Source organism: Papaver somniferum, chromosome 4 (assembly GCF_003573695.1).
Source record: "Papaver somniferum cultivar HN1 chromosome 4, ASM357369v1, whole genome shotgun sequence".
In the NCBI taxonomy this organism is placed as follows: domain Eukaryota; kingdom Viridiplantae; phylum Streptophyta; class Magnoliopsida; order Ranunculales; family Papaveraceae; genus Papaver; species Papaver somniferum.
In genome coordinates this window covers 2,692,167-2,760,879 of record NC_039361.1, presented here as the reverse complement: position 1 = coordinate 2,760,879, position 68,713 = coordinate 2,692,167, and the positions used below count along the sequence as shown (strand labels likewise).

The window sequence follows — 68,713 nt, the reverse complement described above, 5'->3', positions numbered from 1 at the left end:
TGGATCTAATCGGCAGCTTATGCATCCGGCAAAGGCAGAGGGGAGTAGTAGTGATGATACTGCTCACATTCTCGCCGGATTGCATGAGGCATTGGTCGGAAGTTGAAACATTCCTCGCCGACGGGGAGGCAAAGTTCAAGCTTAAATACTTGTCAAGAAATTATTTTATGGGCAATTCGTTGCTTGTCCTTAATTTGTAATTAAAAGACGAAATTGGTGGTGGTCCGGTATTTGCACTTCTGGATTCTGACTTATCAGAAGAGTTTGCACGGGGAAATGCTAGATCCTTCGGGCTAATAATTATGATGATTCAAAATATAAGCATCAATCAGATCAGACATGTATCTCAAAAGGTTTCGAGTCTAAACTTTAAAAACACAATCAACCTAGTACATTCTGCCAAGAAGAAAAAAAACTTTTTAGAGGAAGTATATATGGGCCTCTGTGTGGATGCCAACTTTGTCTTTCCAGATATTCCGTATAGTACTCTAGGTTCAACTTCCCATTTCATTTGGTGGAGGAGAGCAAGCACCAATTTTTTATTTTTTTTTTGGCTATGTCAATGAATGGTAACTACTGTGACCAATTGACCATGAAATTCTCTGCAATCCAATAGATAGGCAAGGCTTTGCTACGGCATGTTATACATTGTGGCGCTGCTGCCACATGTCATAGCAAAATGTTGGCGGGTGAAAAACGAGCACCCAATTTGGTCGAAATCTTAGTTTCCAAGAGTGCAATATTTTTGGTCCATTATTGATTATTATATTTTTGATTTTCGTATCTGCCAAATAAGTTTTGTTCTGAGATTCTGTTGCTGTTAACGGGAGTTCCAATCTATCGGGAGAGTTCGAAAACTCATATAAGATAAACTAGAAAATTTTATTTCTTACGTAGATTTTGACATCCTCCATAATAATTTGGCATCGCCGTTAGTAGTGTTGTAATTTTGATTGGAAACGTTTCTCGCACTAGTGGAGCTGAGTATCTGGTATTTTGCACGAAATAGATCCGGCCAACCAATTTTTTACAGATTGGTTTCCGACCCGTACATTGATGGACGCCATGCTAGAGTGGACTTGCGGGATCCTCGATCTGGATCTTGGATTGTGTGGGGTGCTATCCTAAAGATCTGTAGGCCCGAACCTGTTACATTAACGGTGAATATTAAATAATTTTTGGATCGGCTTGAAATCTTCCACAACATCTTACACTGAAAGCAATATTCGGTTTAGTTGTAGTGGGATATAACAGACTTCCAATCATAAATTTATACTGTTTCTGGTCGATGGATCTTTTATTGGAATCATATTGAAGCTTTCTGGTGGTTGGCATGGGAGTTTCCATAGGCGTTGCTTCATTAAGATCGAACTTCTTAGTGAGAGTTCTACAATATTTTTCGTGAGATATAAAAATTCCATCCTTACATTGCTGACTTGTAAAGCTAAGAAGTATGAAAATTCTCCCACATTGCTCTTTTCGAATTCATTCTCATAAGTTCTAAGAAATTCATCAGAGAGAATTTTAAAAGTTAGATCAGTAGATAATATCATCAAGGTAAATATGTGCAATTACAACATCTTTAGCGTTCCACTTAGTAATCAAACTTTTGTCAGCACCTCCCCTAGAAAATTTTCGTAATAAAAAGGAAGTTAACTTGTCACACCAAGCTCTAAGAGTACGTTTACGACAATATAGTTCTTTGTTGAGTCTAAGTACATGATCAGGATAGAGAAGATCCTCAAATCTGTTAGGTTGAGCAACATAGACTTCTTCCTTTGTATCTCCGTTAAGAAAACATGTTTGATTTCCAGTTGAAAAAGCTCAATTTTGAGATTGCATGTATAAGCTAACAAGAGTCGAATAGATTCTAGCCGAGCCATGGGAGCGAATGTTCCATCAAAATTTATTCCCTTCATTTGCGAATATTCTTGAGCTATAAGTCTAGCCTTGTGATCTTTCCATACACACCTAACTTGTTTTTGGAAATCGACTTTGTACCAACAATTAATATTAATTCCTTTCGCTGGATACATTTACATACCCATTGTCTTTCAAACTGATTAAGTTCCCATGTATTTGCATCGCCAATGATGCGATCTTTAGAATGCTTGAGATAAGACCACTTAGGAGTTTTATAACCGTTCTATACACACCAAAATTGAAAATATGAGGGTAACCAAATACACTACAATCTTTTATTATCAACCAATAAGTCCTTTACCAAGTGCGACCGTCTATGGACAGAGTCACAACAACTTCGGTACATAGTATGAACGTTTATGGATTCGAGATCGAGACAATACAACAACAAGGTCACTTGTGTGATTGACTTTGGGTTCAAGATCGAGACGATATGACAATGAAGTGTTCAATTGATAATAGGTACAGTATTAAACCAAAACGCTAATAGGATCAATATCAAGTGTTATGGAGTTAACGTACGTGTGTTATTTACTTAATTATAATAACAATTATAATGCGGAAAACAAAGTAAATGACACAGCAAGATTTTGTTAACGAGGAAACCGCAAATGTAAAAAAACCCCGGAACCTAGTCCAGTTTTGAATACTCTCATAATTAAGCCGCTATACAAAATATGTAAGAGCATTGCTCGGTCGAACTCACAAGTATTGCTATATCAAGCTTGTTGTCAAATTATCTTGGTTTCTAATCTACAATTAGTTAAGTCTCGGTCTAGGATAGTGGAGTTGAGAAACGAACCAGTCATCATTTGTGTTCTACCATTTGAAGGTGAAGATGAACCGAAGATTTTAGAAAACTTCATCAACAAAAGGTAAGTGAAGACTGAACCACATATTTCTCAAGTTATATTCACTTTTCTATCTTTGAGACGATTGTCGCATAACTAACTAGACTAGCTTGCATATACAAGAATTTCAAGTCGAGAATTAATTATTTAGTTTAAGAATTTCTCGAAATATAATGATTAAGCTTAATGAACATTTGTTCTTACTTGATCAAATTCGGTGGAGAATAATTTATTGTTCGAAACCAAATCATGATTCAAGTTTATCATTCGAAAATAGCTGGAACTGTGATATGTGTCATTGATGTTATTCAGGAATTTTCGAATCGAGTTTACAGAAATATAGAACTACTATATTCGGAATAAAAGACAGTGTTATCAATTTTACAAACTTAGAAAACTGTTAAATATCTGAAGCCGTATTACATGTGTTCGTACATGTAGCGGGGTAGCTATATATCGACTTTCAGATTTGTGTGATATACATACTCGTATGTAAATCATGGGAATTTTTTTGTTTCGTGATCCGGATAGGTATATATATTCGTATACAAACCATTGTGGAACTGTGGTAAGGGAACCGAGTTAAAATAATCAAACTGGTATACGAGACAAAATAGGTTTATCTTCTAGAAACATTTTAGTACCCAAACCATTACACAAGATGAATGTTTTGTGAACTCTGAAACCGGCAAAGGTCTGAAGTTTAGAAACCGGTACGTGAACGAATGGTTCCAAGTTTGCAAACCGGTACGTGAACTGAAAAGTTCGGTAGAGTCCGGAACTCGGTAATTGCATAAGTTTGCAAACCGCTTTATGAACTGAGAAGTTATGTAGACCCCGGACCTCGGTTGTTGCATATAAGTTTGCAAACCGGTATACGTACTGTGACTCAGCCGATTCACCAATGATTCAAGTAATTGTACATATATATTTACAAACTATATTGATTATGATTCAATTGCAATTAAATTATTTCTATGAAGTAATTTGTGTTTTATTAATTATCTAATTAAGACTATACTCATTTGATCACATGCTTGTGACTCAATATTAATGTCTTAGTGAACATGAAAATGAGTATTAAGGTTTTAAGTTCAAATCGGCTAGTTTTGGCTAACCGTATTGAACATAGTCTTTATACACGGTTTGGTTATGGTTTACCTAACCATAGTTTATATGTGAATAAGATTCAAACCTTTCATCTAATGGTTAATATTGTTTTATTGGTTCCAAATCTATCTTAGCTTAAACCTAAAGCAACCTAAGATTTGAAGTCTATATAAGGGGAACTCTTGGCAACTGAGATCTTTGAATCCTCACACTACTTTTTGGTGTGTTTTAATTGTATCTAGAGTCATCCTCTCTAGAAATCCTTTTAGGGTTTAGCGACTACAAAGACTTCATTTGGATTCGTGAAGCCAGGTTCAATTATCTTTTATCTTGATAACTTGAATATCCTGATCTTGATTGTTTGTGGAGCCTCGCTCCATCAATCAAGATAGATAGTAATCAACAAAGTCTCGTCGTATCATACTTTGTTAATTCTGCAACTTTTATACTTGTGGGGTGAATAATGCACTTCGGGGTGCATAAGTCTATATTTTAAGGATAGCCAGACTTTTGTCTAAGTTTCTATCGATTTCCATCACCTGAATATATCGTTTGAGCCGATCATCCGTTTAGATCGTAAATCAGGAAATCAATCGTAGGCTTAATCTGTGGGAGGCACATTTGGTTTAAAGTCTTCAATTGAGTTGAGGCAACTCTTTGTTGGTATGATACCGTCTAAGGGAATCAACTGCGTGGAGTCATGCTGGGATTCAAGAGGCGTAAGGAGCGCGACTGTACCTGAATCAGTGGGAGACGAAGTTCGTGCTCAGCTACATATTCCATACCGAAGTTAATTGGTAGTAGGCTAGTGTCTCTAGCAACTTAATATAGTTTAGTATTCAATATGGACTAGGTGTCGGGTTTTTCTGCCTTTGCGGTTTCCTCGTTAACAAAATTTATGGTGTCTGTGTTATATCTTTTTCCGCATTATATTGTTTATATTTATAATTAAAATATCACAGGTTGTGTGTTGATCAATCACATTAGCTAGGTGCAACCTTGTTAGTTGGATAACACTTGATTGATCCTTGGACATTGGTCTTTGGTACCGTCCAAGAACTCTCTTTGTAGTAATTAGGTTCACAGATTCAATTATGTAAATGTTATAACAAGAAGAGAGAAAGAGATATAATTCTAGGCTCTTTCCTTGATTGATTTTTTACTCTCGGAGTTGTGTTGAGTTTGTCCATATAGATTTCCTAAGAAAAAGTTGGTGGTGTATTTTGGCAGCCCCGACGTTTTCAGTTGGTATCAGAGATGGTAAAACAACGTTAAGACCTAATAAGATGTGTTTGAAGTAGTCTAATTATATGGAAAGAGACGAATCTCTAATGAACGTTGCACCAATTCAAAATAAACTGTTTCTATGGATCCTGTAAAAGAGTCTGACTTGTCAAACTCTTTTAGAGACGAACGTTGTGATACCATAAAACAGTCGGATATTGATAAGTGCTAATCCCAATGTTTTACATATGAGTCTGACTCAGAAGTAGAATGGCAAGTATCAAAGGAAATCTTTGAAATTTTCAAGCGTATATAATTTCAGAAATCTGAGTTACTTTGGCTGCGACACAAAGTCAATAGTATCATTGGTATTATTTCTATGATTCCAAAACAAGGTTGTCTCTTGAAGATAATGCCCTGGAGATCGCTCAACCAACAAGAAATAATTATGTTCCAGTTGCGATAGTGAATCCAAATAAACTACCATGATGACAGCTTCTGAACAAGGCGATGAACTAGAAAAAGTAAGAACAGATTTTGTTCATGATATGCTAGCAAAATCGTTGTCAGAAACTAATGATCAAAGCACTGCTTTGACAAGAGATGATCAGTTGAATTTCTATGACCAAGATAAAAATGTGTCTCCAAGGAGGAAAAGTTCTTTACAAAACGAAATTGTCAAGACTACCCATTCTAATTTCATTGTAACTCAGAAAGTGTGCTTCTATTGCAACACTAAGGGGCATGTCCAAGAAAGTGTAACTAAGGTTGAAAAGCTTTCAGTTTGACCGTCTTCGAAACACCTTGGATTTAATTCTGAAAGGTATTACTAATATTCAGATGTCTAAACTTCTTGAGGTAAGACTACATGCAAGCAATTCTGCTTCCAGGAATACCATTACTTTATGGTTCGAACAAACCAAAAGGGTAGTATGCAAAATCTGTTCAAAAAGAACCTTGTGAAACCTTCACAAATATGGTCTCTAAAGAATACCTATAAACCTCCGAAAAGGGTTGAAATGTTTGAAACAACTCAACAAGCTAACCTGAATTTGATCATTACAGGATATAAAGACCTTATTGACAAACTGTCCGTTTCAAGACAAGGAACTTCAGGTAAGAGTTTCAATCATATTTCTTATTTTGATGACAATAATTTCTATGATCACTTCAACGTTTCAAAAGAAAAAGCAAAATAAAAAAGAAGCATTTTTCCAATGGTGAGTGTACAACTCACCCTTGTGCAAACTAAGCACAGGTATTGGAACCTTATCCATAAAAAACATGCTGGATAATGATCTCTGTGTAACTGGTGTACTATTTGCCTCAAGTAGTACTTATTTGTGTTAAGAAACAATCTTTTCATATTGCAACTTCTTATGAATTCTTGAGGTGACATTCTAAAGCCTTCTCAAGATTATTGCTTTTTCTTGTGCTCTAAACTTGCGTTTGTTGAGCTAAGAACATTTTCATAGTAAAAAAATAATATTGTCACTAAAAAGAAGAATGGTACAGTATTGATATGTGTGATCTTTACAAAAACTATCAAATTTTTTTTAGCCTTTTGGTTCGACCAGTCCCGCACTTTCAAAAGGTACACGTGTCTTTCCACTGACCGTGCGAAACGTTAATATCTAAATAAGGTCACTAACCGTCGTACATCCCAGGGAATATCTTTTCCTTTATATACTATGAATTGTGATTTATAAAATCCCATCCAAGGCTCTGAAACCAAGCATGTCTCCTATGTCTCGAATTCTTGAAAGAATGGAGATAGGTCTTAATCGCGATGGTGTTGAAAGGAAAGAAGAGAACACTGATTGATGACAAAGTTATTGATTTATCTGAGACACCGTCTGATGTGAACTTCTACTTTCTTATGATCATCAAGATGTTGAACGAGAAGAGATGATCTCTGCTGATGTTGTTTATGATTTCCTTAAACAATTTGAAGAAGTTGAACTAGAACTTGTTGAAATGCTAAAGGATTTCGACATTTTAAAAACTGAGTTGAAAAAGGTTTCATCTGACCTTGTTCTCATGAAATCTCATGTTCGTGAACTAGTCAATGGGGATATATTCTCTGAAGAGCTTGTGGATACATTTGATGAAAAATTCAAGTGTCACAACATCGATGAAGAGTCTGGAAAAATGTAGTTTATTTAGTTTCTTCTATTTTTATCTAGGAAACTTCTTTTGAGGATTTTTATTCTTGAGAAGGATAACTAGGTTTGGTATAACAAATATTGTGATTACACATATTTTTCTTCTTGCATGTTTTTAGATTTATTCATTTAAATTCTAGAGTTGTTGGAAGATGAACTTTCAGTATGTAATCATTATTGGCTTAATTATTACAAAATTCTTTTGAACTATATTTTTGCTTTTACGTTCTTGTGAATCGAGCTAATATTTCATGTATGCTCAGCAGTTAAATATATTATGTTTTTATGAACGGAAAATAGTACAAACTCTTTGAGATTTTTCTCACAGTATTGATCTTTTTAAAATCACACTTCTGTGTTTTGCTTCTTGACACACTCCGTAAGACTCTCTTATGTTGAGTACCAACGAGTAAAATTATCTCGTTGTTCGTAACTGGCCTTGAGATTAATTTATATCGATAATATGGATACAAATCCTTGTGGTTTGTTAATGCCCAAAATCCTTCTTTTTCACGAAACTAAGGTCACTCTTGTTGTTCTCTCGAGAATGGTAGTTTATGGGGGATAGTTCTTAAATGAACTTGTGCTTAATTGCTATATCTTTGTGGGGAGTGTGACCGTGGAATTATAAATAGGATGCTTGTATCTTTTTAATCTCCTAGAATGAGTGCTAAGTATTTATTACTAAGTGATAGCATCTAAATAAGTTGATATGGGGAGTTGCATTTTAACTATGTTATTATTATGCAGTATCTCCATCTTCCTTAAAACTTGAGATGTCTTTTGGTTGTACTCATTACGATCCCGCGATTTTCGCACCTTTGTTAATTTTATTGACAAAAAGGGGGAGAATTATTTAGTAGTTTCATACTACACAAAAAGGGGGAGAATTATTTAGTAGTTTATGGATCACTATGTAAGGGGAGTGAATCATTTAAGCAATAGGTTTACCTATTAAACAAAAGATGTAAGTATTGATTAAGGGGGAGAAACATATCACCATAGTACGTATTATTTCAGAGTTGAGATACAATTGAACTTTGGAGAGAACATAATACTATGGTGTATAACAACGTTTGAGAATATTTGTTTTCAAAATTTGTTATCGCTATGGAATTAATTCTTCAACAACAACGATGCTGAGTTGAACACGTTCAGAATCATTGCAACTTGAAATAACGAAGAGTTCAAGGAGAGTTGGAGAAACCAAGGAAATCAAGAAGACGTGGTGGATCAAGGAGTTTTTTCAAAACTTTATTTTTGTTATCCATATGTATGAAACGGTTTTTTCACTAAAATTGATATAGGGGGAGATTGTTATGAGCATTGATCGGTCGAACTCACAAGTGTTGCTATATCAAGCTTTTTGACAAATTTGGTTCTCAAAACTATATCTTAATTTCTAGTCTAGAATTAGTTAAGTCTTTGTCTAGGATAGAGGTATAATTGAGAAACGAACCAATCATTATTTGCGTTCTACCGTTTGAAGGCGAAGATAAGCTGAAGCTTTTGGAAAAAAAACAACAAAAGGCAAGTGAAGACTAAACCACCTATCTCTCAAGTTATATTCACTTTTTTTTTTATCTTTGAGACAATTGTCGCATAAATAACATACTAGATTGCATAAACAAGAATTTCGAGTCGAGAATTAATTACTTAGTTTACAAATTTCTCGAAATATAATGACTAAGCTTAATGAACATTTGTTCATACTTATTCAAATTCGGTAGAGAACAATTTATTGTTAGAAACCAAATCATGGTTCAAGTTTATCATTTGAAAATTGTCTGGAATAGTGATATGTGTCATTGATGTTATTCAGGAATTTCGAATCGATTTTAGAGAAATATAAAACTACTATATTCAGAATACAAGACAATGTTATCAGTATTACAAACTGAGAAAATTGTTACATGTATTCGTACACGTAGTGGAGTAGCTATATATCGACTATCAGATTTGTGTGATATGCATATTCGTATATACATCATGGGAAAATTTATTTGTTTCGTGATCCAGATAGGTATGTATATTCGTATACAAACCATTGTGGAACTGTGGTATAAGGGAACTGGGTTACAATAATCAAACCGATATGCGAGCCAAAATAATTATATATTCTAGAACCAGTTTACGAACCAAACCGGTACACAAGCTGAATGTTCTGTGAACTCCGGAATCGGAAAAAGTCTTGAGTTTGCAAACCGGTACGTGAACGAAAAATTTCATTTGACTACGAAATTTTGAGTTGATTCAAAGTTTGCAAACCAGTACGTGAACCGAAAAGTTCTGTAGAGTCTGGAACTTGTTAATTGCATAAGTTTGTTAAACGGTTTATGAACTAAGAAGTTCTGTAGACTCCATAACTCGGTTTTTGCATATAAGTTTGCAAACCTCCCCGTGTACTGTCACTCAGCCGATTCACGAACGATTCAAGTAATTGTACTTTGTACATTTACAAACTATGTCGATTATGATTCAATTGCGATTAAATTATTTCTATGAAGTAATATTCATTTGATCAATTATCTAATTAACACTAGACTCATTTGATCACATGATTGTGACTCATATTAATGTCTTAGTGAACATGAAAATGAGTGTTATGATTTTAAGTTCAAATCAGCTAGTTCCGGCTAACCATGTTGAACATAGTCTTTATACACGGTTCGGTTACAGTTTACCTAACCGTAGTGTATATCTTTTATATGTGAATAAGATTCAAAGATTTCATCTAACGGTAAATGTTATTTTCTCGGTTCCAAAGCTGTCTTATCTTAAACCTAAGGAAACCTAGGCTTTGAAGTCTATATAAGGGGAACTCTTGGGATCTTTGAATCCTGACACTACTTTTTGGTGTGTCCTAATTGTATCTAGATTCGTCCTCTCTAGAAACCCTTTTAGGGTTTAGCGACTACAAAGACTACATTGGGATTCCTGAAGTCAGGTCTCGTTATCTTTTATCTTGATAACTTAAATATCCTGATCTTGATTGTTTGTAGAGACTTGATCCATCAATAGAGATAGATAGTAATCAACAGAGTCTCTTCGTCTCGTACTTTGTCGATTCCTCAAGTTTTATACTTATGAGGTGAATAATAATCTAGGCTGCACTTCAGGTTGCATAAGTCCAGGTTTTGAGGATAGCCTGACTTTAGTCTAAGTTTTTATCGATTTCCATCACCTGGATCTATCGTTTGATCTCATCATCCGGTTAGTTCGTAAATCAGAAAATCAATCATAGGCTTAATCTGTGGGAGGAAGATTTAGTTTAAAGTCTTCAATTGAGTTGAAGAAACTCTTAATTGGTGTGAGACTGTCTAAAGGAATCAATTGCGTGGAATCCTGTTGGGATTCAAGAGGCGTAAGGAGCGCGAATATCCCTGAATCAGTAAAGACTGAGTTCGGGCTCAACTACATTCCAGACCGAATTTAATTGGTAACATGCTAGTATTTGTAGCGGCTTAATACAGTTTGGTTTTCAATCTGCACTAGGTCCCGAGGTTTTTATGCATTTGCGGTTTCTTCTTTAACAAAATTTATGGTGTTTGTGTTATTTATTTTTCCGTATTATAGTGTTATCTTTATAATTGAAATATCACAGGTTGTGCATTGATCAATCACAGTATATAGGTCCAACCTTGTTAGTTGTATAAGACTTGATTTATCCTTGGACATTGGTCTTTGGTACCGTCCAAGAACTCTTTTTGTAGTTAGGTTCACAGATTTAATTCTGTAAACATTCTAACAACAAGAGTGAAATAGATCTAACTCTAGGCACTTTCCTTGCTTGAGTTTTTACTCTCGGAGTTGTGTTGAGTTTGTTCATACAAATTTCCTAAGAAAAAGTTGGTGTTGTATTTTGGAACCCCCGGCATTTTCAAAATCTAATACCAACTTCGTATAGTTAAAACCAAGTAGACTACCCCTAGCTACTTTGTTTCCTCTGATCTTTGCGCCTTCGACTTCGAGAGTCACTCACATGAATAGCAAGTCATTTGTATCGTATTCCAAACAGCAAAAGTAAAATCTGTTTGGTAACCACTCTAATCAATCTTTGCTATAAAGATATGTGAGTTTTTGACAAAGGATCTTCCGTTTACACTAATAAACTCATTTGTCTGGTCAGGTCAATCTAAACTTTGATTACCGAATTAATAAAACTCTAGATTTTCAATCAATTAATATAGATCTCAAAGAGAAATTATAAGGTGATACCGATCTCAAGCAACTTGTCAATCAAGTCTATCAAAGATAAACACGATTCTACTTGGATCCCAACCGATCAATGTTTATGACTAAATCCACACAAGATACGAAAACTAATAAGAATTATTCTTCGTCTTCAAATCTTCCATTGTCTTCAATAACCTGCACAGCAGAACTTGAACCCTCTTGTCATCAATCACACACTGAACAAAGTATTTTAACAATGGATGATCACAAGACGTCTTTAAATCCGAAGATGGTACTATAGTTCCCATCAATACTTTGAACTAGTTTGAGTGAGCCTAATATAAGAAGAGAAGGTTCTCAAGAATAAACAAACTAGGTGCAATCGAAGTTTCAACAACTGTTAATTAGTCCATCAAATCAATAATCGAAAACTAAAATAACAATGCAATTATCTAGCTTCCCCCCTACGGTACTCGTAGAGCTTCTTGATCCCACAAAGTCTTTAAACGAGCGGCCGTAAGAGATTTCACCTAATTAGGGTACTTTCCTCTCCGAATAGTCGACTCCACCAGAAACTATACGAATGAAGTTTGCCTGGATCTTAGGATAGTTTGCAAGAAATGCAAACTCAACTATTTATAAATCAAGGTTGTTTGGACAACAAGGAAATTCCAAAACCGAAAATATTCTCAAGATATTAACATTGAAGTACCTAATTTGGGTTTTCCTATTTCTAATTAATTACCAAACCATATTTCCGAAAACTTCATTAGAAAACCATATTTCAAATTATAATTAAATGCTTTTCAATTTTTCGGTATGGGATCACCTTGAGTATCAAGGAATATATTTGAACAATTAATGATAAGAGTCATCTACATTTTCAAATAATGTCGACATCTAGAAACATCTCATCTTGGAAAACCCTAAACCATGATTCACACACATCATAAAGAAATATGTGAACCATGTAAACTTGGTGTTTCTCATGGAGACGATTATACCATCACTCCAAAATATGTTGTGACCGGATAATATGATTACCAAGATAGGTTGCAATCAGTTAATATGACCAAGTCTAACACAAGAGTTTCATATGTATATATCTTCGCATGTTATATTTTCAATCTAAAACGACTTGAAAGATACGTTAATAATGGAAACAAGATCAAGTCAATACTACTAACCTCAAGAGGAAGGATAATTTCGTCGTTGCATTCATTACTTCTTCACTTTCTTTAGGTCTTCGTAGTAATACTTGTACATCTCAACCTTCCTAGACTTTATAGTCTAACCGAAATGAAGTTGGATCTAGTATTTAATCAAGCGACTCTAAATGAGTTTTGATAATAAAATATGACAACCAACCTTGATATACCAATGTTTGCTGGGTTCAACCGAGCTATGCTCTAAAAAAAATTGTTTTGAAAATCGACTATGTACCAACAATTAATATTGATTCCTTCAGCTGGATACATTTATATACCCCTTCTTATTCAAACTGATTAAGTTCCCATATATTTCATTGACCCAAGCGTGACCTTCTAGAGCTTCATCATTCTTGGGTTCAGATGTAGATAGAAATCAAGCATAGGGACAATTCTTTTGAAGTTGTCCCCGAGTCATGACTCTCGCATTTGCATCACAGATGATATGATTTTCAAAATGCTTTAGACAATCCCACTTAGAAGTTTTATGAGCTTCATTCCAGTATGGACATGACTTTCAGGAACACTGTCAGCATCATCTTCTTAATTTGGATCATTGATGGTTGTAATGATAACATGTTCTTCCTCATATGATACATCTTTGGGTTTATAACTATTTCAGAAGGAGATAGTTCAGCTGTAACATGTTTATCTTGTCAAAAGTCACTTATATCATCCATAACCATGTTGATAGATTTCATCAAGACTATTATTCAGAGATTGTATATTATGAAAGCACGATTGTCAGGAGAATATCTAAGAAAGATACCTTCACACTTTTGGAGTCGAATTTTCCCTGATGTTCTCTGTTTTAAAAATGTTGCACTTGCTTCCAAAAACTCCAAGATAACCTATTAGGTTTTCTCCTCGTAAAGATTCAGAAGGAGTATATAGTGTTTTCGATCTCAAATATACCCGATTTATATGAGATAACAGGTAGTAAAAACAACCTTCTCCCAAGAACGTAAATGGTAAGTTTTTATTGCGAAGTATTACTCTAGTCATTTCTTGAATATTTTTATTCTTTCTATCTGGAAAACCATTTTCTTAAAGAGTGATAGGTGAAGAAAATTGATGAGAGATTCCCAGTTTATTAATGTACTCATATATAAAGTTTTGCATATTCATATTCAGTTCCACAATCGCTTCTTATTTTCTTAAATCTGCAACCCTTTTCATTTTGGATTCTACTCACAATAATCTTGAACCTTTCAATAGTGTCATTTTTGTGTTTGAGAAATACAACCCAAGTAAACTGAGTATAGTCATTAACCATAACTAAGCCATATCTTTTACCTCCAACGATAACGTGTTGAATAAGATAAAAAAAATCATGTATATAAGATCAAGAGGAGCTTTAATTAGTAGCCATATCTTGTGAAATTTTATGTGAAACTTTTGCTTGTGTATTCTTCTAACAAGCACCACTTACTCCTTCTGCATCAACATTAGTTTTTGGAACACCTCAGACAAGTTCACGATTAATGAGTTGTCCAAGAATTCTACAGTTGATATGACCAAACCTTTCATGTCATAATTTGTGGATTCTACTTTGGTCAAGTTACAATGTAAATTTGACTGAATTTCCATAAGATAACGGTTATTCATACTCCACGAAAGACGATTTCTCCTGACTTGTCTTCAATATCATAACATGATATTAAAGATAACTTTATGACATTTATCACAAATTTGACTTATAGAGAGAACATTAGCTTTTATTCCTTTAACATAAACAACATCATGAATCCCAGCTACACCTAGTAGCTTTATTGTCTACTTTTTGTTAATGAGACAACTACTTCTCTCCTAAAGTTAAAGATCCTCCTTTGTATTCTTTGGTTTTATAAACCATGAGAGATCACCTATCATTTTTATTCTACATCTATTGTCCATAAACCACTAGAACGGAGAGGTGGATTTGAATGCAAAAGCACCCATACGCTTTTTAACAATTTTCTTATCAGTAGAATTAGACTCCAATAGTACATCAGAGCTATCAACGACTAATTAATTATTCCGAGCTTTTGTAAAGTTTTTTAACTTGCAACAACGCAGTTGAGCTAATTCAAACATATTTTTTGCATCACAATTTTTTTGATTGTAAACTTTACGAGATTGTCGAAAATGACCACACTAATTATAGAAAATATAGGTGGATTCAAAACCATTCTGGTTTATCTGAAAAGAAGTTTCTTTTGAATATGATTTTTAGGTTTTACATATCCAATTCCTCGTCTATCACATGATTTCCCACAATCTGTTATCAAGTTAGATATGAAAGGCAAATCTTTAATTAAGAAATCTTTAAGATTCCAGTACTTCTTTTTAACAAGTTTCAATTCATCCAAGATATTGATAATTTTTCCAGCCAAATATTTATTTTTTTCCACTTGTTCCTCTAACATTGCTTGAAGCAATAACTTCCTATAACAAATAAAATGCAGAAATATTTCGATTAGAATAAAAAATCTCCATAGGTGATTTTTCAATTATTTCAATAGAATAACAATTAATAGCCAGTTAATGACAGTTCAGAGTGAGAAATTCAGTCGAAGCCGAATGCCAACAAAAGAAAAACGCAAGGGAAACTGACGTGAAAAACCAAAGCAGGGGATTTATCTATTGGGACATCGAAGTGGGACCACTTTATCTTGCCTAAGTCAGGCAACCTTTATTTTGTATTCTAGAAACTGATTACAAGGTCTTTCAACATCCAGTAAGTGGAGTAGTGGTTACGTCCTTGGTGATGGAGTCTTAGGTCACGCCTTCGAATCTCTTTGTTAACATGAAGGCGTGGCCTATTACTCCAAAACTAAAGACGTAACTGGACCACTTGTTGGTTTTTAAAGATATTGTATTTCTGTTTGCGTATAACATAATTATACCATGAATTTTTTTATCACAAAAATAAGTTGTTTATGCTTACCAATACTTATTACTTTAGAATGTATATTGGCCGAATCTCTAGCGCCGTATTCGGAAATATAAAACACATTAAACAAGAAATGACATTTCCACATTTTTCCTCAATACCACATAATCGGTCGGATATTTGGCCAAGTTTACATTTCTAGCGGAATAATGCATGCGGTCCATATTATTTCCGCTTACGGAATTTCCAACCAGAACTTGAAGATCCTCTTACTTGCGTAAACAGTTAGAAAAAAACCCTAAATTTATCTTTGAAAATACATTTATTGGATCTGTGTTCAAATTTAAGGATGATCGGGAAATAACCACATACATTCTGGATGCTTTTCAGCAAATTTTTCAAGTGGCTTTAAGCTGCATTGAAAAACATTAAGCGAATGAATGTCGAACTGAGATTATGATTGCAAAATCAATAATTCTACGGCAGAAACTAATGAAGCAGCTTCTTGGCCCCTGGTAAAAAACATAATACTTCTTACATGATGATTGTAGTATTTGATTAAAACTTGATTTCTTAATTGTGTAAATTTATGGGCGCCTAAGTCCTTGGTTGGTTGTCCGTCCCTAATTTGCAACTACAACAATGAAATTGGTGGTGGTTAGAGCTGTCAATTAGTAACCAGGCCCGCGGGTTGACCCTATCCCGACTTGTTTCAACCCGGCTTGGCTAGGCTTGTTTCCTAAACGGGTCGGGCTAGGTCTGTTATATTTGACCCTAATAGAAAACAAGTCGGGCTAGGTCTAACCCGCGGGTTACCAGCCAACCCGTTAAATTATGATAATAACCTGTTATCAGAGGTATCAATAGTATTTCACCTGCTACCCAGGTAACCGGGTACTTCTTCTTATTCTTATCTAAGTTTTCTAAAGAAAGAGAAATCAGAAAACTTCTCTTCAAGTTTTAGATCTGGAGTCTGGACTGGAGGTATTCGTCTCTTTTTCTCTCCCTGCATGTATTTTAGCTGGAGTCTGGACTGGACTCTGGAGGTATTCGTAATCAGGTAAAGTGTCTAACTTAAAACTAAATAGGGTTGTTTTTTCTATTCTGAGTTCTAGATTAGATTTTAATCTTTAAGTTTAACTATAATGATCTTTTTTTTTTTAATTTTCTAACTATCTGTTTGATTTTCAGGGGGTTAGGGCTTTACTCGTAATCAACTAACCAAGTTTTATCCTTTAGGTTGTTTTTCACTTCTAAGTTATATATTAGATTTTGATCTTTAAGTTTAACTTTAATGATCTTTTTTTTTTTAATTTTCTAACTATCTGTTTGATTTTCAGGGGTTAGGGCTTTACCTTTAGACTACCGTTGAAGAAGAATAGGAAAAATTGGCCTATGATTTTACTTCTACTTTCCTAATCTAGGTGAGTAGTTCTAAGTTTTTAATGCATAACTTGTCTTTAAGTATTGTTAGGTGTTTGTGGAAATGATTCTTAGAACCCCAATCCCCTTTTCATGAATTTGTGTCATTTATTGTTAACTCATGTCTCTTAATGTCAATCTATCTCTTAATGTCAATCTATAATAAATTAATAATGCATAGCTTTCTTACGTTATGCTTGTGAATATTTATTTGAATTACAAAGGTTTACTGATTCTGAAAATGGAAATGAACTCCATATGCAGCATGTCAGAATCAGAAAGCACATGTTTTATTTTGGCTTACATGAAAGTGTAAAAAAGCATACTTTTGTTGGATTTGCCTTTGCCAGTTTGGGATGTGTACTTGTTGGGATTTTAATTATTGACATCTCTAGTCCCCTATGATGTAGCTCAAGGCTTACTAATTTTGATTTTTGAATTCTTTATGTAGCTTCCTAAAATGTCAGTTGAAGAAGACCATGACGATGTCATGAGTGAAGAGGATATCACAGTAGTAGAGTCGATGACAATTCAAGAGCATGCTTCAAAGAAAAGGAAATTTACATCAAAAGTATGGAATGATTTTGATTGGTCACGAGACAAAGATGGTAAGGAAAAGGCTACGTGCAAGCATTGTGGGCAGGAATATGCTTATGACAGTCAGAAAAGAGGAACATCAACTATGTCAAGGAATTTAAAGAAGTGCCCTAGACTGAAGATGCAAGATGTGGGGCAACTTTTGTTATCTACAAATAATGGAGAACTGGATACTCGTGCATGCAAAATAGATCAATCAAAGTTTCGGGATTTAGTTGCAAGACTAATTATTGGTAACAATCTCCCCTTTAATTGTGTAGAATGGACTGAATTTAGGGAGTTATGTAGTTATCTGAATGTTGATGTTGAAACCATATCAAGGAATACTACAAGGTCTGATATTCTTAAAATGCATAAGTTCCAAAAAGAAGTTATTCGCAAGAAATTACAATGTGCTCCAGGGTAAAATATGTCTAACATCAGACATGTGGACCTCCGTCAACACCACTGGATACATAAGTTTAACAATACACTTTGTTGATCAAGATTGGGTATTGCAGAAGTTTCTTTTAAATTTTTCTCCGCTGCCACCACCCCATACTGGTCAAGCACTTTCAGATAAGTTATTTCTGATGTTAAATGATTGGGGAATTGAAGGAAAAGTAACCAGCATCACTTTGGATAACGCTGCATCAAATACTTCATGTGTTAAGATAATAAAGAGTCGATTCATTGCAAGGAATGTTATGTCGGATACTGGGAAAAGAAACTTTCATATAAGGTGTTGTGCTCACATAATAAATCTTATTGTAAGAGATGGACTGACATAGATTGATCCAGCAGTAATCAAGATAAGGTTAGCAGTGAAGTACCTTAAAGGTTCACAAAGAAGAAAACAAAATTTCTTGGATACTGTCAGCGATTTAGGAATGTTAGTAAAGATGGGTGTTCGACAAGATGTTAAGACAAGATGGAATTCTACTTATCTTATGTTGCAAAGTTGTATTTCGTATGAAAAAGTCTTCACTCATTTGAGGTTGGTGGACCCTGACTATGCAGAGTCTCCTAATGGGGAAGAATGGGAGAAAATCAAAGTGGTCATGAAGTTTCTCAAGGTTTTTTTTGACCTCACGACTCTATTCTCTGGAAACAAGTATCCTACTTCTAATTTTTATTTTGATGGGGTTTGTCAGATTAAAGTATTATTATATAAAAAGACAACTAATGACATTGAGTTCATCAGAAACATGGCGAAGAAAATGCAAGAAAATTTTTCCAAGTATTGGAAAAAATTGAGTCCAATATTGGCAATGGCAGTCGTTTTAAACCCTCGATTGAAGTTTGAATTTGTAGAGTTTACTTTAGAAAAGGTGTATCCTGTTGAGCGTGAAATGAAGAAGGAAGTTGATATTATTAGAAAAAGGATGGCGGCACTCTATAAAGAGTATCATACGACGTCAACTTTAAGAGGTTCGACAACCAATGAAACTCAGAATTCGGGTACTGTAAATGGTGGGAATTCTGGACGCAATGGAAGTGCTTTTATGCAGGTGATATTTCTTTAAGTTTTAACTGCTTGAACATTTCTATAACTGTCCATATAGAACTGGTAGTTAATTGTTGAAGTTTTTTGATGCAAGAATTTGCCGCGGCAAAAAAAAATGGTGGTCAACAATCTGACAAGTCAGAACTAGAACAATATCTAAGTGAGTCATAAGGATCAATGTCAACTGATTTTGACATCTTGAAGTATTGGAGAAGCCAAGAACTACGATACCCTAATCTTACAAGAATGGCAACCAATATTTTATCAATTCCTATTTCAACTGTTGCTTCGGAATCTGCATTTAGCCTTGGGGGAAGGGTACTTGACAGATATCGCATCTCCTTATCACCTGAAAGTGCCGAGGCATTGGTAACAACTCGTGATTGGATATATGGAATCGGTAAGAGGCTAAGTGTCTTGAGTAATATTTAAAATTAGTTGTAAGTCTATTTAACAATATATATGAGATTGATAATTACTTATTTTCAATTATATGTAGGAGCTGCATCAACTGATGTTGAGGAAGTGAAAGATAATGATATTAGTGAGGATGTATTGGCATTTGAGCCAGCAAACAACAATGAGGCAGTAAGTTCTTATGCGTCTAATTAGTATCCGTACTTCAGCGATATAAAGCGGGTAATTATGAAAATTCTATTTATTTACATTAACACATCCTTTTGTTTGATATACTTTTTGCTGGAAATTACAGATTCATACTGGATCATCTTCTAGACACACAATTACAAAGATACATGGAAAAAGAACATTTTTTGGGCACTGATTTACGAAATATTTTGGACTTCCATATTATATCACTGTCTCCTATTTTTTGTATAAATATGAAGGGAGACACTAACAATATATATTGTATATGTGACTGCATATGAGGGTTTAGGTTGTGATTCAAGATTTCAAAGTCAGTTCAGTAGACGGTAGCTTCAGTTCAGTACTTCAGTTTGTCCACTTTTGTATATAAAAGGACAAACATAGATAATAGTTACTGTCACTTTGAGGATTCTTATATGAATCACAATCCTGGACCTATATCCTTAATTCCTTATTAATGAATATAAATTATATGATACTTTTTGTGCAGGAATTGGTTGTTATTATGGTCCCCTCTTCACTAGTGATGAAGTGTTTTAGACTTTTAGTAGGTGATACTGTCTGTGGTAAACTGGTAGGCAGTAAAAGTGGAAGTTTGTATTTTTTTTTTTGGTTTTATATATGTATGTAACTATGTCTATGTATTCCACTCCACAACTTTGGTTTGGTTCATTTCAATCATGTTTTAGTTGTATTGTGGAATCTGTAATCTGTTTTCGGTATGCACTTTTTAGTATTTAGACTTGTGGTTGTTTACCATATTCATATTTTTAGCACAAAAATAATAAAGTGAAATTTACCAGCCAACCCGCAACCCGTCAGAACCAACCCGTCTAGGGTTAGGGTTGGGGTTTTGGGCTTGTACATGAACAGTACTAGAGTTAGGGATGATCCTAACCCGTCCATGGCTTGTCAAGCTAGGGCCGGGTTGACCCTAGCTTGCCCGGTTGACAGCTCTAGTGGTGGTCCAACAATTTGCACTTCTCACACAGACTTATCAAAAAGATATGTTCTACCCGAAAATGCTAGATCCTCGGGTCGGGCCTTCAATTGTCATGCATACATCAACATCAATCTCATACAAGTTCTTTGTAACCAATTTAAGCACCAAATATGTTTACAAGTAGGTTTCTAGCTAAAATCGATCGTTACAGATCCAACCGATCCCTGCAAATCCTAACAAATGAATAATTCCTCGGAACAGGAACTCAACTCCAAGTGCCCAAATATTTTTCCAGATACAAAAGTTCCCATTTTACACTCGTGGCATTTATGTAATTCCTTCGTTTTCCGAGGACAAACAAAGTAAATAACCAATAAAAGGAACTAACCCCATTGTAGAAGAAGAAGAGGAGAGAGTCCTTTTCGGAAAAAATTTTTTAGGTCTCTCAGAATCTCTTCCTGGTCCAAGGTAAGTCCTCTTTCCCCTAAAACCCCCCCAAATTAAAAACCCTAATTTCATCATTTTCACTCTCAATCACACTGCCACATTGTAAACTTCTCTTAAAAACGTATTTTTACTTGTAAATTTCACTAATTTGTGATCCCCCCCCTTAAAATTCCATGCATGATAGCTTCAATTTCACTCAAAGGAACAAAAATTTGTTCAAATAACTGTTGAATTTCATGATTTGAAGTGCGAGATTTGATTTCTTTTACTGGGGTTTTGATAAATTAGTTGTTGAATTTGTTGATTTGAAGAGATTTTGTTTTCATTTTTTTGTAGGGTTTTCTTGAATTTGACTACTGTGGAAGAGATCTCTGTGGGGGAAATGGAGTCTTTATGGAAGTTAACGTTTTTATTTGCACCAGCACCAATGGTTCTTATCTTAACAGCAATTGCAGTGACATTTGCAGCTGCACAAAGGGCATTGTATTATAGGAAAGAAATGGAAAGGAATCGAGATTTCTCTGAAGCGTCGATTACATTAGATCGATCGCAAGCTCTTATGATCCCGATTATGAGTTCATGTAGTTTGATTTTGTTGTTCTATTTGTTCTCGTCAGTCTCACAGTTTCTCACTGCATTTACAGCGGTGGCGTCAATGTTTTCGCTCTACTTTTGCTTCTCGCCTTATGTCAGTGTTATTAATACGAAGCTTGGGATTGCTGACCCGTACTTATCAAGGTGTTGTTCAAAGTCTTTTACTAGGACACAAGGTGTTCTTGTTGGGGTTTGTGTAGGGACTGTTATTTCTTGGCTTGTTACTGGTCATTGGGTATTGAACAACTTATTGGGGATATCCATTTGCATTGCGTTTGTTAGTCATGTTCGGCTTCCGAATATCAAAATTTGTGCATTGCTTTTGGTTTGCTTGTTCGTGTATGATATATTCTGGGTTTTCTTCTCCGAGAGGTTCTTTGGAGCTAATGTTATGGTTTCTGTGGCTACACGACAAGCATCGAATCCTGTTCACACTGTGGCGAACAGTTTGAGTCTTCCCGGTCTTCAATTGATAACTAAGAAGTTGGAATTGCCAGTGAAGATTGTGTTTCCCAGGAGTTTGATGAGTGGTGCAGGCTCTGGGAGCGATTCGGCGGATTTCATGATGCTTGGTCTTGGTGATATGGTACGGTGTTCTCTCTACTTTTGATTTTTTACTGCATTGTTAGCAACTATGTAAATTGTAACATTGTGTAGTTCTTGTACCATATTAATTCAATGCAAATGCATGCTGTATATCTATAATTGTGTATGGAGTTTGTGCATTGGTGCTCAACTCTGAAAACCAACCATATGATTCATTGTAGAGTTTTAAGTTTTGTCTCGTGTAGGAGTTTAGGTGGGTAATACATATATGCATCCAGAGGTGGTCATGATCAGCCAAGCAATTATGTTATCTACACGTACCTGAAGCTATTTGATTTGACTAAAATGTCTTTTATACTCTCTAATCCTTGAAGGCATTGAATTTGCAAATATATCTTTGTCTTCATAGCTCATTTTTACTTTCAGGCATTCGGAGTGTTTTGTTCATTGTCATGTAGGGATTTACGATCAATCCTGTAAAGATGCACAGATAAGCTTTAAGGCTTGTTTGCACATGAATTTTCATTCCTAAGCTAGTAAGATAATCCACAATGGTATATGGTAAAAGCTACGATAGCAAATTGTATTCTGCAATTAACTATAGATTTAGGTTTAGCATCAGGGTGCTCCATATGGTAGAAACATCGAACTTGCCCGAGCTCTATCTGAAATAGAATTTTAAACCACACTCATTCAGATTGAGCCTGGTTATATGTGAAGTAGGATTTTGAAGGGAGGCTCATTCTGAGATTGGATTCAAGCACCGAATCTTTTCTCGATTTTAGATGTGGTCTGAGCACTAAACTAAACCTTTTCTCAGAAGGAGTTTGAAGACACTCGATTTAAAGCCGAGTCCAGTTATGTATAGCATATATGCCATTTTAAAATGCCAAATTTGGTATTTGAAAATAGCATATATGCCATACTGTAGCTTCGGCTACATCCATTGCGTACAGAATTATGCCATGCCATATTTTGGTTCCATTGTAGATGGTGTAAGCTGCTCCTTTTCTTTTTATCTGCTTTCTCTTTAATCAAGGTGTACTCTCCAGAAAGTAGAAACATAGGTATCTGCAAAAAATATACCTATATCAGTTAATTTGCACCGAGTGATAGTTGCAGATCTATTATACTGAGGCAGTGAACCTGTAATTTTTTCGATGTTGAAGATTGGAAAATTAGTAATCGCAATGGACACTATGATAATATGTATAGCCCACTTAAACAGAACGAGCAGCTTTACTATCTTGTAGTTGAATATGATTAGCTGATATAGGTATATTCATCCGAAATTAAAACTAGTGCAATCAATACTAGGAATTAGTCAGATTAGTCACCCTGTGAGCTGGAGCAGTCACACCTTTTTATCTATTTTTTTTTCCCGGAATTGCCTACCTCACTCATTAGTTAAGATGAACAATTGGTGCGAGTTAGTATTCCCTATTTACTAATTTGAGTGAACTTATCTCAAGTAATACAATACTTTCTATAATATGATTAGGCTGAAACCAGATAGAGAAAATATATTAAACTTATGATTACATACCGATCAAATCAAAGGCTTTTATATAATCCAAGACGAGAGAGAAAGTCATTATCTAAACCTTAATCTCTATCTCATTTGTCACCTCTTTCTCACCTTCTCAAAAACGGAGACCTAGAGGAAAGGGTGAGAGAGAGGCGGGGAATTAAGGTTTAGGTTTCGATTTCCTTTCTGATCTTGGTTTATATAAAAGACCCTTGATTGTTATTTCGCAGAATAATCTGTGAAATCTGGGTCCATGATTTCTGATAGGTGTGTTTCCCACATCTACCTCAAATTGGTTACCGTGTAGTAGAACTTGACAATAATTACTTCCGCCGCAAATGTGGTCGGTATCTAATCACAAGTTACGCTGACTGAAGCCTGTGTTAATGGGATTATCATTGAAGAGATACTGATTTTGGATTTTTAAATGTTTGTTTTATTATTGTTGGAACATGTTGGCGGCGTAACTGTTGGCTACTTGTATTTTATGGTTTCTTGTTTGCCTATTGACTAGAGTAATAGTCACGTGAGATTCCTTATAGCAGTATGGGTACTTAGAACATCTAATACCTTGAAACTCGAGGAGAAGACGTCTTCTTTGTGTTTGATTCTTTCCAAATTAAGTGTAGATTTCATTCTATTTTACACCGTTTTTAATTTGATATTTTTCCTGCTATACTTGATAACGTCCCGTAAACGAAAATAAAATTATTTCTTAAAGTGAATGCTGAAATACTAGTATTACCATCCGAAATAGGTGTCAAAATCTCAACATATTATTTCGTTTTCTTTCCTAGGTTCTTAATTCCTACGTTTGTTTTTGATTTAGGCTATTCCTGGCATGCTTTTGGCGCTGGTTCTCTGTTTTGATCATCGAAGGACCAGGGATTCAGCGACCCCTATGGAATTATCCTCAACCAAAGGCCAAAAGTACATCTGGTATGCGGTTTGTGGATATGCTATTGGGCTGGTAACTGCTTTAGCGGCTGGCATCTTGAGTCAGTCACCTCAACCTGCTCTTCTTTATCTGGTACGTTACTTTGTCGTTATTTACACACTAGTCACCGTAGAACTTGTATCTAGACACGTGGGAATTTCCTTGGGTTATTTCTGATTGTTTCCAATTTATTAATAACTTTAGGTTGAAACGCACACAGTTACCAATATAATAAATATTGTATATACCTTTTTTTTCCTGTCCATATTTACATTGTAATATCCATCTGTTATCCACTGTTTTATCAGTAATTGGACTTGTCTTTCCACCTAAAACTCTTAGCTGCTCCAATACCATGTAAGCTTCTAGGTTTACCTTGGCAACAATGTTTTAGATATATGTACGGACGTAGAAACAAGTAAAATTATTTGGTAGCCTGACATTTTGATTGAGAAAAAAAATTAATGTTAACTCCTGTCTTTTGCCTAGTATAAGCAAGTTACGTTTCCTTCTCTTTTCGTCGTGATGTTTCATTGCGAATAGAAATGTACCACTAGAGACACTGTACTCTTTTCCTGCCTATATATTGTGTTCGAGACTCAGAGATAAACAGGACAAGCTTCGCAGGGCAAACAATGTTGAAGTCGTCAGTTTCAGCCCATGTGCTTAACTGTTAGGAATTCACTAACCTCTTTTAGTAAAGCAACTTCATACAAAGGAAAGTAAATGAATCTTACCCTGTCTTTTCATTAAATTCCCTAGGCAGGATATGCCCCTGCATCACTTCTACTGCCATCCAACCAATGAGAACGAGAAGATATGTGGATAGTTGGTTTAGGCCCACACTGCTGGTACATGCTCACATTTGAGATTATATGTCCCCTAGTAAAGAGATGGCATTGGTCTCATATTTCATGGTTGTGCCATCAAACAATGGTGCATCATAAACATCAGATGGTAACATCTTTTGTGCAGTTTGTGAGCTTTGATGTACGTAATTGCATTGTACTTTGAAACAGAGGTGGTGATTATTTTGAAAGATTGGGTATCATAAACATCTTTCATATGGCATTGTACGAAGAGAAAGAGGCGAGCATTATTTTGAAATATATGAAATGGGATATTCTGAGATTGTGTTGATTTGCATAGAATCAATATACTCGTGTTTGTTTGGTTCTACCTAAAATGAATGGCTGACTGATCAATTGAACAATGAAGTTTTCGTGATTCCTATCACCAATTGTTTAGATTGCCATGCGTACATCTATGTAGTTTACATGATTGTTTCGGTTTCCATCTATGTGTACCACAGATCCAGATAAATAAGCATGCTCATCATATTTGTCCATGGTCATAAATATTTGGCTAGATCTTATACGGTGCTCATGGTTGCTATCAATCCTTGTCATATTTGATGGTAGACTGTCAATTTGTTTCTACATCTGCCATGTATCCTATTCTGCATCGGTAAAACCGACTCAGGTCAATATCTCTATAAAAGAATGTATCAGTTTCCTATCAGAATTTCAAGCAGAATGTACTAGTTTCCTTGATCAGACTTTAGCAGAGGTTCTACTAAAATCTCTTGATTTGCATGTTATTTCTTAATTGGTAGGAGAACATTGATTAACTTACTGTCTTGTCTAAGATTCTACATTGATTGACATGCAGGTTCCTTCGACATTGGGCCCAGTCATGATCATTTCATGGTTCAGGAAAGAACTCGTGGAACTTTGGGAAGGAAATGAAGAAACCTTGAATGATAAATCACATGTTTCAGAGGTCTAAACTGTCCTCTCTTTCAAGTTCCAACATAGTTATTGCAGTGGTTCCTGCCGAGCTCATGCCTCTATATATCTGTAAATTTCCACAGGATAGAGCTGTTGTTATGTTTTTCCCTTCTTTTTCTCGTTGTTGGTAATCCTAGTAGTAGTAGTTCTTGTTAAAAGAAAAAAGCAAAAACAGAACATGGTAATAACAAATTAATGTTCAAGTTCCCTTGAAAAATCTTCTTATAGCTGCAACCACTGTCTCCCTCTGTGTATAAAAAAGAACTATGATTTTGGGCATACTGAAATATGAGAGAAAAGGAAGGTGGTTTGGCTGTAGGAAGAAGAAGAGATGTATGGGATAGTTTATTTTTTGATTTTAGGTTCAAGGATATATAGGTAATTGAACTACACAATAGACACCCTTTATAAGGTCACCTAGGATGGGAAAACTATTTTGTATGCCTTGAAAGTTTAGGTATCCTAAAATCATAGTTCATAAAAATTGGGGTTTGTTTCGACTGTCAATTGCTCAGAATATGGGCCTCAGTTTCTCTATTACTAATTTACTATCACTGAGTTGTAGATTCATTCCTCAATTCACATTTTGAAAATAAAATAAAAAAAGAATGGTCCTAAATGGAAAAAAAGAATGGTCCTAAAATAGTCCATTCCTCTTCTGGCTGCTCAATAATGGATCTTTTTAGGTAGATATTTTTTTTGGCATTTAATAATTGATGGTTGCTCAATAACGGATGTAATGGATAGAGCATTATTAGTCTTTTTCTTTTAAGAAAACTTAAGCAGAGCCTATGAAATTGGATTGATAGTAGCGCTCGCGGTGTCATTGTTTAGGAAAATATTTGACCCGCTGTTTAGGTTCTTACAAGTAATAGCCAAGTTTAAGGCTTGGAGATTTTGGGTTATATGCAGAAGTTTAAGACCCATTAAAACAAAAGTTACAGGTTTAACATTTAAGACAGTTGCTTCACTCAATATCTGTTTTTGCATGTGATAGTTCCTGCTGAATCTTTCCTTTATAGCTTTGATGTAAAGAGCATTGAAGTGTTCTAGAATGTCATTGGTTTCAGCATGTATTTCGACGTTCATGTGCTGCTTTTCCTCTGCCCATCCAAACGCTAAATCTGCTCCTCATGTGGCTCCTCTTGCTCCCCATTGACCTGTGTTTCCTCTGCTATCAACATAGTTGCCTGCAAAATCAGTGATAGTTAGGGCTGAGAAGAACTGATAAGTGTTAGGATCCTGAATAGTGCAGATTTTGATTAAGAAACCATAATTCTGCTTTTGTGGAGGGATCCCAACATGGATTCCTGTTGTTGTTATATGGGGATCATTATCATAAGTGTGCCCCTGAGTATTCAGAGCATGGTGGGGTAAGTTGTGAACTCTATTATAGTCACAAAGGTGTTGTTGTATGCTGAGAGTTGTATTCTTAGCATTAGAAGTAATATTTTGGAATACTAGATCACATCTAGCCTTCCATATGAACCAGCAAGTGGTTGCAGAAGTACAGGTCTTGTCACTGTTGCTTGCATTGTGAAACCAAGTATTGAACCAATCCATGAAGAGAGTTTGATGGTCAAAGAGACCATGGTTTCCACCTAACATGTGCTTCCAAATATCAGTGGCTGCAGGGCAATTGAGAAACATATGTGCCATTGTTTCCTCCCACAATTGCATATTCTGCATATGGGATCAATATAGTGAAGAATGCTTGCAGTTTTAGCATCTGTTGGGAGGATTTCATTAGCACATTTCCAGAGAAATATTTTGATGGCTGGTGCCGCTTCCAAGTTCTATATAGCTCGGCGAGGTCTGAAGGGTTGTCCTTCTTGGCCTCACTGTTTGCTGCTTGTCTCGGCAAGCGGCTCAACCCTCCTGGCTGAGTAAGATGAATATCATCACGCTTATCAAAGGGTTTTCCATCGCCTTCGGAGCTTGAATTATCAGTTAGTCCTTCTCGATATTGGTCATCGGGTTGTCCCTCGCCTGGGATCAGAGCCTCGCCTGGCTCCATATCGTCGAGTCCTTCTGTTTCGGCTCCACCATTTTCTCCTTGGCTCGCACGAGTAGATCATCGCGTCACCATTACCTTCCCTGCAACATATGCAATTATACTTAATTTGTCTTTTCTTTTAGAAAAGTGGGACCATAAATTTGCAGGTCACATGCAATTACTAAGTCATAGTTCAGTCTGGACAGATTAGTACAGGAAGACTTTGCAGTAGATTTTGGAGACATGTGAAAATGTCAAAACATCCCTCTTTGCATGAGGTGTTGATGATTGAGAAAAGGTGTTTTTCGTGTCCCCTTTTTTCGAGGAAATATCTCCTTCAACGTGTCATACGCCTATAGGGAAAGAATCTAATTATGACGATTAAGTACGTTTTCCCATTCTAGGAGATATATCTCATCATCTTTTAACTTATTATTTCAAACAAACTTTGAGTTTGATGACTGATTATATACTCATTAATTCCTCCCCTTGACTTAAATTTAAACTTTTAAGAAGGAGATTCCAAGATTATGGTGAGTTTGATGATGAACATCATGAAAAGTTCGTCTTTTTCAACTCTCATAGGGTGATTGCTTCCTTGTGTAGCCTACTGAATAACATCTCTTCCTAGCTCTTTCATGAAGGAGATCGTTTGAGCGCCGAAGCGTTTAAAACTCCATATTTACTCCGATCTACAACTCTCCTGAGCTACTTAAGGAAGACTTTAAAAATCTTGAAAATAACAAGAAATCTTAAAGAAAATTAGTGAAAAACGTAGATCTGTTGATCTTGAGGTTCTTCTAGACTTCTCAGATCGTGAAGATCATTTTTGAGTTTGATCTCTACTCATTCATCTCAACAGAAATCTACTTTGTAGTGTGAAAACATTTCTCTTACAGAGATTATGAAAACAACATAGATCTGTTGTTAGGGAGGTAGATTAGATCTTCATACCTCCCTAGCGCCAAAATGTAGCTGCATATTTTCTGACTACTACACCCAAGTAAGATTAAAGACTAAAAACTACTTAAACATACAAGATTCAACATGAACAAGATGTAAATAGCATGAAATGTAAAGATTGACACAAGCATATAATGTGGTTCGGCCATGAAGACCTACATCCACGGAGAAGAAGATGTTTTCTTATTGATTATAAGGTCTTACCCTTGAAAGTGTTACGTATCTCTTCTATATCTAAGTCTCTCTCACGAATTCTCTGTAGAAATACCATCTAAGATTACATAAGTTGTTCATCTCCTGGTACATGGACTGGTATTTATAGACAGAATAAACTTGTGTTCGCTTGATCGTCCGAGTTGGGTGAGCTGTCTTCCATCGTACTGGCTTCCTCAGACTCGTTCTATACCGTCCCTCGCAATGGCATACTTGGCCCTCCCTCCGAGTTGTCTCGTTCTCCCTTGGATCGTGCTTCCCTTCTGTGGAGAGCCTCGTGCTCCATCGCCTCTGAGTCGTAGTATAGATCGTCCGAGTCTTCCGTGACGATGCCCAACTACCCAAGTCTTGTTCTTATCCTTCATTAAATGCGGTCTTGCATTTTAGACTTGGCCGTCTGAGCAGACGCGTCATATTCATGTGGCGCTTGTGCAGTTGCCTCGACTGAGACAAATCCTTCTCTCAACGAATGATTCGGTGCTCCAACCTCATCATCTCATCATATATTCATCCCTTGGGATGTTGACACGTGGTCGTCGGGTATTTTACCCACACAGTGCTAGCGGCTGCTCTATCATCATAATCAGTTAAATTTGGTGCGATACACCATTTTCTATCTATATTGTGTGACACCATCTTTATCACCTTTGCTGGAATAAGAGTATGGAGTATGGACCTTCTAAATCAACCATTGTAAATTAATATTGCTATATATAGCTAATATTAATGATATTACAAAGCAAAATCATAAGGAACTTCGTGTTTAAATTCAGGAATTCAGAGAACCAATTAATCCCAGAGCCTAAAATATGTCTTCATATTTCATCTTTGTACAAATCACCTTATGTAGTTTAATAAAATAAAATGCGAGAGCAAGTTATTTTCCAGTGGAAACCATAACAAAAAAAAGACAGAATAAACATAATTTAGATAACTAATGACTCGCTATTTTTTCCCGAGAAACTAAAAGAAGAAAAGAAACCATTGCGGCATCAGAACTTGGTGGCATTTTCTTAAACATGTCTTGTATCTTCGTAACAGTGCATTTATCGAAGTCACGACCAACTAGTACTCCCCCTCCATCTCCTTCATTCGTCGCCCAAGCTTTAAAAGAAACAAGCTTCTCGACATGACTAGTGACATGATAATCGTAACCAAATTTACCACCTGTAGGACCTTTTACTTGCACAAGTTTTCTGGAGTGCAAATCGTAAAATTGAATAATATGACTTCGTTTGCATTGCAGCAACCTCCTCCAATAAAGATATATCCGGCCAGCGAATTCTGTTATTCGAGTGCTAGTAATACCTTATTAAGAGAAAAGGTAGCAGTACATTTGAAGTCATCATAAAGTGGAGGTGGAGGAGGAGGATATCGTACTGTTGTTGGAAGATCAAATATAATAGTTTCTTTTACCCAAACCTGTTCGATTCTGTCTTTCAATATATTTAAATCAACCGCACCACTATGAGTACTAGATTGCTCAACTTGAGCACAGCAGAAACATCGTTTATATTCCAGTTGATTATTATAATCCGTACGATACAAACCCTCTGGGAGTTTAATTACTTGAAACTTCTCTGAACGAATACAAAACTGCTTTGTATCCTTATCCATATCACTTGTCGTCCAAAAAAGTGCTCCATCAATACAAGGGCCAGGTGATGGATAGCTATATCCCCGTGGAAAGCCTTTTGGTGTCATTGGATGCTTAATTTCTCTCGAAGATCCAGTGCCAGTACTTTTCAGTGTCAAGATTATATATTTGTAGTACGTAGAATCAGTGCCAGCATACCTAAGAATACACATAAATTTGTACTCTTTTGCAATGACATCATATCCAAATCGGCAATCTTGGACCCATGTGTATCGTTTGGTCTGTATGCGAGACACAAGAGGTAGTAACTCGAGTTTACTAAAGTTCAAGATCTCAATGACAAAATAAGACCAATTGCCTGTTTTGGATGGAGCACCCACCATAAAACATATTGAACCATTGCAATAACCAATTCCTTGGAGAACCGTTTTTCGAAACAATTAGAGCCTTTTTGGGATAGTTTTCGAAAACAGTTTTTTGTTTTTAAAAACAAAGAAAATAGATTACAGGAAAAAAAACGTGTTTGGTAGGGACATTTTCAGAAAATGTTTTCAATTTGTTTTCCGTTTTTGAAAAAAAAATGAAAACAACAAATTATTGTTTTCTGTGTTTTCTCTTTTTTCTTTTTGTTCATTCTTCTTCTTCTTAGAACAAAGTAAGAGATCGGAGAAATGACCACAAGTTAGTCATGACCAGTATCACTATCTCTTAGACTAGTCTTTACATTTGATCTCATTTAGTTCATTTTTCTTGGTTTCCAAAGATAATTTTTTATCCTACCAAACAAATTTTAGAAAATGAAAACAAATAAAATAGGGTATGTTTTTAAAACAGTAGAGAACTATTTTTGAAAATTATTTTTAAAAACTATACCAAACAGCCTCTTAGATTCTCAATATAGGGTAAAACTTTACTTTTACCACTAAGAACAATTCCTATGGGATGAACAAACTTAGAGTTTGTTCATTTTGATCCCACTATGCCAAGAAAATGGATGTTCAAATGAACAGATCTGTTCATTTGAACATTGAGTCGCACTATCAAACGCGCGTCTGTTGCAAGGACGCGCGCCATCACCCAACAACTCGGGCGACCGCCATCATGACGCAGAGATAGAATGGATGTCGCTGGAGATACAATAGATGTCGCTGGAGATAGAATGGATGTCGCCCCTCACATATTCTCTCTCCAAAACCTGATTATTATAATTATGGTTTATTTTTATTATTTCTTTTATTAGTTAAATAATCCGTGGGACCAAACTCTTATTAGTTTATATAAATAAAATGATTAATGGGACCCAACTCTTATTAGTTTATGTTAATAAACTAATAAGAATTGCTCTAACGAACTTATCTTTTCCCAAAGAGAGCAAATTTACATACACAGATTTGTTCATTTTTCCTTGTTTCCCATAGTGGAGAATGCAGTTTGTTAATCCACGTGGTTGAACAAATTTTTATTTTTGTTCATTGTCATAGGAACTGCTCTAACGAACTTATCATTTCCCAAAGAGAACAAGTGATTCATGTGATATTCTTCGGTTTGAGCTAAAAAAAAAGAAAAGGACTTTCAATATCATCCAACTTTGTGGATAAGATCTTAAATATGAGTTGGGGATTTTTTTGGGATTCAAGAAAGTGAGCTTGGGTAAATTGGGGATCATTCACGATTAACTCAGACCATAATTTACATACACAGCAAAATTTCATCAAAGCTTTAATAGGAAGTGTTTGCAATATTTGCACAAGTACCTCATGAGGAATGTGTGCATGGGAAAAAACATAGTCTTTTGCCTCCGTGATCTCGTCTAATGTTGTTCGTTTGCGTTTCAGCATTGCTTCTCTTTGTGATCGACCCAAAACTATTGTAAGCGAACTTAGAATATAGGACAGAATATAGGAAGATTGATTGAGTTGTTCCTATACAAAGTAAGGTCAGGTTTGCGGTATTTAAACAAAGGCTAAATCGAAGGCTTTCCTTATTCCAGTCCCGACTATATCATTATTTATACCCTAGGTAGTCTCTAAGTTTTGGATAATCGGGTCACTAGCTAGGTAGTAATACCAAATGCATGCTATTATCAATATATTTTTCTAATGACATAATTGCCCTTGCACTTTATAATTTTCTATTATTTTTATTTATTTTTTATATTTATTTTAATTTTCTATATATACTTTTTTATTTACAAAAACTAGGTTCGGCAACAAGTTATCAGCCAAACCTAAATTTTCTGTGCAATAGCTAGGTTCAGGTAGTAACTTGTCAGTCAAACCTTGAGTGTTCTTCTTTTGTTTTTAACGATGAAAGGGTTAGATATATAAAAACTAATCAAAGTAATTCAATAAGTTTAGAATTTTATTTTTATCAAAAATATTAGGACTAATGCTCTTTTTTTGAACTGGTAGGTGAATATGCATAGATATGTGCTGAATTTTCCTGATCCTCGCTTCTTTTGCAACCGAGTCTACCGCTTCACTGTAATCTCTGCTTATATATCTAACTTGATCTTAAGGAAGATTTTCTATAATAATGATAGTTTCTTCAATAGTATTCTCCGTTATCCAAGAATTATTATCGTCTTTATTTATGATAGAATCCGGTAGACAAAAAAAAAACATTCTAACCATTTTACAGTACTTAGAAGAGCTTTTCCTTCTGCATGAAGGGTTGAGGAAGCTTGTTAGAGCACTTATCGGTCGAACTCGCAAGCGTTGCTACTTCAAGCTTGTTTGTCAAGTTTAGTTGCCAAAACTATAAGTCTTAATTTCTAGTCTACTTATAGCTAAGTCTCGGACTAAGATAATAAGTGTAGTTAATCTCTAGACTCCACGGTGTTCATCATGCAAAGATGAAGAACTACTCAAAGAACTGGTGGATCTTCATCAAAAAAAAAAGGTATGTGGAGACTTGAACTTATCTATCACTCAAAAGTCTATCTATTATATCTCTTATCTTGAGAAAAAAGTCGTATTGCTATATAGACTTCGATTATACACATTTTCTATTTCGAGCCGAGTTTATCTCTCTTATCAATTTCTCAAAATATGTGTTGGTAAGCTTTCGCTTTGGCCAAGTTCATCTTTACTCGTGACGAAAGTCATGTTGATTGTTTCAATCTCTTGAAAATCGCTTTGATGAAAAATAGTGTGTGAATAACCTCTATATGACATCCTCTAAGAATGTTTCAATGATTGAAATTTGAGTTTAGAATATATAACCTTGAATGGATATAAACATTGTATGTGAACTCATACTTGTGTAAGTCCAAAATCCTTGAAGCAAAGTATGCGTACTTTACTTGTTTAGGATGACCGGAGCTAAGTCCACGTACCCTTACGCGTACTGCCGGAAGTTCACATCCCGTGAATTTCTGCTGGAGTTTGTGAACTAAAAAAAAAAGTTCAATCCGGGTACTTAAGTATGCGTACCGGTATTCGTACTTAAGTGGGTTATTTTCTAAAAACATCTTATTCGTGAAATAAGACATATATAAATTAAGGAATGCAATCTTTGAAAACCGTGGATATAATGTTCATGAATTGATTCGAGTGAATCAAAATCGTTTTTGTTTCGACTGTGTCTTATATACTTCTATGAGATCTAAGCAATTGAACAACTCTCTAACTAATTCTTTTGAGTCATTTGAACTAGTTATGGTGAAGATGAATAAGGTTGATATGAAAGTGGCTAACCATTGGTTAACTATTGTGGAACCAACTAGGTGTACACATTTAGGTACAGTTACTCAAACCTAAATGAAGTTACATTTTATTTAATTGTGTATAACAAACTAAGTTCGATCTAACGGTTGAAAGATACTAACTTGAATCTAATCAGGTTTTCATCTAATGGTGCATATTGAACGCTTTGTTATCAAGGTAACTTAGATTGCAAACCCTGATTTGGAGACTATATAAAGGAGAACTCTAGCAACTGGGAAACCTAATCCCCACACCTCCTATTTGTTACTAGTTGTATAAGCTAGAGTCGGTTCTCGTTTAACCTTAGGTTTCTATCGAGACCCTGTAGATTAACGACTTGAAGACTTCATTGGGATTGTAAAGCCAGGCCCAAATATTTTCTCTGTAGTTGCGTGATTTGATCTTGCAGTTTCTATCGTATTTGAGTAGAATCGTAAGATTGGCTTGAGATTAATTTCTCCGATAAGCAAGATAGAAAAGTAGTCATGAACACCTTCGTTTCATCGTTTGTGATTCCACAATATCTTGTTTCGCTGGTCGATTAAGATTATTGTGAGGTGATTGATATTTCTAGGTTGTTCTTCGGGAATATAAGTCTGGTATATCAGTTGGTTCTTATTCACCTTGATTTATCAAAAGACAGAACAAAACTCGTAGGTATTTTTGTGGGAGACAGATTTATTCCTGTAGACTTTTCTGTGTGATACAGATTTGTTTATTAAAGTCTTCGACTTTGGGTCGTAGAAACTCTTAGTTGTGGGTGAGATCAACTAAGGGAATCAAGTGCGCAGTATCCTGATGGGATCAGAGACGTAAGGAGCGCAACTGTACCTTGGATCAGTGTGAGATTGATTGGGGTCCAACTATAGTCCAGACCGAAGTTAGTTTCTAGTAGGCTAGTGTCTGTAGCGGCTTAATACAGTGTGTTTTCAATCTGGACTAGGTCCCGGGGTTTTTCTGCATTTGCGGTTTCCTCATTAACAAAACTTTTGGTGTGTGTTATTTTTTTTTCGCGTTATATTTTGCTATATAATTGAAATATCACAGGTTGTGCGTTGAATCGATCAATTGGTAAATCCAACCTTTGATTGTTGATTGAAATTGATTGATCATTGAACATTGGTCTTTGGTATCGTTCAAGTTATTTCTCTTGTATCCAATCAGGCTCACAGATTTCTATTTGTTTGAGTGAGGATTAAATCGAGAAATTGAGATATAACTCTTTGATATACTTTTTATTAAGATTGAGTCTGACTGTCTAGTTGATTCTCTTAAAAGTATATTGGAGTTGGTCCAGAAAGATTGCTAAGAGAAATATTGGGTGAGGTTGTTAGACCCCCGGCTTTTTCAAATCCCATCCGGAACCTACCACAATATGCATGAAAGCTTTTTGATCCACAGAGTACAGAATGTAAGCATATCCCATTGATGATCCCTCTTTTTTGTAAGAAGCATCCATGAATATTATCCAATCCTTCTTAATATTGGACCATCAAGGTTTTATACCCTTTACTTTTTGGACCCAATGGGTTGTTACCCTATCCTTGATATTCCAAGATATAGTAAACTTCTTAATTTGATCGACTAAGATTGTTGGATTTGGGATGGTATTTCCAAAGACCACCTCACATCTATATTTCCAACTGAACCATAATATCGTTGCAATTTTTTCACTAAATTGCAGAAATTTTGCATTTATAATCCAATTTTCTATCCAAGATGTCATCAAATTTGTGTGAATTTGGGAGTATATTACATCTAAAAAGCAACCAAACCATATGGATTTATTGAAAAGACAACTTCTGAAGAGATGATGTTCGGTTTCCGACACCTACAAGTTGTACATTAGACACTCTGGCGAAATATTTGGGTTATGAGATGCTAGTCTACTTTTCGTAGGTAGAACCTTCTGATAAAGTTTCCAAACAAACAATTAAATTCTTGGAATAACTTGCATTTTTTCCAAAGTTTCTTCCAAGAAAAATCCATGTTATTCTCGTTTGTTCGATTCTGGTTAATGATGAAATTTTAAATGTTTTTTGCCGGAAAAATCTCCCGACCAATGATGTTTCCAACTAATTTTATCTTCTTCTCTTTTATTTCTGGAGACTGAAGATCATCTAATTTTTTGTTTTCCCAAGAACCTTCGAAATTCATTAGGTCTCTTAGACGACAAAGGATTTTCTTTATCGCTCGGCTTTTGGAGCTTATCTGAATTGGCGATCCAATTGTCCTCTTATATCTTTATGTTACATCCATTTTTCACGTGCCAAATAAAAGTATCCTTAATAATACTAAGGACTTTTTGTATACTTGTCCAAATCCATAAAAGTTCATAATTTCTTGTTGGCTCCATGGAGTTAGAGTTATGGTAATATTTTGCTTCAAGCAGTTTCACCATTGATCTTTTTTTGACATTAGCCGACTTGTCAACTTCTTTTGGAGAGCTATGTTGAATTTATGAGGACTTTTCATACCTAGGCCCCCTTGCGAATTTGGCTTGCATATGCTAGATAATCCACGCTTTTATAACCTCCTTTTATTTGTGACTCATCTTTATTCCACCAAAAATCTATTTGAATTCTATCTAATCTATCTATCGTTTCTTTAGGAAGAGTTAGCACCTGCATTTTGATAAGTTGGATAAGCTTGGAGGATGAATTGATTTAGGACTTTCCTTCCCGCTTAAGATAGCATCTTGACTTTCCAACCTTGTAAAGTTGCATAATATCTTTGGAGAAGGGGTTCAAAATTTTCCTTCGTATTCTTATCAAAGAAAAGAGGGGCGCCAAGGTATCTATCTTTTCTTTTTTTTTTATCATGGATGAATCTTAGGGATAAAATAAATTCCATATTCTTGGAGGTATACCATTTGCCCCGTGATTTCTCTAAAAGTAGATAGAATATCCAATAAATGTTTTACTTCTCCCAGGTCTGCTTTAGTGAACAGGAAGCAATCATCAGCGAATAATATGTGTGATATAGTTTGGCATGTTTGTTTATTTTAATCCCTGAGATTTTTTTATCGTCCGTTGATTTTTCAAGGAGTCTAGATGAGATCTCCATGCATAAAATAAAAAGGTATGGAGATAAGTTATCACTCTGTCTAATTCCTCTAGAATTGGAAAAAATTGGACCTGGGAATCCATTTAGAAGGATGGAGAAAGATGTGGTGGAAATTCATTGTAATATTAGATTAAGCAAGCGTTACTAAACCCTGAAGAAGGTAGTGTTTTCTTAAAGAAAGTCCACTCCACCCTATTAAAGGTTTTAGAGAGATCTATCTTTAAAGCTAAAAACCTTTCCTTTAAACTTTGGAATTTTTCATCGAATGTAGAAGTTCATGAGCGATTATGATGTTGTCGGTAATTTATCTACCCAGAAGAAAGGTTGATTGATTATGGGAAATAATTCTATTTAGAATTGGTTTTATCCTGTTGGCTAGGATTTTTGAGATAATTTTATAGATGGTATTGCATAGACTGATGGGTCTAAAATCCGCAGTTTTTGTAGAGTAAAATGTTTTTGCATAAGGGTAATGAAAGAATGATTAAATTCGTGCACCATCTTCCCTGTCCTAAAGACTCTTGAATAAAATGAATTATATCCGGACCCAGGGGTTCCCAATTAGCTTTGAAAAAATCTGGTTGAAAACTATCCAGGCTTGGGGCTCCCCCAAGGGTTCATATTTGAAAGGGTGGACAAAATTTGTTCTTTAAACGGGATTTGAATTAAGGCAAAGTTTTCTAAATCCGAAATACATGGCTGGATTATCTCCGATAGATCGATGTTGTAGTTAGTCAATCGTGTAGAACCGATTTGTGTGAAATGGTTGATAAGGAGAGAATTGATTTGGTCTTGATTAGAGAGCCAAAGGCCCGAAGAGTATGAATAACATTTATTTTCTTCCTGCTTGTGGCAGAGGCATGGGAATACTCTGTGTTATGATCATATTCTTTCAAAAATTTATCTCTGAATAGTTGATGGTAATAATCATTTCTGATTTCATACCATTTTCCGAGTTCATCTTGTAAATTTTCGTAAATATCTATATTGGATGATAAATTTCCTGATTTAAGGATATTCTCTATTTGTTTTATTAGTTTCTTTATGTTCTTGTGATTATAATCGAACGCATGTGAATCCCAATGAGCTAGGTTAGAAGACAGGGCATTAGGATTTGTTGATAAATTCCTAGTCGAGGAATTTGTAGAGTGAAGTTTGTAGGATGACTCATATTGACATATTGGAATAATGAATCTAATCTAATCTGGAAAAACCATTAACATATTGGAATAATGAATCCTAAACAGAGTAGAATCCAGAGAGTAAAACAAATGAACCCATTATAGAAAATTGAGAACCCATATTGAGAAACAAACCTGAAATATGATTAGAGATTCCAATTCGAATAGAGACCCAGAAAATGGAAACTCTGAAAATAGAGAGGCAATAAAGTCGTGGTAATAATGGGAGATTTGTAAAGAAAGAGCGCAGGCTAAATTTGACTGAGGACTGGAATTGAATATACGCTGGATTTGGATTTGGCAGTAAGATGGGATTTAGGGTTTGAGCCGAATTTGGGGATTATTGTTAGAAACTTCAATTGGGTTCGATTGAGAAGGTTGATGAAGCTATGATGATATGGAGACATGGGATATGTTTGATTTAGTAGACAGATGTAGTCGTGAACAAGGAAGTGAAAATGGGTTGTTAATTGTGGCTGCCTACTGATTTTGGAACAGAATTTAAGGGTTTTCGAGATGATTTGGGGGTGTTTACAACAATAAATGATGTTTGATTGGTGCTAATTCTATGTAATTTGGGTTTGGTGATGATTGAAGGTGTCTGTATGTTGTTTCCGAGCAGGTTTCCGAGTAGACGAGAGATGATGAAATGATTTTACAGGTTTTTGAAGATTAGCAGCGATAGCAAAAATTGGGGGATGGTGTTGTCGATGTTAAATCACCGCCATTCATTATTTCACTTTATTTACAACTGTTAGATTAAATTAGTATGGGAGGGTATTTTGGGTACTTCAAGTTACATGTGTACAATTTATGTCACGCGTACATAGACGATGACTTATCTAACTGCGCACTAGACGGAATACCTAACGACAGGAGTAAACACTAATTTTAATCTTTTTGGGGAGGAAACACTAATTAGCGATCTTGGAAGGGGAGGAAACACAAAATAGCCCTTTATTTTTTATTAAAAATCATTTTTTTATGAAAATAATTTTTTTATGAAAATAATTTTTTGTTAAAATATATTAATTTTTTATTAAAAATTACCTTTTTATGGAAAATAATATTTTGTTAAAGATAAATAATAAAAAATATAATATATTTTAAAATATAATGGTATTTTAGGAATAATAAAAGTATATGGATAAAGGGTTTTGAAATTACTTCAAAGTAACCCTATTTTATTTTATTATCATATCCCACTTAAAATTAGTATCCCCAATTACGCGTTTTTTATCAACAAAAACAGGCTTGGGTTTGTGAGAAATATTTTTTATTATACCTTTTGTTTGCAATGAGATAAAAAAGAATGAAAGAAAAAATGAACTATACCATTTTGTTTCATAGGGTCAGCTTTGCTATTCAAAAAGGAGTTGGAGCTCAGCTTGTTGCTCGGTTTCCAACTATTACATTGTCTTCCGAGTTTATTGATATCTAATAAAATTACTTTTTAATGTTAAAAAAAAGATTAAAATTAAAAAAAGAAGAAAAAAAAGTTAAGAAAACTAATAAATAAAAAATTAATTAATTAATCAAGGGTGTCAAAGTAATTTAACCACCATTAGCAATTATAGCCGACGCTAGTTAGGGTTATCACTATCGCCCTGGAAGTTTTTCGTATGCCCTAAAAATCCGGTAGCAGATTTGAATGAAACTATTCAGGTCAAGGCCTGGTTAACGAAACCAAAGAAGGCCCATTAATTCAGTTACGAGTTTAGGACACAGTTCCAGGCTCAACTTAACAGGAAAAATTCACCAACCAAGCCTAATGTGATTCTTCATTGAATTTCCGTGGAGTTGAACAAACTTGAGATCTTGGCAAGTAAGGGACAACAAATGCGACTCGATCATTGGATCGGGCTTTACATGCAAACCAGATGAATTACAAGTAGGGGAATGAAATTTACTAAGCTGAACAGCAATGGGACGATTGGTAGTAGCAGTAAAGAATGCAACCACACAGCAAGTACCTGTAAAATACGACTGAAAATCAGATTAGACGAAATATCAAGGAGGTGATACTTGTTAGGATACGACATTTAAACAAGAGCAAGTATTCATTGGTGTGACGTGGTTATATCTATATAATTTGTGAAGGACAGAGTGAGATATAAGGTGCTTACTTTATGCTCTGCCAAGAGATCCTCACCAGCGGCTCAAGGATGTAATCAAAATCTCCCATCACCAAAGTAAGGCATACATACACGACTGTATATCAAATCAATATCCTAGTAGATGGATACTAGGAAGCCTGGATGGTCTGTTGTTTCGATAGTAACACTGGTGATGTTGTAGATTGTTTTTCAGTACTTCTATTGTTCTGGATGGTTGGACTCAAAACTTTTGGTACCTCCAAGCAAAAGGCTGCTTTTAGACATTCATATGATGCGAAAAAGAGTGCTCCTTGCATGACATACATTATCAATCTCGGAGTCAGGCCCCTGATAGAAGGAAACAAGCATAGAGTTAGTAGGTAAAATGGTGGAATAGAGGCCGGCATTAAACAAACAAACAAAAAAAACTGCAATCCTCTCAAGAAAAGAGCGGAAACCATGATTTTCTAAGTGATGTAGATACAGTTAAGATGGACAGTCGAGGTAAGAATCTTATATGAACTGAAATTGGATTGTTTTCATGTACAGAAATTTACAAGTCTTTTCATATTCTCGGAAAAAAGCGTAAAATAAATCAAAACTTTTTGTACCTGTATAGACCTTTCAAGCCTTCATCTTTGGCTATTTGACTAAGCGCGTGGAAAACACCATCATATTTTCTAAGAGATCCAGGAATCTGCTCCATAGAAAAACACGAAGCAACAAAAACAAAATAAGAGTTTCTCAACCTATTGTCACGACAGAAGATCTACCAAAGATATAAACTTATCAATCCCAGTTGAGGTTCATTTCAATTTCAAGGGACAGGTCAGTGTAATATGCAAACGCACCTCAGTCTGTAGTCTTGTCTTAACAACATCAAAAGGAGTAGTGAACAAAGCTGCAGTAGATCCAGCAAGTCCACCACATATTAACTGCAAGAAAACTAGCATTATATGCTCATGAAGTCACATATCTCACTGGTTACTCCTCTCTTTGGGCACTATCTACAAATGGTACCAGACTGCACTGAACAGAAAGGATAAAAAGAATAATGGTAAAATGACAAACCGTCTGAAATGTGTTGGGATGAGTAGATTGGGTTGATGATAGAAATAACTGCTTCAAGCTTTCGTAGGTGTAAAACTGCAAGTAAAGGAAACCAAAAGCTCTTAAACTCACTTAACGTCAGAAGTGAAAAAAGCAAATGAACGGAACATAATAATACTAGTAGTATATAACAAAAATGTACCATTAGAAAGTAATTGTATGTTTTTCATGGAAAAGGATCCAACCTTGATAACAGAGTGAGGAATGTTTCTGCAAAGGATGGCACCCCACCCAGCATATAATGAAGGAAAACCGCCATGTTTAAGGATACTAACCAAGGCAGTCCTGAAGTAACAGAAAATAAGTCTTTCAATCAATGTACTAGTTACATAGAATCCATAAGACAGTAACAGAATGTTAGGCATCTACTTAATGTAAATAACTGAACCGGGGAATAGTCTTCAAAGAATATGGGGAGAATCGTAGGATTGACATAAACATTTACCATGTGTGAAAATATGAAAACATACCAGCAGTTCGGATACTGTGAACTAACTTGCATCTGCTGTTTGATGCGCTCACTTGGAGTGAAAATAAAAGAAGTGGCAACGCTTGCACAACCACCTGCTGTGCAATGGGCAACGGAACGATACTCCTGAACAGGCAATCAAAAGAGATTTCCTAGCTAAGCACAGATCACTTGCCACAACATGAAAGCTGAAACAAAGTGATGAATAACTCAATACCTGAGGCAGCCTAGGAAGCAGATATGCTTTAACTGATTCATACGTAAAGGTGTAAACAGCAGAAATTGGTGCAGATGACGCAACGTTACTTGCTATTCCACGGTATAGTCCTGATACACCTGCAGAGAAGTTACAAACAGAATTCAGAAGCCCATAGGATGCTACTACACATGATCGAACAATTACAAGTTTCTTGATATTTGTACACAATTTATATTAAGAATCTGCAGCCTTAGACTCTCACATGCTTACCTCTGTCAGAGATAATTGATCCAACAATGCCAGATATTGGCTTTTGAACCGTACTATGAGCTTGAATGACAGTCTTAATCGTATCCACAGGATGTAGACAGACGCTGACAAATGTCCCAGCCAATGCTCCAGCAAAAGCATGTCTTTGCTTTGCTAAGGTATCATTGAGTTGATTTTTCATCCCTGAGCAAAGTTCTGGAGTAGGTTCATTTTCAAGGTGCAGCTCTGTAATATGTCCTTTGCAGCTCTCATTGTCTGAAATGCGTTTACACTCTTCATTTTCATTATCCTCCAGGACTAAATCATCAACATAGCAATCTGAGCGAAGAGCAGAATTTGAAGCCCTTGAAATAACACTCTTTGCCTCTAAACCCATGACAGGTCTGAGAAAATATTCTGAACAAAGAGAGCTGACAGGCACTCCATTTTCAGCCAAATTGATACTTTCACGTGGTAACATATCTTGACATTCCATTAAACTACTATCAGAAACAACACTTTTCATGGTTAAGTTATCTAAAAGGGCACTCTTCCCTTCAAACCTAACGGCAGCACCAATTGGTGACAACGTATCCATATTTTTCAAATCAGCAACAGCACTTCCATTCATCCATCTATACACACTACCAAAATCAAACGGTATCGTAACACTAGCTAGCTTATTCAACTCTGAACTATCACGCTGTATACATCTCCTGAACAAACTATCCCTATCATTCCCACAACAAGATTCATACATCGAAATTTTCTGCACAACACTAACAAACTCAAATTTTGAACTAGACGAACATCCGGCAGCACACACTGTACTATCAACATACACATTACCTCTACCCGTGGTACTAGTATTAGCAATTTCTTTATCATTTCTTTCACCACCATCTGAATACAACACAACACTCTCTTTCACATTAACACCACTACTATCACTATATCTACCAATTCCTTTAGGCTGCAATACTGATAAACCCCGATTAGCACAATTCCATAAACCACCAACTGCTGACACAAACTCAGCCGTGCTAAGTATCTCCCTAGTCGACTTTGGTTCCGAATCAGGCATTGATTCATTTACATTTTGTTCTAAACCAATATTGGAAATATCAAATGATGAAATCTTAAGTGGAACACATGTATATTTGATTGAATTCAGTTTACTTCTTGCTGTTTTAGATGACTTACTATGAGTTCCCATCACAATCTTTTGAGTAATTGAAAATGTGTAATTAAGAATTGATCGAATCAAACTTACCTGGTCCAATTTTTGTTTCTTTAATTCAAGAAAAGCAGACCTGAACTGAACATTGCCTTAACCGAATCATCAATAGAGTGTGAAATCAGGGGGTTTTATTTTGGGGATTTGATTTTTTTTATTTTTTATTCTAGGGTTTATGGATGAAAAATATCCAAGATGTTCTTCCCCACTGTGAAGCGTTTAAATTGTGGTTCCTTTTTAAGATCCTTCTGGAGCTACCTTTCTTATTCTGGTCAATGCTAACTTAAGCCGGAGATAAGAACCGGAACCCATGAGAGCGCGTTCCTAGTCAGAGTGACGATTCTTGTTCCCACTCATTTTGGTCAGAGTTTATTCACCGGAGGGGGAAGACTCTCAGGCACACAACCATAAAGGATTATAAGAACCAAAAATTGATTAAGTCAGAATAACAATAGTTGTTTCCGACTTGGATTTGTTTGAATCAGGCAACAAAATACCCCTAATTCATAAGACCAAGCCACCGATGCGCATATTTTTGAGTTAGAAGAGGCAAACGTATTGGGTCAGATCCATATGAGTCAGATGATTTTAGTCAAATCTAAATGAGTCAGATCCAAAGAAGAAGAAAAAATTACACTCTTGACTAAGATGGTTTGCCAACAATTATCAGCATCCAGGTAAACGACTAAGCAATGTAAGAAGATGGATTAATGGAAATGATATTCAACTGGAAACAAGAGATACACGAATGAATGTTCGATCTTTAAGTAATAAACCAGCATGATGTTACATAACCCTTCGATAAAATTACAGGGGAACGATGGTAAATACAGAAAACAGATTTAACAGTTCAGTAGGGTTTAAAGAAATTGTGGCAGGGTGTTCTTCAAATGGACAAGACTTTACAACAGATAACATCATCATCACCAGCTAATCTAGGAATGGAAGAGCTCACCATCACTCCTCCAATATTTCCTGCTGTCGACACATCAAACATAACTGTGCTTAGCCCTTTCCCAATGACGAAGATGCTCTTGCCAATTGCAGCCAGTCTACAAGGTGGCCTTGTCAGCAATGGTGAAAGTCTTCCAACAGCAATCCACTCTCTACTCTTCTTTTCCCACATCATCAATCTGGTACCAGAACTCTGATCAAGCACATAGAGATTACCTTCTACAACAATGGCAGGCCCTGACCATCCTGAAACCAAATCTTTATCTGCATGCTCCCAAGTGCCACTTGAAGGTTTGTAGACAACTGCATAGACATTTGAAGGCATCGTAGAAGAAACACCACAGCGAATGTAAATTTTCCCATCCAAGACGAATGATTCTTCGATGTCAGGAACAATATTTGGATCCGAGTGAGAGGTCCAACTGTTTGTTGATGGGTCGTACATATCCCAGGAATGTGGATCACTTAAATTTGAACCTACCCCTCCAATAGCATAGAGTTTCTCGTTCAAAGCCTCACAAGCGAAATAGCACCTAGGAATATTGGATTTATTAGATGAACGAGAAATTCCAATCTAGCTGTGAATAAAATACCAGTCAATGTGATTTACCTAGCAGTCGACAAAGGAGCAGCACTATCCCAAGTGTTTCTTGAAGCGTCATAACAGTAGACTTCGTCTGTAGCGTCTTCAAACCAACCACAGCCCCCCAACAAGCACACTTTATTTCCCAACACTTCAAAAGCCATTCCCTTCCTTTTCAAGCACTGATCCGGGAGACTAGGTACAAGTTTCCAACACCGCTTTAACGAAATGGGGTCCAACACATATAAGCAAGCTCGTTCAAGCCGATCAGCCTTGTCTCTACACAACACATAGATCCAAGACTCTGCCAGATTGTGCTTTTGACGATAAGATATCCAATGTTCGCTGCAGACTAAGTCTCTCCATCTCTTAGACACGCATTTAAGAAGTGTATGATACCTCCGTGGAACTCTAGCCAAGCAGAAGAGGGCAATGTCATCTGGAAGCCCACTTAACAAGGGTGTATGAGTTTGCTGTATTTGTACAGCTTCTTCTGAATTGGCTTCACTCATTTCCGGTGGTGTAACCTATAGAAGGCCTACATGAGAACAAAATAAATAAGGATTCATCATGAAATGTGACAACTATGACAACTTGGAACCTGTTACTGCACAAGTGTACTTAAGTTATTATGAGAAACCCATTTAACAAACATTCGCCAGGCTTCTAGTTAAGCGCTAGAAAGTTCTTTCCTGAACAGAACACCATGCAGTACATTTTACAAGTATGAATTTTTACATACAATGGAAACCAGTGGCACAACAGTAACTTCTAACTTCGAGTTCTTAAAATGAGTTTATGTAACCAATACTGCGCATTAAATTTTCTATGATCCTAGATTATTAGTCAGAGAAACAGCTCCTGCCCGAATGAACATCTAAGTCCCTGCCCATTTCACAATTTTGGTCCACATATTAAAGAACAGTAGGAGACAAATTAATTTAGCCAATACACATAATGGCATAGAGCTAAACCCAATATGCCTCCTGAAAACTTCTACTAGTACTACGTGTAGATTTCCCAGAAAATCTTATGATACATCATTTCACCTAAATAAAATGTTATTAATACAAATTGCAACCAAAAGAGTAGGCTCTATGGCTGTACTATTACTAGTGTCCTGAAATTTTCCAGAATTTTATTGAACACTAAACACTTATTTGCCCCAGATGAATGAATATAGTACTGTGTAAGAGTATATGAGGTTTACCTAAAAATAGAAGCTACTGCCACAATTCAAACTTCTCCCCATAACAATCAAAAGAGGAATTTTCATGGAAAACTCAATTACCTATAACCCCGGCTTTAAGCCTTTAACTAACAAAACAATATGTGAAATTGCCTCAAAAATGATCATCTAAGTCACTTACCACAGACCTACAGAGATAATTAGTGCAGGAAAAAAAAGATCGCCATGAAATGCGAAACAACTTTGACAACTGGGGATCAATTACTGCTACAATTGTACTTAAGTAGTTACGAAAAACCCATTTCACTAACATTTCCGAACTTTCAAGTAAAACATTAGAAAGTTCTTCACCAAACTGAATGTCATGCCATACATTCTACAGGTAACAATTTTACATACAATGGAAAACCAGTGGATGGGAACAACAGTAACTTCTAACTTTGTGTTCTCAAGATGAGTTTACGTAAACCATATTGAGTAATCAATTATCTATGATCCTAGATTCTTATCAGAAAAAACAGCTCCTGCCCGAATGAACATCTAATTCCCTGCCAATCTCACTACTTTGATCCGCATACTAAAGAAACACGCCAGACACATATTAATTTAGCGAATTCACATAATGCTATAGAGGTAAATCCAATAGTACTTAAGAAGTTATGAGAAACCCATTTAACTAACATTCTCCGAGCTTTCAAGTAAAACATTAAAAAGTTCTTCATCAAACTGAATGTCATGCCATACATTTTACAAGTAACAATTTTACATACAACGGAAACTAGTGGAGTGGAACAACAGTAACTTCTAACTTCGAGTTCTTAATATGAGTTTACGTAAACTACATTGACTAATCAATTATCTATGATCTAGATTGTTATTATAAAAAGCAGGCTCCTGCTCGAATGAACATCTAATTCCCTGCCAATCTCACTATTTTGATCCGCATACTAAAGAAACACGCCAGATACATACTAATTTAGCCAATTCACATAATGCTATAGAGGTAAATCCAATATACCTCCTGAAAACAACCACTACACATAGATTTCCCATCTAACCAACTATTCAGACACTATACACTTATTCACCCCAGACATTACAAAGTATATGAGTTTAGTCTAGAAATTGAAGCTAGTACAACAACTCTAACTTATCTTCATCAATCTAAAGAGGAATTTCATGAAAAACTCACTGTAACCCTAGCTTTAACTAATAAAACAATATGTGAAAACCACCTCAATCACTGCTCCTCCACCACTTTAGTTAACCTAGGGGAGAATCCCTAAATCAATTACAAAATGGGGGTGTTTGAATAATAGACCTCTGAGAAGCAAAATTAAAACCCTAGTTTGCAAGAAGAGACCAAATTGAGAAATAATTAGAAAAAACATAACAGTTAATAAAATTAACGAAATAATGCAGAACTTGCCTGGAAAATTTTGTCTTCCTTCTTCTCTCGTCAATAGGGTGAAATGAAAACATGGAGGAATAAGAAGGCTTTTTTAGGTAGGAGATATTGTACTACTAGGAATAATGAAGAGTGTACGTCTTAGCTACGTGTCATAATCTTCTGGGCTAAATTGCTTGATTTGAATCTGACTCGGTAAATCTAAATGCGACTTGCATCTGACTCGTTCCTAATCAGATTCAGATTATGATTTTTTTTTCATTTCTCTGATGTTTGATTAGGAAACTAAAAAAAAATATAAAAAAATCTGATGTTATTTGAGGTCTGATTCAATACATAATATTTGAGTTGGTATCATTTCGTATTTGTGATTTTGTGAATTTTGAGTCAGATTTAGATATAATAATCAAATTTTGACGAAGAAGGTGAAGTAACAAAAAAGAAAATGAAAAAAATCTTGTAACACAAAATGGTTTAATAAAGCGATATGACCCAAACATCATAACTAATAAGTTTAGCTCCATATAAACACCATAATTGACAAGTCAATAAGTGATGCAAAAATAAATAAAAATATGCATACATTTTTATCAATTCCATAATTTCGATGTGCGATTCATCAGTTCAAACCAAGGATTCTGAGTATCTAGCTAGCTTTTTCATATAATTAGTATAAAATTTTGACAATTAACTTACCATACGAAAGGCGACAGTTTTGTGCCAAATGAAAGGAAAAGAATTCGCTCCCGCACTGCTAGATCAAATATGATGAAGCAGCACCTAAGCCAACCACTTGGCTATGTATGATGTCAGCAAACTCTTGGGATTAACAACAGTTATGTTGTCTTCTGTTAGTCGCCGATATTATCCTGTTGTCCCGTTTTTTTAGTTGCACGAGATCATTTAGTCTACCTAATAGCCATCGATATATTTCTTTACCTAGTAGCCATCAATATATATCTTTTGGCGCGAGTAAACATTTGTAGATCTCGAAATTGATGGATTTCGTAATATGAGAATCAGATCCAAATGTATAGATTAAAAACTTTTACTTGTGAAAAATTGAAGAAATTAGAGTAATGCAAAAAGCATAAAGAAATCAGTTATAAAGAAAGTATCAAATTTCGAGATACAAATGACGTAAAACTAAAATCAGTATCAGGTTCTCCATATATATGATTACTATGTTCATGGTTGATGGTTTTTGTTAACGATGTGTGTGGCCATCATCTTCTTGTACACTTCTCTTACCCATCTTAAGTTCATTTTCAAGTTAATCTTCTTCAAACATGTCACGAAAAACTGTATATGTATATAATCATAATGGATTTCAATAGCTTTAAGTTGTTCACTTGTCTATGTTTTTCTATCTTTGACAATCGAGTTTAGGTAATACAGAAGTTTCTTTCTCAAATGATTGTTTAATATGCATAATTCATGCCTTCATGGTTGAATACAACTAGATATAGACTTGGCTTCCAATCTTCTTGCAGGTGAAATTCCACCTTATCCAAGACATCTCCTTATCTCGATCTAGTACATTTACATTTGTGATAGTTGTTCACTAGTTGTCTCGATCTTGTTCTTTTTTTTTTAAAATACCGTCAATGAAACATATCGGCAGCGGAGATATATATAGAACTGTCGTTAACCCAAGACTTTCTGACGACTTAGATAGCCAAATGGTTGGCTTAGGTGCTGCTAGATCATATTTGACCTAGCAGTGCGAGATCTAAAAATTTTCCCAAATGAAAGTAAAAAATATTTGATTTTAGTTATCTCTAACATCTCAAAAACATTTACTTATTCTTCTCGTTCTTCACTCAGTTTTAATTTTCCCCAAATATCTTCCCTTTGAATACAGGAATAGAAATTTATACAATATTATATATAGTTTGATGATAGTTTACATGTACGAGTCATATCAATAAGATTTAGTGACTAATATGAACAACTTTCATGTGACTTCTCATGTATAAACTGTTGGTTTCTAATTTCCAACTTCCTTCCCTAAATAGATAACATAGTTCAAGTTTACACAAATTTTAAGGCGAGAAAGAGATATGATTATTTTTAAATATTTTTTACAATTTTACCCTCATGAATAATAATTAGTAAAACTTAAATATGATTGATCTCTCAAACTATACCATGGATATTTGTAAAACACCTATCACTAGTAGAAAAGTGACATTTAGTAACAGTTCAAACTTTTATAAAGTAACAGTTCGTAAAATGCCTGTTACTAAATGTTAGATAGTTAAATAACAGTAACACTTTTCGTAAGAAGTGTTACATAATGTTATCCAGGTTGTATATTGTAACTGTTTTTATAGTAAGTGTTACTATATACATATGTTACTATAACATATTTCGTATGTCGACATTACCATTATAGTTCTTTAAACCAACTGTTATTATATACCTATGTTACCGTAACATATTTAATATGTCACCGTAGTTGGCATTATCGTAACGTTTTTTAAACTAAATGTTACTATATATCTATGTTACTGCAACATGTTTAATATGTTACCATAGTTGACATTATCGTGACACTTTTGTAAATTATTTATTTGTATAACTAGTTTTTGGGTATTTGGTTCAAAAAAATAACTACTTATGGACTGACATTAAGTTAACATCTTGATTTAGTTCTAAGCACGAGAGCTAGCCATGGCTCGTACTGATGGTTACCTAAGGTTTGAGAAAAAATCGAATATAATACAAAATAATAAACAAGTTGTAAAAATATGTAGGAATATTAAAAATATAAATTGTGTTGTAGTTGCATGGTATAACGACGAAGGTGGTGGAGGTATAGTTTACTGTCTAATGAGAGTAAATATTTTATTTGGATAACATTAAACAAAAGGAAAACATGGAAGAGTGGTTCAAGAGTTATAATTAATGCAATAGGTCTCAAGGTCGAATCTTGTGAAGTGTACTTTTATAGATTTATATTTCATGTCCAAGAAGACCAACTCATGGTAGTGGACACGGCGGACATGGTGGTGACGGTTGTGGAGATGCTAGTGTTAATGGTTGTGGCAGTGTTGGTGGTGGAGGTAGTGGTGGCGCTAGTGGTGGAGGTTATGGTAGTCAGTAAAAACTGTCAGTTTTTATGACAGTTTCAATAAAAACTCTTACGGTTACTCAAACAATAGCAACAGTTTGTTCCCAAACATGTTACAATAAACTGCTAAGGGTAACGGTTTTATGTAAAATAGTTACAATAGAAATTATTCAGTAACATATATTTTTATAAAGTGTTACTGAAAACTACCAACAGTAATAGTTTTAGAATGTATGAGTCATTTTTCAATAGCCTTTCCGTAACAGGTTTTATAAACTTTCCGTAACAGGGGCTTTAGTAACACCGCAGAAAAAACTAAAACTGTTACGGAAATAATACAGTAACAGTTTTTAACTGTTACAGATCATCATTTTTCTACTAGTGTATATAACAGAAATATAACATGGCTATCAAATTATATATATTTCTTATACTAATAATCAATTAAAAATGTAAAATTTAGAAATATCCCCTTATTTAATGATATATAAGTTATCTATTAGTGAGACAAAATTTAAAAATCAATAGGTCATCTATTTAGAGATGTAGATATTAATTTGTTGAGTATTCGTTTGTGAACTTCATCCATTCAGCAATTAAATTTTGGCTTGAAGTTCAAACAATATTATTTATCAGAATTTTATTTACAAGTGTAACTGGTTACTATGTCTAGCAACGAGTAGTATTGGTCATCATGTTGGTTTAGATCATTAAGTTTTTGAGAGAAAATGAAAATGAATGGAAGAAATTGTACTTTCCAAATAACAAAGAGCGTGCAGTTTAATTACCTGTCACAACCTCGTTAGTTGTGATTGATCTCTTTTTCTAATATTCCTATAAACAGTGTAACTAAAACTTCAAAAAAAAAAAAAACTAAATAGTAGAACTTAGTTGTCACATGAACATTCTTTAGAAATTAGGCACAAAAATCACATGCTATTTTTATCAGTTTACCGCTTTTGGTTAAAAAAAAACATCTATGAAAATTGTATATCTAAGTTTCTACTTGAGTTTTATTCCGATTGTTACAATAACAAAAATATCAACAACATAGCTAAATAAGCAAAAAAAAAATGAATTAGTTTTTATTAAAGTTAACCTCAAGATGCGTAATTTATCTAAACTAAAATGATGAAGTACCAACAAAAATGGTTACATGATCGATCGTGTACTAGGTAAAAAAACTCATCATATTTTATAAATTAGTTGTGATGTTTTACTATCAAATCACTTTTATGTACCACTGCTCTTCAAGTTTATGGTTTCATTCTGGCTCGTAATTTATAGGCTCTGAAAACTTGATTAATTGTGGTATTGGTTCCATAATCGTCACTATCTATCTCAAATCCAAGAGCCGAAGCCAAGCACTTCGTTAGACTGAATTTGGGATAAAATATGAGTTCACTCGCACAGAATTCCCATTATATCAGAACAACATCAGGACAATTCACATTGATCGAGCTAGTGCTTGTATTATTCATGTTATATTATATACAAAGTTTAGCTTATATGTAAACGTAAATTTTATGACCAATTAATATTTTTCTTTTATGATTTCATTACTTGTACACCATATGTAAGACCTCTTAAAGTTGAGCATTTGATAAAAGATACAAAGATGGACTAAATGTGAATAAAGTGTAAATTTAGCAAGAAGAATTGGTATATATGTTGGTGGAAATTAAAATAAAAAAATCACTCTAGAAACAAATTCTACTACCACAATCGCTAAGATCATAGAAGGCACATGCATTGAAAAATATGCTAATTGATGGGATTATAAAACTGTTTTATTTGTAAGGTGTATCAAAACGTTTGCAAATCAAGCATTCGTTTGAGAGATTAGTATTTTCTATAGTTTACAATTGATTTTCAAATCGGCCAGCACACGTTTTTCTTATAATCACTATAAATTTTTCATGATCATCTTACCATATGAAATGTGATATCTTTGTGAAAAACGAATGCAAAACGATTTTCTTTTAGTTATCTCAATACCTCAAAAATATTTTCTTTTCTTCTTCGCTTTGTTGTAATTTCTCCTAACCATCTTAATTTTGAATACATACAAGAACAAAAATACCATATTAATTATTTATAATTTGGTGATAGTTTACATGTATCAATCAAAATCTTATGAAAAATACGAATGAAAAAAAGGGATTTGTCATGTGCAAACTGTTTTGTTCAAATTTACTAGAATGTTTATGAATTTTTTGAGCAATTATTTATTTTTGATCAGTCAACTTGCTGAGGATTTAGGATGCACTTTCTGTTTGTGAACTTTTTCACTATAACAATTAAATTTGATAGCATCCGATGATCTGTTTGGTTGTAGCATGTTTTTATAAAAGCGTTGTCTTTAGGTACGTCAAGTTGATTATTCTGTTGCTGACCTTCTTCCGTACCTAGAGATCTTTGAATTTCTTTTCGTTTATGCTTTATTTGTTCTTTGGGCAATTTTTTACCATCTTCAGCTGTAATAGCCTTCACACAACTTGCGTGCATTTTATTTATTTTGATTTTGCCTATCAAAAAATAAATAAAATTATAAATTTGGATGGAAGTTCAAAAACGACATTCTTTATTAGATTTTTATTATTTGCTATGTAAATATATGGTTACTGGTTACTAAGTCAAGCAATGTGGAGTACTGGTCATTATTTTTCTTTAATTAGATCACTTGAGTTTTTAAGACCAAACAAAATAATTCATGAAAGTAACGAAAAATTTAATTATTCTTTTCTTTTTCAACTCGGAAAGAAATGAAAAGAGAAGAAAATGAGGATGAGAAGGTCTTGTTTAGATGTGAGATATTTTACTTTGCGGAATAACGAAGAGTGAACGTCCAATGTCTTCATATTACGTGTCAGAACCTCGTTGGTTCATGGTAGATCTATTTGTATGCACACGAACTCATTTTTATTTTGATCGTTGTAGTGTTGATTCCATAACCATCACTTTCAATAGAAATTCAAAAGCCGGAGCCGAACTATTTTTTTTGACCAATATCAAACTATTCTAGTGTTTAAAAAACTCATCCAAAATAACATCAGGAAATTTCACATCGATCATGCAAGTGCTGGTGCTCGAATCATTCACATTATATTATACAAAGTTAAATTTACCAGTAATTCTAAATTGTATGACAAATTCCCGTTTTATTTTTATGATTTCATGACTTTTCACACCATATATAAATGGGTAGGTACTAGGTAGCAATTGTAAACATCTGATTTTTGGTAAAAGAAACAAGGAGAAACTAAATGTGAATTAACAAGTGTAAACTTATCAGGAAGGATTGGTACTTATGTTAGAGAAAACTAAAATAAATAAATCAAAAAGGAAAAATATTTAACTACCAGAATTAACGAATAGAATTGCAATGAAAAAGATGCTAGTTGACGGAAAAAGGAAATTGCATATGCTTAGCTAGGATGATTTATTTAGGAGAAAGAATTTGAAGGTGAAAGCGTATCTCTCATAGCTGTATATACAGGGAACTATGTGCTGAAACATTTGGTAATCCATTAGCCCTCCCAAGAGTCTAGGTTATATTTTAAGTCCATAAGTTTATTCAAATTACAAGATTCATAGTTCTCTAGATTATGCTTACACCATCTCCATTCGTGCAACAATCATCTACATCTTCGGTTAAATATATCGGTAAGATTATAGAACAAACCTAAAAGTCGCTCGCGTCTAATGCAGTACAATTTTCTTTTCTATTGGCGAATCTCATCAAATCGCGCATGAAACCAATGAATTACATATCACCTTTCACCACCCAGTGCAATTTTTTTTTTGTAAGCACGAAATTAAAAACTGCATTGTAAAACTGTAACTGCAAAATATTTACCGTACACGTGGCATGATCTGAGAGACAGAGCTAGCATTGTAAGATACGTGAGGAGTATTGTAACATTTACCACCTGTATCTACAAATCACGAGACAGATTTGAATTAACGGCTAGGACGCTTCCACAAGTCAGTGATGGACGTGCCTGTTGTAAAGAGGCGTTACACGCGTGCAGGAGGAATCTACTCAGCATTAAATTTGTTCAACGACCCCCTAACCCTATCTTCTACGTGTCAGGATGTCAAGGAAGCAGTCGTTCCCTGAGAATTTAGGAGTCGTTCCCTGGGAATTTAGGAAATGAGAAAGAAGACAGGGGAGTTTAGTGGTCCCCGGTCCTAGAGATCAAAACAGAACTCAACGAGCCCCATCCAAAACTCTATAAATAACATCATTGATCACTTAAAGAGGGGTTGGACTTTCAGGAGTGGGAGAGGGGAGTTGGGATTAGAGGAGAGAGCCAATTACACTCTGTATTTTCCTTTACTTTTATAGGTTCATTGAACGATGTAACATCTAACATTCATAGTAAGATCTCAAACTCATTGCCCGTGGATGTAGGCTAACGCTGAACCATGTAAAATCTCATGTGTCATTTAGTTGTCTTGCACTTACATTTGTAGCCCTTTTATGATTATCATGTACGCTTATTTAAATGTTTATGCTTGGTAATAGATTCATATACATTTGATCCCATACAATGATTTCATTATTGCGTACTGCGAACCCGACTATATCCACCGGTTGAGTTTCTAACGGTTACAATTTGCCGCTAAAAATAAAGAAGGTTATCAGATTTTTTTTTTTTTTAATCTCCCCTTTAAAACCTTTTCAAACAACGTTACAACGGTTTTAAGAAAAGTTTGATTTAAAACACTCGATTCTTTAGTTGCTGATTTGACGGTGGGAGCACCAGATCTGTTAAGGTTCATAGTGCATGAGTGTTAGATAATAGTAATCACTCGTACTTTTGAACAAATGATTCTTATGATGGGTTTGTTAGTGGAATTCACGATTTCCAGGATTTATAATCCCATGGGATTACCAATTCTGGGATTCATGTGAATCTCCTCGTGTGTTTGTTAACTCATTTAAAAATCCTAGTATTCATTGAATTATCTTGTTTTAAAGTCCATATATTGTTTGGTATACCCTTGGAATCTTAAAATTGTACTCCCTTCGTCCAAGTTTACTTGTTAAATTTGGATTTTGCAAAAACTTGAAAGAAATTCAAATTACTTCGACATACACCATCGATCTTTCAAATTGTTTGTTCAATATACTAATTTTCATATCCTAGTTTTTGTTTCTTTCCTGATAATTAGAAAATTTTAATAGGAAATATACCAATTTTTTGGTACAAATTTGTTAAAAAAACACAATTTTGGCAAGTAAAGTTGAACGGAGGGAGTATATATATGAGATTTTAAGTTAAAAAAAGTGGATCCACAAATCCCTTGATAAGTTTCCCAGCAAATCTTAGAGGGAGGGGTCGAACTCCATATGCAGGATTTGCTGGAAAACTGATTCCCATGGGAAACGTGATTCCAGGGATTTGGCCAACCAAACATACCAAAAAAATTGTAATTCCACCAAATCCCATAAAACCATAAATCTCACCTTTAAAATTCTACATCCAAACCCATCCTTAGTATTTTCCGGATAGCATTTGTAGATGAAAAATACTTAACTTGCAATGGGTTGTATTACGCATTGTTAGATCTGGAAACATTGTAGGTTTTGCTTTCATGATAATATTATAGATCTGAAGCAACCACGGAAATACAAGTGTTGTTCAATGGTAATACATTGTTATTATCATCAAAACAGCCGACCATGTCTTAAAAGATGGCATGAGTAGGTGAAAGTTGAAAAGATCACATTATCTGTCAGTGCAAGATGATATCTATTTAGTTTCCTTTAGGACCCAAACCACAAATTCATGGGAGATCGAAACAAAAAAAGGCACGCTTATTAGCATCGCCTCTTTTTATTTGCAGTCAACTGTCTACAACACAAAAGGCGCAGAAACGGAGGACAGACCATCGAATCATATTTCGACCCCATAACGCTTAGTCTCATTTCTATTGATCTGATCAACTAAAGTCAATTTACTTTGAATTTTATCCAAATTAAATGATAATAATGAAATGGAAAGAAAAAACATGTTTCTATTAGTTATCACCAATAACACAAATTTTTCTTCACTTTGTTGTTATTTTCCCAAACTTCTTCTATATGAGTATAACAAAAAAAAAATATATATATATATGTCATTTATAGACTGATAGTTTACATGTATGAATTGTATTGATTATATCTTAAAACCAATACTATATATTCATGTGACTTCTCATGTACAAATTGTTTTAATCAAATTCACCACGAACAGAATGGAATATTTGTTTCCGCACTTTATTCATTTAGCAATCAAATTTGGATGGAAGTTTAACTTCAAACATATCAAAATTGTATTATGTATGTGATGTGAAAACTGTGTCAAGTATTAGGCAATGGTCATTAGTTTTGTTTAGATTAGTTTAGTTTTTTTGGTGTAATTTTCGAATAATATTATTCATGAAATAATAATATTATTATTTAAAGAGAAAATACCCAATTAGTTGGTATTTAAAGAGAAAATTTTCATGAAATTGAACGAAAAAGTTACAAAATGCCTTAAAATTCTTCCCTTAAGAAGAGGGAAACTCGAACCCCAGTAAAGTTGTACCCCATTAGCAGCCATGATTGTTTAGGTGGTAGTACTTGTCGGGTAAAGAAAGGTGTACGTAAATTGAGTTATGTATGAACATTTTCTTAGAAAGTTCACATGGGTTGTGCTAGTAGTGCTCGTATCATTATGTAGAGTTCTTATAACGTGTAATTGTAGATTGTATGTTGAATTGGCATCACTACAAAAATTGATTTATCGCAGCAGCTAATGGGTGTAGCATAAGAATTCAATGACATGACTATCGAGAAGAGATACTTCCAATTCTCAGTTGTTTCCTTTTTGTGTCAACTACCTCCAATTCTACACACTAACATCATGCACCACAATGATCAGACTTAAATTAAACACAACCAAAATGACCCTGAACACATACACAGACAATCATTTAAACACAATAACAACAATAATATAATCATTGATTTGTTTTAGGTTAGAATAAAAAATTGTAACTGAAAATTTATAATTTCAGTTAATACATGAATACAATGCCAGTTTTGCGTACCACCATAATTTTTTAGTATGAACACCATGCCGGTTTACTATGTCGGCGATGCTTTTAGTATGAATACCGTGCCGAAATTAATTCCGACACGCTCGACAGAAATTTATCAATGCCGATATCCAAGTGAAAAAATTCAAATTTCTGGGAAATTTCTGGGAAATCTGCCAGCATAGAAAGTTAAGCAATGTACCAAGCCACTGCCACTACCGACATGCTCGCTAATGAACATTATTTGTCGGCAGTGTATTTAAGGAGAACTCTTCATATAAAAAATGCCGACTATAATTTTAAATTTGGTGGATATTGTATGTCGACATGGTAAAAGTATGAATACCATGTCGACACTGAGTTTTTCAGGCGTAACAATGGAGAATTTAATGGAAAAAAAATCAAATTTTAATACATTAATACTTAAACATGAGTATTCAGAGCACTTGTATGTTCATCTTGTTTACTCTTCTGGGTTGGTTTTTCATCTAAACCTTAATGATCATAAATATCCTGATTTAATGTTGTTGCATCAACAAATTCAATGATAATGATTAGTATAAATCATTATCAAATTAATCTATTAACTTAACTAAATATGATTAACTATTAAGTATGACCAGTGAGGGTAAATTGGGAATTACATAAAATATATGGATATGGGGTACCCGCTAATTACTATTTAAATCTCTATTTTGTCTTATTAGCATATCCATCAATTGCACGTTCTTTTTTAACTGTATTTAAAAGAAAATTATAACCTTATTATTTAGAAAATCTTGATTCAAATTTAGAAATATTGATCAAACTTAGATAAATCAGACTCAGACAATCCAGCTGAACGGAGAAACAAACAACTTAACCCATGGCCAAAAATGGAGTAATGAATCAGTGTGACACAGATATCATAAACAAAAAATTTAGTTCCATATAAACATGATAATAAACAAGTGTTACAAAAGTAAAACCATTTCGTATAAATTTCATTTTATACAAAAACTTAATTTTTTTTTTGTTGAGAAACACAAACATTGCATTAAAACAAAAGGTCATTACAAATATCCGTTAAGGTTTCTTCCCTCATGATAGAGTGCAAGAAATGAAGAGAAGAATTCCAAGTGTTTTTCAAGCTGAATTTCCTACCTCGACGTGCAAGTCGATCAACTATCTTATTCTTAGAACGCTTAATAAAAACTATCCTAGAGTTCACACAACTAGAAAAATAAATCCGACAATCTTCTACTAAGTCTTGACTTCTCCAGTCAATATCACCCTTGCCTTGATCAACCAGATCCACTAACTGAAGATAGTCACTGATGAAGAGGACTATGGAGAGATTCATCTCACCCACCCAAGAGCAAGCCAAAATTAGGGCCATTGCCTTAGCCGCAACAACACTATGAATCAAACCAAAATCCGCTCTACAACCTTTTATCCTTCCTGCATTGTCACACAGAATCAAACCGATACCCATGTTAAAGTTCTTGAAGGAGCCATCAATGAACAAAATATGATTAATCTGCTGAATAGGAAGCCTATTGTTGAAGACAGGCACTCTAAGGGAATTAGGAGTAACAGTATAAGTATTTAAAGACCTTCTAATATCCATAATAGTAGCATCCAGATTAATTTTAGTCTTTCTAAAAATAACATCACATCTAAGCTTCCATATTGACCATAAAACCACAACACCAATACTCGGCCAATTCACAACATAAGGAGAACAACCCAAATTTTTATCAAACCAAGACAACAAAATATCATCAATCCGATAATAGTCACCCATAATAAGATGCTGAAAGGAGAGGGAAAACCAAATATGAGATGCTATAGGGCATTGAATAAGTAAGTGCATGACATATTCCACCTCATTAGAACATAACGGACAACATTCATCAATACCAGAATTATAAAACTTGATAAAGGAATTAACAGGTAGCATATGCGCAAATATCTTCCAAATGAAGAATTTAATTTTAGGTAAACAGTCAATAGACCATACCCTTTTCCAGAAAGTAACATCATCAGTTGAGACATTCTCATTCATGAAAGCTTTATAAGCAGATTTAACTGAATAATTATCATTATTAGTGTGTGCCCACATTATTTCATCTGATTTATGAACATTTATCTTAAGAGATCTAATTCTAATACAATCCTCAGGGGATAAGAGCGAAGAAAGAAGATTAATATTCCAGTTGTTATCATGATGATTAATAAGCTCATTGACATAGACATAATTTCCATAATCAGAATTAATCGAAGAAGGAGGACAAGTATAACCAGGCAACCAATTATGATTCCATATCTTTGTAGACTTAACATCATTCACCTTATAAACAATATTAGCTCTAAGAAACACCAGACTGTTGACTATACCTTTCCAAATCCATGAGGAGGTGTCTGCCGCCTTATCGATTTCTAACAAGTTCTGATTAGGGTAATATTTATCCTTAAGAAAAATAGTTACCAGCTGAGAAGGATTTTTACACATTCTCCATCCCAGTTTTGCAGTAAGGACCCTGTTAGTAGCAAAGGAATTTCTAATACCCAGACCATCAGAAATTTTGGATTTTCCTATATCCCCCCAAGAACGAAAATAAGCCCCTTTTTTAGAATCTTTCTTTGAACGCCTGAATATAGTCTATTTTAGAGGTAATTTTCTTAGGAAAAGGAAAACAAGACATATGATAAATAGAGAGACTAGAAAGAACATGTTTTGTCACTACAGTTCTACCTGCCCCATTGAGATTAGTTTTTTTTTAGTTCCCAAGCCTGTGATAAAAAATTTCAATGAGAAAATGAAAAGCTTGAGTTTTGTCTCTATTAACAAACAACGGAGTACCAAGGTACTTCTCTGTACTACTTAGAAATTTAATTCCTAAAGCTTTAGAGATTAATTTGATATGTTTATGATGCATTTTTTTACTCGTAAAGAAACCAGATTTTTCAAGATTAATGGCCTGCCCAGAAGCCTTAGCAAACTTATTAATAATTATCATTAAATTCTTAGCATAAACATGAGAAGCTTTTGAAAAGAGCATGAAGTCATCTGCAAAAAATAAATGCGAAATGGCATGGCTATTTTTTCTAAGTTTGAAACCCTGAATAACTTTCACATTTTCGCCTTTAATCAAAAGTTGAGAAAGAGTTTCCATACAAATGATAAATATATAGGGAGATAAGTAATCTCCCTGCCTAATACCTCTAGAAGGAAAGAACATTTCCCCTGGAGATCCATTCACAAGAATAGAATAAGAGACAATGCTAATGCATTGGTGAATAAGCTGGCACCAGTCATCCGAAAAATCCAGTTTTTTAAACGCAGCAATTATGAATGACCATTCCAGCCTATCAAAGGCTTTATATAAATCTAACTTAATATCCATGAAACCATCTTTATTATTTTTCCTCTTTCTAGTTTTAAAGGAATGCAGAATTTCATGACTAATGATGATGTTATCATGTATTTGCCTATTAGCTATAAATGCAGTCTGATAAGGAGATATTAAAGAATCTAAAATAGGTTTTAAACGATTAGTTAAAATTTTTGAAATTATTTTGTAAACAGTATTAGTGAGGCTAATGGGGCGAAAATCAGTCGGGGTAGAGGGGTTACTTACCTTAGGAATTAAATCCATAAAAGAATGATTGAGCTGCTTAAGAAGAAATTTGATGCGAAAAAAATCCTTGTACGTGATTAATAACTTCAGTTGAAATGTGATCCCAATTATCCCTGAAGAACCCACCCGGAAAACCATCAGGTCCGGGGGATTTCCAAGGCGCCATATTTTTAACAGTTGTAAATATCTCATTCTCAGAAGGTATATCAACAAGCTTAGAATTGAGCACATCAGAAATGATAGGCTTGATATCCATAAGCACATCATCAATATCAGAGTTGCTCGGCATAAAAGAAGCAAATATTTTTTTAAAATGATCAGCAAGGAGGTGAAGGACTTGATCTCTATTTTCCAGCCAATTACCTTGATTATCTTTAAGCATATGTATGGTGTTGTACATGTTTCTTAACTTAACAGTATTATGAAAAAAATTGGTATTCTTATCATACTGCGTGAAGTAGTCAATCCTCGACTTTTGTTTATAGAAGGAGTTCTATATTTCATACCAAAATTCCAACTGCTTAGAGTAGTTGAGAATAAAATTTCCTATAGAGGGAGTATAAGCCATATTCTGCAGTTTTTCAGTTTCTGAATTCAACCTACTAATTGTTGTTTTGATGTGTCCAAAAGAGTTCAAATTCCAAAAACTAAGATCATGCTTTAGATTTCTGAGCTTCCCAGCTACAATAAAACTTGCAGAGCCTTTATTTACCTTTTTCCAAGAATTAACAAGAACATCTTTGAATTCAGGGCTAGCTTGCCAACATTTAAAGTACTTAAAAGGAATAGCAAGTTTATTAGTACTATGAAAACATTGCAGCAAGATGGGGCAATGATCTGAGAAAACTCTACCTAGATTCGTAACCCTCGTTTGAGGTAGTAGCGAAACCTAATAATCTTTAATAAATCCCCTATCCAGTTTTTCAAATATAAGCTCAAAAGGATTTTTGAATCTTCTGTTGCACCAAGTAAATGGATTTCCAAAAGAGAAAACATCATGCATATTTAACATCGAAATAGAGTTCTTAATAAAATCAGACGTTAACGAATTTTCAGTAATTCCTCCCTGTTTTTCTGAGACATTCAGTATAAAGTTGAAGTCACCTAATAAAAGCCAAGGCCTATTGTCCGGCTCATTGAAATGTTTCAAGTAGTTCCACTGATTTCTGATACCTAAAGTATTTAAAGCTCCATAGATGAAAGTGACCAAAAAATTCTTAATGGTTTGAGTGATATCACATACTACATGAATCATATTAAAAGTACTGCCTAAAACCTCTAAACTTGAATTTTTAAAAAACCCCAAAGCCATACCACCAGATTTACCCACAGCAGGAACAATGTGCCAAGAATAAAAAGGTAAAAAATGCGTGTACTTATTAACAGTCTCACTATCAACCATAGTTTCAATTATACAGATAGAAGTAGGTCGATGCTTTCTAAAATGGTTCAAAAGGTGAAGCCATTTTTTATCAGAGAAGCAACCATGCATATTCCAACATATAAACTTCATGGCGGAAAAAGCAAAAGGATTCAAACAAATAAACAGAAAAGACAAGCAATAACCAGCACAAACCAAAGCACAAATCTAAATCAAAATGATGCTAAAGAAAAGCTTTTCGAATAAAAAATTAGGGAATTACTTGGTAATGAGCATCCAAAGGCACTGCATCCGTAGGGTCAACATCCATCATCATGAGATCAACCTCCTTCTCGAATTCTTCATCCGTAATCTCAGGCTCTGGAGGAAGCATTGTCAGGGGCATAGGTTCAAGCAACACATCTTCTAAAGGCTCATCCTTATTTTCCACATAAGACGAGTAGTCTATCACCGACTTAGGAGACATCATCAGTTCAGAGTTACAATTCATTTCTGAAGCAGCACTATAGATAAAACCATTATCTGAGAAGATATTTTGAGCAAAATTTGAGGTTGTAGTGACCAAATCACATTTGCCTCTACATTAACATTACTAGCAGAAATAGTAGAGCTCCCAGAGGAAAAAGACAAATCAGCAGGAGGGTTAAAAGGTGGCAATGAAGAGATAGGGGGCCAATGAGGTGTTGGAATCATTGTAAAAAACGATGAGGCTGAGTAATTACCCTGAGAAAAAGATTCGAAGGAAGTTCGAGATCTTTTGCCTTTCCTATCATGCAAAAGTCCATCCGTGCCAAAAAAAAAAATGCTTTCATAAGATTGTGAGAATCCAGAAAAGTTCATGCCATGATTCCCGTTTTCATTCTGAGCTCCATTGTTAGATGGTTCCCTAATAGTGAGAGGATCAAACCTAGTTGCCGAGGAGGAAACAACAAGAGCAAAGAAGGATGAACCAGTACTCTTAATGGTTGCAGATGGCTGAAGACTGACTGAGAAAGATGAAGGCTTTGAGTGGTCAACAACAGCTCCATGAAGATTCGAAGTGGTAGCAGCTTTACGGTTTCCAACATTTGAACTCTCACCAACTTCCGAGGTTGATTGCCTCCTAGTAAGAGCAACATGAGAAGCATTCCTTGTTGGTGCAGGAAGTGCCCTGACAAGAATCCTCATTTGAATATCCCTGCACTGAGCTTCATTGTGATACAGGACAAAAAATCTCTTACAAGACCTAAAAGGTAATTTAGGGTAAAAGGCATACATTATATAAGTTCTTTTACTAGTGTTAAAAACAACCTTCCTACTAAGAGGAGTTTTTAAAGGAACCATAAGTTTTGCATCATATAAACTGCCTGCAGGAGAGTCAGCAGTTACAAAATTACCAAGCTGGTCCAGAACTTTCCTAACTAGACCTTTATTGACTAGGTCTGAGTGAATATTGATCTGCACTGGCATCAGAGTACTTTCCCATACCAGATCAAAAATGAATTCTAACTGACGAAGCTGCTGAACTGCAAAAAGCTGACCAAAAATCAAAGTAGGTCTTGCAGCATAAACAATTTCCTTATCCTGCTTCTTCTTGAACATTACTACAAACAAGTTATGAATTCCATTTCCTTGAATAAAAGGTTTTGCTAACTTAAAATCAGGGGAGTTGATAGCCCATGCCCTGTTGAGTTGATGCTTGACTGAAGTCTTATGGTAGTTTTTGCTGTCATCACAAAGGAGAACAGCAAACCTGAAGGGAAACTCCTCTACATCTTCATCCAAATCAAGAATTCTTACTTGATCTGCTGGCATAAGCTTACTGAACTGACCCATTCTTCTAAACTGACTTACACACTTTCTATGAAACCAAACTATTTGAGGAGAAACAAGAAAGAAACAGCTTAAATCTACTAATTGTTGGATGAAAAACTGAAGCATACAGAGCTGCAAATTTATAGAGTCTAATTGAAGTCCAAAAGATGAGAACTTAGACCAGAATAGACAATACATTGAATTAGGAGTGCTAAGACTAATCATCTTGAATTAAGAATCAGAACTTACAACCAACCTTCTCACAAGAATAACCAAACCTAGCAGAGTAAATGAGTAGCATGCAACCTGACTCAAATTTGACAACACCAATTTTGAGAATTGACAATTAATGGCAGGAATATATTGAGAAAAGACAATTTATAACAGGTTCTTTAACATACCATTATTTTAATCCTATCACACAGAGAATCAACTGCACAATACAAAGAACCAGAGTAAATGATGCCAACTATAGTAAACTTTCTGAGGTTGCTTCTTATTACTAAAGATGCAAAAGAATTGAAATTTAAAAACCAGCATGCTTGAAAAAACCAACCAATCCAACACTAATTCTGAGAAGCAATAGTAAATTATCCAAAAACATCACCCCCTTAAAGACCTAATTAAGCAATTTCTTAGAGAATCATTAAAGAAAAAACAGTGATTATCTTCAATGCCAAATGTAATGAGATTTCTGAATTAGCCGACTTCAACAGATAAGATTGCAATTAACAATAATAATCACACTCCACTAAGGAAAAAAAGTAATTCATAAATTGAATTAAAATAAAGTAATATTGTTTTTGATGCATCAAAAGAAGCATTGCATAGAGCTAAGCTTAGAATATCAACTCTAACCAGCAGATAACTCATGATAACTTAAAGAGACTTAAGCATCTTCATACTGAGATAACCTAAAAGACCACTCTTAACTTGTATTACCCCCAAAAATTCTTTAAACCAATAGACAGAAACAATATCAAATTCTAATCCCTACTGAAACAGTAGGATCTCCAATATTGAAAAAATAAATTCTTCATGAAATAAATGGTACCCAGTTTGTTCTTCACTTCACGATGCATCTCTGATACGAGCAATTAAATGAAAATATTGATTCATACCCTCTTAGATGACAACCTTATCTTTAATAAAAACCGCGCCTCTTAGAACCCATGTTCCCCAAAGTTCTCAAGATGATGGATAAAAACCCTACTTTAGCTCCTTCGTAATCCCATGACCTAAAATAGAAACAAAAAAGAGAAACCTTTCACAACAAACAGATTAGACAAATAATCAGGAAATAAAACCGATTTACATGATTAAAAGCAGAGTAAAATCATCAAAAAACAAATTGATTTTGAGAAATCAAAGTTATAAAAAACCTAAAAAGTTAGGTCATACCCAAAATTTTCGAATTGAAAACAAAAACTAATCAAACGTGATCAAAAAAGTATGTAAAAGAAGCTAAATTAACAGCATAACATGATAAGAATGAAAGATTTTCAAAGCAAAAGCTGGATTGAAGCAAAGGGGATCGAGATTTTTTTTTTACACAAAAACTTAATTCTAACCCTCTCTTTCGGACCGAGTTCACAATTTGATTCAATTTATTGCAGATAGTATAAATGCTAAAGAGAACATCTTCACACCGTCCATAACTTCTATCTTTTAGTATATTAGTGAAATTTAAAGAAAAAGATAGTTTACTTTTGCTTATCTCCAATATCCCAAAAATATAATTTTCTTCTCGTTCTTCACTTTGTTGTAATTTTTAGTAAACATCTTCTCATTTAATATACGCAAAATTGAATATAACAACGGAAATAGATGTTATCTATAAATGGATGATAGTTTACATGTATAAATCACGTCAAAAAGATCTTATGACCAATACGAATGATTTTTATGTGACTTCTCATGTGCAAACTGTCTTAAACTTTTAATAAAATTTATGCAGAGCGTTTATGATTTCGTTGAGCATTTAAAATGAAATTTCTATTTGTGAAGTTCATTTATTTAGCAATTAAATTTGGTTGGAATTCAAAAACAGAAGCCAAGCAATTCGTTAGACTATAATTCCCTCTGCACCTTTGGCCAATTTCTAGTTTTTAAGAAACCCATTCCAAAAACACCACGAATTAAAGTTCTCATCGATGGTGCTAGTGCTCGTCATTCACATTATAGTATACATAATTCAATTTACGTGTGTGTAACTGTAATTGCATGACCAAGTGACATTTTTTTTGTTTGTTTGCGGCTTCATGATTTGTACGCCAAGTGAGCGTCAGCTCTTTGGTAAAAGAAACAAAGAGAGACTAAATGCGAATTAACAAGAGTAAATTAACTTATCTGTCACCAAAAAAAAAGGAGTAAACTTATCAGAAAGGAATTGGTATGTTTTTTTCTAGAATGAAAAGGATATATTGAAAAGAGAAAAAGGATATTTACATAATGTACAACCAGGTTAAAAAAAAAACCTAGTATCCCATCAAAAACGAAAAAACACATAAGAGTTACAGACTTAAAATAGTCTCCCATTGAAGCAAAACGTGGTTGAAAGAGTAATCCCTAAAAATCTTCAAAGTATGAGTCCACAGATGCACCGTTTGCTTTACGAATCTCCTGATCTCCTCCTTAGATTTTGTTCTTCGTCCATGAACTCTATCATTCCGTTCCTATCAAATCTCCCAAACTATAGCAAAGGGAATTAACTTCCAAACAGAGCTGGCAACCGGGCGGGCTGGGTCTGGCCCGTTACGGGTTTTACGGGTTCGGGTTAATACTTGTCGAAACCCGCGGGTGGAAATTCTTCGCGAGTTAGCATTTCTTCAACCCGTATCCGTAACGGGCTGAATTTGCGGGCTCACGGGTTAGCCCGCCCGTATGTCAGATCTGAATTGTCTGACTGAGTATTCACTGTTTTCTGGGCAAGACTGCTGCAACCTAACATAACATTCACATAACTCATTTCATATTTAGATTCATTTCAAATTTTCAATCAACAACAGATTCACTAGTGACACTATCAAAATTTAAAAATCTAGTGAAACAAAATGATAAAATTGAAAATCTTAACAAGTAACAACTGTTTAATAGTAATACTAATACCATTAT

At 34.7% G+C, this 68,713-nt stretch overlaps 3 protein-coding genes across 3 annotated transcripts; 1 reads left to right on the top strand and 2 right to left on the bottom strand.

Annotated features, from left to right (window-relative positions):
* The first annotated feature begins 20,924 nt into the window (after positions 1 to 20,924).
* On the top strand, positions 20,925 to 26,709 carry LOC113274578 (signal peptide peptidase-like 1). Its single transcript, XM_026523963.1, has 4 exons — positions 20,925 to 21,057; positions 21,373 to 22,216; positions 24,534 to 24,734; positions 26,313 to 26,709. The coding sequence occupies exons 2-4, from the start codon at positions 21,419 to 21,421 to the stop codon at positions 26,427 to 26,429; spliced, it is 1,116 nt and encodes a 371-aa protein (XP_026379748.1). The 5' UTR covers positions 20,925 to 21,057; positions 21,373 to 21,418; the 3' UTR covers positions 26,430 to 26,709.
* Positions 26,710 to 40,666: 13,957 nt separating this feature from the next.
* LOC113274577 lies at positions 40,667 to 44,770 on the bottom strand. The gene is made up of 9 exons (XM_026523962.1): positions 43,299 to 44,770; positions 43,047 to 43,165; positions 42,831 to 42,955; positions 42,546 to 42,645; positions 42,322 to 42,396; positions 42,102 to 42,185; positions 41,862 to 41,947; positions 41,281 to 41,598; positions 40,667 to 41,127 (listed from the first exon to the last, which is right to left on the bottom strand). The coding sequence occupies exons 1-8, from the start codon at positions 44,491 to 44,493 to the stop codon at positions 41,400 to 41,402; spliced, it is 1,983 nt and encodes a 660-aa protein (XP_026379747.1). The 5' UTR covers positions 44,494 to 44,770; the 3' UTR covers positions 40,667 to 41,127; positions 41,281 to 41,399.
* Positions 44,771 to 45,217: 447 nt separating this feature from the next.
* LOC113274576 (F-box/kelch-repeat protein SKIP4-like) lies at positions 45,218 to 48,747 on the bottom strand. Its single transcript, XM_026523961.1, has 3 exons — positions 48,670 to 48,747; positions 46,079 to 46,589; positions 45,218 to 46,001 (listed from the first exon to the last, which is right to left on the bottom strand). The coding sequence occupies exons 2-3, from the start codon at positions 46,561 to 46,563 to the stop codon at positions 45,401 to 45,403; spliced, it is 1,086 nt and encodes a 361-aa protein (XP_026379746.1). The 5' UTR covers positions 46,564 to 46,589; positions 48,670 to 48,747; the 3' UTR covers positions 45,218 to 45,400.
* Between the last annotated feature and the right edge of the window lie 19,966 nt (positions 48,748 to 68,713).

Coding starts and splice junctions, on each gene's coding strand:
- LOC113274578 (XM_026523963.1), top strand. CDS start 21,419: ATGGAGTCTTTATGGAAGTTAACGTTTTTATTTGCACCAGCACCAATG. Junction 22,217..24,533: donor TGCTTGGTCTTGGTGATATG/GTACGGTGTTCT, acceptor TTTTTGATTTAG/GCTATTCCTGGCATGCTTTT. Junction 24,735..26,312: donor AACCTGCTCTTCTTTATCTG/GTACGTTACTTT, acceptor ATTGACATGCAG/GTTCCTTCGACATTGGGCCC.
- LOC113274577 (XM_026523962.1), bottom strand. CDS start 44,493: ATGGGAACTCATAGTAAGTCATCTAAAACAGCAAGAAGTAAACTGAAT. Junction 43,166..43,298: donor ATCAATTATCTCTGACAGAG/GTAAGCATGTGA, acceptor ACTTCTCTGCAG/GTGTATCAGGACTATACCGT. Junction 42,186..42,321: donor ATCCCAACACATTTCAGACG/GTTTGTCATTTT, acceptor GTTTTCTTGCAG/TTAATATGTGGTGGACTTGC.
- LOC113274576 (XM_026523961.1), bottom strand. CDS start 46,563: ATGAGTGAAGCCAATTCAGAAGAAGCTGTACAAATACAGCAAACTCAT. Junction 46,002..46,078: donor GCTCCTTTGTCGACTGCTAG/GTAAATCACATT, acceptor CAATATTCCTAG/GTGCTATTTCGCTTGTGAGG.